Raw genomic sequence first — 72089 nt, forward strand, 5'->3', positions numbered from 1 at the left:
CCATATCGGTCTATAGTTATATATAGCCCTCAGATAAATCGATCCCCAATCACAGAAAAATTGGTCCATATCAAGTTCATAATTCTATATAGCCCCATATAAGCGACCCCTATATTCCAGTTCTGGCTCTCTACGTACCGTGCAAAAGTCCATGTCGATTCGTAATTATTTGTAGACTTACCTATGCATAACTTGTTTGTCTTATATATACCACGTATGGACTAACTCACAATTTAGAAAACGATGTTTAGAAGTTTTAAGTTACCACAACCCAAGTAAGTCGATTGTGGATGACAGTCTTTCGTAGAAGTTTCTACGCAATCCATGGTAGAGGGTACATAAGATTCGGCCTGGCCGAACTTACCGCCGTATATACTTGTTTTTTTTTTTGTGCTTTTACAGAAACATTTTTAACGTCAAATGGAAACTTCGCTTCTACACTGTTAGAAAAATATGTTTTTCATATGTTTCGATATAAACAAAATGTGTTTCGGGCACAATTTTTAAACACAATATATTTAAGTGCAAACATGTAATGTTCTCAAACTAACACTAAATGTTTGGAACACATATGTTAATATGTTAGAATATATTATGTTTGGGGCATGCATGTTTCATAAAAATTATATTTGTGAATGTAAACATATATAAATTTACAAATTTCGAGTAAACATATATATGTTGTGATATTTTATTTAGAGAGCGACAGAGAGAGAGAGAGAGAGAGAGTATAGAGAAAGAAATAGAGATAAAAACCGGGAGGGTTGACTAAAGATATCAAATTAACACAGCGAGAGAATCGAAAGAGAGCAATTTCTGTGAAACCGCTTATATGTTGTTTCGGAAACTGCTTTATGATAAGACTACAAATTTTATACGCTTAAGTCTAAATATTATTTAATTTGTGTATATTATAAAATTATTTATGTATGTTTATACTCGACCCCACGTTCTTCCTTTGTTAGAGTTTTTGAATTCCTTCCAAAGTATCAAACTTTTATACCAAAACCAGTTTTTTATTACAAAATTGTTATTTTTGCAATAAAAAAATAATATTTTATCCAAAAGCTCAGTCCATTTCGTTTATATCAAGCACTGTTTCTGACTGTAAATCTTTAATAACCCACATTTCGAAGTTTCATTATAAAAATTTAATATAGTATAAATATAAATGTGAAAATTAAAAAAAAAAAAAAACAAAATTGGTGTTTGGTCGGAGCAGGGATTGAACCCACGACCCTTTGCATGTACGGCAGACATGCTAACCACTGCTACACGTTGCCAACACATGTATGTTTCTGTTAAATAATGTTATGTTTGCATGGGCTCGTGGGCGCTGCAATCTATGCTATATAAATGTAACTTATAACGATAATTGTCTTCTGGTGACTATAACAGCTACGTAGCTCAGTGGTAGTGTGTTGGCTTACAAACTGTATGGTCCTCGGTTCGATTCTCCGTCCAGGCGAAAGGTAAAATTTAAAAAAATTATAAAATTGAATAATTTCTTCAACATTATTTGTATTACAGAAAAAGGTGTCAAGAACTAAAAAAATTTCGTGGAAGTGAAAATTTTGTTAGGGAATGAGCACAATCTTCTTTGGGGAAAATTCTTCCAAGCATATAATATTTTTGGCTCAAAATGCTTCCAAAAATAGAATATGTTCACATAAAACAAACATATTAATGTTTCGGCAGTATCCAATAATATATGTGCTTCCTGCAAAATATGTTTGGAACATATGTTAGAGAGGCGATTTTTTTTGAGGGTGTATGAAATTTCGTTTCTGGGAAAAGAAAACTCTTCTTTCAGTTTGTTTTCTTCGGAAGTTACAGTGTTTTAGTCGAAACCGAAAGACACGGCTAGATCGACTCGAAATTTTGCCAAGACCCAGAATATATAACTTTATGGGATCTGAGACTCATATTTCCCGGTGTTACCAACGGAATGACAAAGTTAGTATATTCTATGGAAGAGGGTAGTGAAAAATGATTCACTTTTGAATAATTCGAGTATGTAATTTCCATAAGAAGTTAGCATACAAGACCCACTAAATAATGATGTTCCCCGCCAATGGAAATTCGTATTAGCCAGCGATGAACAGGTATAGTTAGGCATGTGTAGATTGGTAACTTACATTTTCTTTTCAATAACTTAATAATACCATCATCCAATAAGCTCGTATGAAAAATATGTGAATTTTTCTTTTATATAGGATAATCATTTTAAAGTGGGATCACCTAACTCTACACAGAAAAAAAAAATCACGAACATTTTTCCAGTTAAAGTCTTAAATGAGTTTTAAAAAGTATTCTATTAAAAATTCAATTGATTCAACAAATTTTTTAATTGAAACAAAAATCAATCACAAAAAAGTTATTAGTATAAATTAGTTTTTTAATTAAATTAAGACATTTAAAAAATTAATTGAATCAATTAATTTCGTGATTGAATCAGAATTTTGTTATGTGTAAGAAAATAACGGCTTGAATAAAAAGTTTGTTCAATTTTGATCAAGTACAAATCTTTGTATCAAATTCGTCTTATGCTACGCAAAACTGACATTCGTTTTTAGGGCTTTAGATCTTTGAGATTCCTTTAATTTCATATAAAGGGTGATACGGTCAAAATTTGGTCAAGAGAAAACGCGTGTAAATCGGTGAAATCGTTTATTTAAAAAATCAAATTAAATTTCTTTTTAAAGTTCAATTAGTATAAAATTAAGGAAAAATATTCAGTTAGGCTTTCGCTGTTCCAAATCCGAATTGCCGGGCCTCACGCTTGACACCTACCATCAGATTTTGTACAGCCACCTTGTCCACCTTCTTCGCCGCAGAAAGCCAGTTTGCCTTGAACTGCTGCTCGTCCTTAGCAATTGTTTTGGTCTTCTTTAGGTTCCGCTTGACAATAGCCTAGTATTTCTCAATTGGGCGGAGCTCTAGCGTGTTGGGAGAGTTCTTGTCCTTGGGAACCACCTGCACGTTGTTGGCGGCGTACCACTCCATGGCCTTTTTACCGTAATGCAAGATGCCAAATCCGGCCAAAACAGTACGGAACAACCGTGTTTCTTCAGGAAAGGCAGCAGACGTTTATTCAAACACTCTTTCACGTAAATTTCTTGGTTGACAGTCCCGGAAGGTATGAAAATGCTGCTTTTCAAGCCACAGGTACAGATGGCTTGCCAAACCAGATATTTCTTTGCGAACTTTGACAGTTTTATGTGCTTGAAAATATCTGCTGCCTTTCCCCTTCCTTTTGCCGTATAAAACTCCTGTCCCGGAAGCTGCTTGTAGTCGGCTTTGACGTAGGTTTCGTCGTCCATTACCACGCAGTCAAACTTCGTCAGCATCGTCGTGTACAGCCTCCGGGATCGCGCTTTGCCCGTCGTATTTTGTTTATCATCGCGATTTGGAGTCACTACCTTCTTATAAGACGATAGTCCGGCTCGTTTTTTGGCTCGATGCACGGTTGTAGACGATACATCCAGCTTATTTGCGGCATCTCGGAGAGAGAGGTTAGGGTTTCGCTTGAAACTACCGGCAACTCTCTTTGTCGTCTCAGCGGCTTCCGGTTTTCGATTTCCCCCCGATCCAGACTTCCTGGCTGTCGACAAACGTTCCCCAAACACTTTAATTACATTTGTAACGGTTGATTGGTGCAACTTTTAGCGATTTTGCCAGCTTAGCGTGCGAGTAGCTCGGATTTTCGCGATGCGCGAGCAAAATTTTGATACGCTGCTCTTCTTGCTTGGACGGCATTTTGACAACTGAATAGTGAATTCCAAAATCAAAATAGGAGCAACATTGTACACGCACACACCTTCAAAATGAGGGATGTTCAGATTTTTTAAATGCAAAATTGAAAGAAATACGTCAAGTTTATATTGACCAAATTTTGACCGTATCACCCTTTACATGGTAATTATTAGATGTGAGCGATTTATATGTTGTATTATTTTGTATTTGTTAATCTTTAAACGCATTTCCATTGTCTGATTATACCTCACCCATGCTCATTGATGAATTTCGCAAATAAGAAACAGCAATGTAAAGTGCAAAAAAAGAAATCAGTAAAAGAGCAGATTTTAACTTAATCGAAGTCTAAGCATCAGAATAAGAAATTGGAGACTAAAGTAGGATAGTATGTATGATAGAGAATACGTATTAGAATTTGTAGCCAATGAGAAAGATGATTAAGAATAGAGATGATAAGAAATAAAGGCTAGAGAAAATCCATAAGAGGAATTATAGCAGAAAGGAATACAATTCAATTAAAAACATTTTAACGGAGAAAAAAAATTAAGATCATAATACTATTACAAGAGATGAAATGGACTAAAATGCAAATATTAGTTTGGAAATAGCAATTAAGAAAAGAATATGCACTGAAGCTTAATCAATTACAAAGATTTTGTGTTTATTTCAATGACTTTGGTATTAATACCGAGCTAAAGAAACGAGGAATTACACTTGGGATGCAATTATTTTTTATATTTTTGAACTAAACGTAGGTATGTTATAAAATCTAATGACTGTGCAATTGCATATGTTTAACGTAAATTAAAGGAGAAGAACATTTTCGAACGAATCCCAAAAATACTACTACTGCACGAATAAAATTGGTACTTCGTACATGGTAGTTCACTGTATTTTCCATGTTTCGATAAAGGATTGGTGAAGATGTTAAATATTTGGACCTGTTCCTTGCACTAGTCGTAATTTCAATTAAAAAAATATTTGGTCCTGTTCCTTGCCCTAGTGGTAATTCCAATTAAAATCTTAGATTTTCTGCAGGACAAGTAAGAAAAACTCCCCAATCGATTTTTAGATATTTGGACATGAAGTTCATTTAACTTCTCTGATTTGCTTGAGATTTTCAAGTAAGACAGATGAAGATCGCCCGAACTGTATTGATTCGTTGACACCCTCAAAAAAATCGCTTCTGTAACATATAACAGGTTGGCTGATAAGTCCCCGGTCTGACACATAGATGGCGTCGGTAGTATTAAATGCATATTATTTTTATATAGTACCAACCTTCAATTGATTCGTGTCAAAATTTGACGTCTGTAAGTCAATAAGTTTGTGAGATAGAGCGTCTTTTGTTGTTGTTAACTTTTGTTATTGTGAAAAAATGGAAAAAAAGGAATTTCTTGTTTTGATAAAATACTGTTTTCTGAAGGGGAAAAATACGGTGGAAGCAAAAACTTGGCTTGATAATGAGTTTCCGGACTCTGCCCCAGGGAAATCAATAATAATTGATTGGTATGCAAGCGTGGTGAAATGAGCACGGAGGACGGTGAACGCAGTGGACGCCCGAAAGAGGTGGTTACCGACGAAAACATCAAAAAAATCCACAAAATGATTTTGAATGACCGTAAAATGATAAAATGATTGATCGAGATAGCAGAGGCCTTAAAGATATCAAGAGAACGTGTTGGTTATATCATTCATCAATATTTGGATATACGGAAGCTCTGTGCAAAATGGGTGCCGTGCGAGCTCACATTTGACCAAAAACAACAAGGTGTTGATGATTCTGAGCGATGTTTGCAGCTGTTAACTCGTAAGACACCCGAGTTTTTCCGTCGATATGTAACAATGGATGAAACATGGTTCCATCACTACACTCCTGAGTCCAATCGACAGTCGGCTGAGTGGACAGCGACCAGTGAACCGTCTCCGAAGCGTGGAAAGACTCAAAAATCCGCTGGCAAAGTAATGGCCTCTGTTTTTTGGGATGCGCATGGAATAATTTTTATCGATTATCTTGAGAAGGGAAAAACCATCAACAGCGACTATTATATGGCGTTATTGGAACGTTTGAAGGTCGAAATCGCGGCAAAACGGCCCCAAATGAAGAAGGAAAAAGAGCGTGTTGTTCCACTAAGACAACGCACCGTGCCACAAGTCATTGAGAATGATGGCAAAAATTCATGAATTGGGCTTCGAAGTGCTTCCCCACCCACCGTTTTCTCCAGACCTGGCCCCCAGCGACTTTTTCTTGTTCTCAGACCTCAAAAGGATGCTCGCAGGGAAAAATTTTGGCTGCAATGAAGAGGTGATCGCCGAAACTGAAGCCTATTTTGAGGCAAAACCGAAGGAGTACTACCAAAATTGTATCAAAAAATTGGAAGGTCGTTATAATCGTTGTATCGCTCTTGAAGGGAACTATGTTGAATAATAAAAACGAATTTTGACAAAAAACAAAAGTGTTTTTCTTTGTTAGACCGGGGACTTATAAGCCAACCTGTTACATAGCTCACTAAAAATGTTTTTGTTTTTAAAGAAGCAGCATACTTACCCTCCATTAACAATTAAAATCTAATTACAATTTCAACGCAATAAAAGAGGCAAAAGCCACGACTATTCTTCTAAACAACATAAAATTAATTAACTAAAATGTCTGAAAATTTTTATTTACTTGTGGTTACTATGGTAACACAATTTTCTGTTTAATAAATTTGGGTTTAAGTCAACACGCTCCCACTTCGTTTACCAGGGACCACCTACCCTATTCATCTCCTAGTGGTACCCTTAATTGGTGGCCATAGCGGCCGTCCATTGTAAACGACATGTGGGTAACCCCATGTCGTCGCCGTAAACACTATACTTTTATTTGAATGATTTTTATATAACATCCCAAAAAGTCGTCCTACTTATCCCAGGTTCGAAGGCGGTACTTATTGAGCCATAAAATAAGAAATTAAAAATGTGGTAGATGTCAGATGTAAAATGCAAAACTAAGTACACGAACCAAATCCAGGGCTAAATAGGATGATTTTGCTTCCACCGGTATACCAAGATTCCTGAACCGATATTTTAGCACCAAATGTTATAAACCAATCATATGATAGAAGTCTCAAAAATAAAATCGGAACGTTCGGTCAACGTTAGATCTAACAAAGCCTTAAGAATTTTACTTAACATGAAATCCAAAACTCGAATGAACGTGTCTGCATTATGAGTCATTGAAATGCTTATGCTCAATTTTGTAGATCTTTTTTTGATGATTCGTTGACAAAGCGGTAGGGAAATGCCACTCTAAAAGGGTATAGCATTTGTTACAGGGCGCTAAACCCGAGCAATATCACAGAAAATGTGTTCTCTTATAAATTCCGCCGCGTTATACCTCCGAATAAGGGATACCACATCCTCCTATAAATGGCATCTACAAGACAATTGACAATTTCGCAACTCATTCGCAGCAGAACCATATCCCAACTATTCATACAAAAGAGAGAAATTGCAAAGGCAGCCTTAGAAAATGACGGTCCACATTGCGGCAGAGAATAAGCTCACGAAAAGTGGTGCGGAGTTATTACGAGGTCGAAGTTTGTCGTAGAAAAAATGGTTTTGTGCCGTACTATGAGGTAGCAATTTAGCTGCCGAATTAGGGATACCACCCGCTCCTGTAAGAAGTATCTACCAGTGACTATGAAAGGAGGTAGGAATCACTGAGCATACCACTTCACCCGTCAAAAGTATGAATGGTAGCAAATAGGCGACCACTTCATCACCCTTTTGCGGCAATGGAATATTTTTATACCACTGGGACTCTCTAGGTCTCTCTTTCTAAACACATATATGTTTATATGCTATTTCTAAATGAATATATGTTAGCCTCTAAGCATATTATATTTAGAAACATTTCATGTCCCAAACATAATATGTTCTAACATATTAACATTTATGTCCCAAACATGTTATGCTAGTTTATGAACATTATATGCTTGCACTTAAAAATATTGTGTTAAAAAAGTTGAGTACCGAACACATAATTTTTACATCCAAACATATGAAAAACAGTCTTTTTCATCAGTGTAGAAATAAATAAATACAGTAAAATAACTAACTTGTTGTTTTCGAAAGTTGGCATGATGAAAAACTGACAGATTAACGGACATGCAGATATTGACTCAGATATTTACATACACTTTATTCTATGGTAGAAGTTGTATAAAAAAAAAAAATATATAATTCTTCAACAGTGATAGCATATCGTATGGTCGACTTAAGCTCACTTTAGTTCCTTAATGCTTATTTCAATATTTTTATTTCATTTCGAAATCGTTTTCAAGTATTAACTCCATTTGGCAAATGACAATATAATCACACCCTTCAACCATTTTAAACAGTCATTTCCAATTCAGAAAATTTTCATAATATCAAATGGTCTGAATAAAAAAAAACCAAACCGGAAAATATACATGAAAACCGGAGACATACACCTACCAAATGAAAAAAAGTTCAACTTCCGTTGACGCTTAAATTACCGCCATCACAAAATACACTTGTAAATTGGAAATCATACAAAAACTCCTACTTTCATTTTTTTGCTGTTTCGACATAAATGACAATTTCATTGTCACAATGTTCTGCAACATGTGTGGATTAAAAACTAACCGGTTACAATATTAAACGGATACAATAAACGATTGAAGACTCACTTCAAATATAATATAAGGGAAGCATGAATTCCTGAACTAATAGAAATTAATTGAATAAGGCGGTACTGGAGGAGCTTTAGTTGAATATGGGCTTATTCATAGTAATAAGAGTGGCCCAAATCTTGCACTCATAAGTTTTCCAAGCAAATTGATAATCGCACCTTGTCATTAGTCAGACGATATGATGCTCAGTATATACAATGAAACTCTGTGCCAAATTTCAGCACAATATCACCAGTTTTAATGGCTTTTGCATAATAAGACCGAGACAAAATTCTAAGGAATTTATAAATTTATTTCTGTCTTTGAGCTACCAAATTTAAAGACATCCGGTTATATTTCAAATTTCTTCAATGTCAGACATAAACAAATCTTTACGAATTCATGCTGAATTGTCAATAATAAACATTTCATGTTTCGTTTTTGCATCGGTTGGCTATGTTGGTGATGTTACCACTTCATATGGTGGCCGATGATGCAGGGCTCAGCCGGCATTCAATGTTATTTTCGATTTCACCACAATCAACAGTAAAAGAAAGAGGACTCACAAGAGCAACAATAACAATGGCTAACAATTTTTTGATTAATGTGTCTGCAACAAATTATAAATAGCAACATATGAATTGCAATACATACAACAAATGTCAGTATAGTGTTCAGTATGCGTCGAATTTATACTATATGGGGCATTCCAAATTTAATATTTTTTATAGCATACATAAGCCACGAATATAACGTTAGGTTAGGTTAGGTGGAAGCCCGATATTTCAGGCTCACTTAGACTACTCAGTCCATTGTGATACCACATTGGTGAACTTCTATCTTATCACTGAGTGCTGCCCGATTCCATGTTAAGCTCAATGACAAGGGACCTCCTTTTTATAGCCGAGTCCGAACGGCGTTCCACATTGCAGTGAAACCACTTAGAGAAGCTTTGAAACCCTCAGAAATGTCACCAGCATTACTGAGGTGGGATAATCCACCGCTGAAAAACTTTTTGGTGTTCGGTCGAAGCAGGAATCGAACCCAGGACCTTGTGTATGCAAGGCGGGCATGGTAACCATTGCACAACGGTGGCTCCCGATTATAACGTTAGAAGTCCCTGTTTAACTCCATTCATTTGTTTCAGCTATACTCAGTTTTGATTAACCCGCCCTCATTTGACTTATATTTCCGCCAGGAGTATGTAGCACAACAATATAACCTATGTGTTCCAGGAGGACCTACACCCTAAGAAATCGCTTCTGTAAGCTATACCCCAAACACATTTTGTTTCAAGCACATATATTTTCAGGATCGTATTGTTCAAACATATTATGTTTCACCTTAGGACATACACTGGTAGTAAAAAATGTTAATGAAATTTTCTTTGTGTGGATATATTTTTAAGTCGCCAATTGGTTACTTCTATTATTTTACTTTCAGCATGTGGATATATTTTTAAGACGCCAATTGGTTACTTCCATTATTTTACTTGCAGCATACTCTCTAGGTCTCTCTTCCTAAACACATATATGTTTAGAGGCTATTTCCAAATTAATATATGTTTGCATCTAAGCATATTATATTTACAAACATTTTATGTCCCAAACGTAATATGTTGTAACATATTAACATATATGTCCCAAGCATGATATGCTAGTTTATGAACATTATATGCTTGCACTTAAAAATATTGTATTAAAAAAATTGAATTCCAAACATATAATTTTTACACCCAAACATATGAAAAACAGTCTTTTTCGTCCGTGTGGACATAACAAGTATATACGGCCGTAAGTTCGGCCAGGCCGAATCTTATGTACTCTCCACCATGGATTGCGTAGAAACTTCTACTAAAGACGGTCATCCACAATTAAATTATTTGGGTTGCGGCCTATGGCAAAGCATCTTAAAACTTCTTAACTTCATCATCTAAATTTTAAGTTAGTCCATGCGGGATATGTAACATAGTAGACAAAAGAAAGGTCTATTAAATATACAATTATAATTTTTACTGTTTGGTAAATTGGTAGAATTCTTGATGTTTTGGAAGATTTTGCAAAATATTCCTCTCCAACTATGAAATGCTTCATAAATGTTCTATAGAAATAACATTTTGACAAAATTTTCTACAGAAAATAAAATTCCGACAAAATTTTCTATAGAAATAAAATTTTGACAAAATTTTCTTTAGAAATAAATTTTTTACAAAATTTTCTATAGAAATTATATTTCGACAAAATTTCCTAACGACATAAAATGTTGACAAAATTTTCTATAGAAATAAAATTTTGACAAAATTTTCTATAGAAATGTAAAATGTTGACAAAATGTTCTATGGCAATAAAATGTTGGTACATTATTTTTGGCTCGAGTAGCAATCGTGATTTTTCTGTGATTAGGGATCGGTTTATTTGGTGGCTATATATAATATAGATCGATACGGACCAATTTTGGCATGGTTTTTATCGGCCATGCACACCGATCAGATGAAATTTGCTCTTCCAAGAGTCTCCGGAGGTCAAATCAGGGGATCGGTTAATATAAGGGCTTTATATAGTTATGGACCGATATGGACCAATTATTATTTGTGGTTCTAAAATACATCTAGATTTTGAATTTTAGGCAAATCGGATAGAAAATAAGGTTTCTAGAAGCAGAAGACCTCAAATTGGGGGTCGGTTTATATGGGGGCTATACCAAAACATGAACCGATACACCTCATTTTCAACACACCTATTTTTGGTCCTTAAATACTTATAGATTTCCAATTTCAGGAAAATCGGATCAAAAATACGGTTTCTAGAAGTCCAAGAAGTAAAATTGGCATATGTATCGGTCTATATGGGGGCTATACCAAAACATGGACGGATAGACAACATTTTTCACACACTTATTTATGGTCCAAAAAATCTAAAGGTCTGCAATTTCAGGCAAATCGGATAGCAAATACGGTTTCTAGACGCCCAGGACCCCAAATCGATAGCGCCATTATTGAAGGCTGTAGCGTGTCTACAACAGACATCCAGACAGGCAGACGAACATCGTTATATCGTTTTAGAATTTCTCCCTGATCAAGAATATATATACTTTATATAGTCGGAAATCAATATTTCAATGTGTTACAAACGGAATGACAAACTCACACAGAAAAAAATATCACCAAAATATTTCCAATTAAAAAGTTAATTGAAGTTGAAATTTTTTTCAATTAATAAATTAATTGGTACAATTAACTTTTTAATCAAGATAGAAACATTAAGTTAATTAAGTCAATGATTGAAAATTTTAAAATTTTTAATTAAAAAGTTAATTGATACAATAAACTTTTAATCAAATTCGGAAGACTAAGTAAGTTAAAAAAGTGATAAACATTTTTTTACATTTTTAATTAAATTTTTTTTTTTTCAAACAATCAATTGCTAATCCAAATAAAAATTGTAAGCCAATTCAAAGGGTAATTGAAAATAGTTACCTTTTTTAATTAATAAATTAATTGGGTTTTGCAATCAACATCAATTAAATTTTTAATTGAATTAATTAAAAAATTAATTGAAATTTGGTAATGAATTCAATTAATTTTTTAATCAAGATTTTTTTCTATGCCCAATTAAAACTGTGATTGATACTATCATTTTCGTGATTGAAGACATTTCAATTAAAAAATTAATTGGATCAATTAATTTCGTGATTGAATCAGAAAAAAAATTTTTTGTGTGCATTATACCCCTATAACCATTCTTTGGTGGTGGGTATACAAATTTGTTGCAATGGTTAGCATGCCCGCCTTACATACACAAGGTCGTGGGTTCGATTCCTGCTACGACCGAACACCAAAAAGTTTTTCAGCGGTAGATTATCCCACCTCAGTAATGCTGGTGACACTTCTGAGGGTTTCAAACTTCTCTAAGTGGTTTCACTGCAATGTGGAACGCCGTTCGGACTCGGCTACAAAAAGGAGGTCCCATGGAGGTCTGTCGGGGATGTTTATACTATCCACCACACAGTGGTTCCAAATCGCTTTGTTAGGTTAGGTTAGGTTAGGTGGCAGCCCGATGTATCAGGCTCACTTAGACTATTCAGTCCATTGTGATACCACATTGGTGAAGTTCTCTCTTATCACTGAGTGCTGCCCGATTCCATGTTAAGCTCAATGACAAGGGACCTCCTTTTTATAGCCGAGTCCGAACGTTGTTCCACATTGCAGTGAAACCATATAGAGAAGCTTTGAAACCCTCAGAAATGTCACCAGCATTACTGAGGTGGGATAATACACCGCTGAAAAACTTTTTGGTGTTCGGTCGAAGCAGGAATCGAACCCACGACCTTGTGTATGCAAGACGGGCATTCTAACCATTGCACCACGGTGGTATGCCCTAAGGTGAAACATAATAGGTTTGAACAATACAAACAAAATTTTGTTTGGACCAATCCTGAAAATGTATATGCTTGAAGCAAAATGTGTTTGGGGTAAATGTTACAGAAGCGATTTTTTGGGGGTGTATACTGACAACTCATGCCAAAATCGCAGCGTTGGAAGTCAAGTTTTTTTTTAAAGTAGAAAGAAAGACTTAAAAAAAAAAAACAAAGGCGATTTTTGGTTCTTGTTGGTGGCTTTTATGTTTTGGGATTGGAATCATGTTGCAATCTGCCAACTGACTGCTGTTCATTTTTGCGGTTAATCCTTGTGTTGTTTACAGCAACTTGAAAGATTTATCTTGCCCCAAAAAAGTGAAATTAGTTATATTGTGAGCTTTTTCGTACTATTACTTCTTACAATTTTCGATGTGAATAAACTCAACAACAGTGCATCAATGAACCTAATTCAATTTTTGCGATTAAGCTCCATCAAGAACCAATGTTGATCGATGGTATGGTGAATTCAACCGAGGACGTAGTTCGCTTCAAGACTAATTTCGTGAAGGTCGTCCGAAACCATTGATGCTGTGCGCCAACTGATATTGCAAGATCATCATGTGACCTATGGTGAGATTGAGATAGTCTTAGGGATTAGTAGAACCAGCATACATTCAATATTGCATGAACATTAGACAGTCAAAAAATTTATCAATCTAAGCGATTGGAAATTTATCAATCTAAGCGAAAAAGGCTGGTGTCGATTGGTCAATGACATCGTGACTGGTGATGAATTGTGGATTCATGTGTATGAACTAGAAAGTAAATACCAATCCACGACTGTATGGGGTTTCAACATGAGCTAAATCCAAGTTGCTCACGCACGAAGATCTGATCGCCTGTTTTTTGATAAATCTGGATATGTCGCAATCCTACCACTAGAACAACGCAGAACAGTCAGTTCTGAGTGGGACTCAACCATTTGTTTACCAGTTGTCTTCAAAGAAATGGGGAAAACTTAATCTTCACCACGACAATGCAATCTCTCACACACCAACAACTGTATTTTTATACCCTCAACCATAGGATGGGGGCTATATTAACTTTGTCAGTCCGTTTGTAACACATCAAAATATTGCGAAAATTGGTCTACATCGGTCCATAATTATATATAGCCCCCATATAAACCGATCCCCAGATTTGACCTTCGGAGCCTCATGAATGAGCAAAATTCATCCGATTCGGTTGAAAGTTGGTACGAGGTGTTAGTATATAGTCTCTAACAACCATGCAGGAATTGGTCCATACCGGTCTTAATTATATATAACCTCCATTTAAACCGATCCCTAGATTTGACCTCTAGAGCTCTTGGAGGAACAAAGTTCACCCGATCCGGTTGAAATTTGGTACATTGCGCTAGTATATGGCCGCTAACAACCATGCCAAAATTGGTCCATATCGGTCTATAGTTATATATAGCCGCTAACAACCATGCCAAAATTGGTCCATATCGGTCTATAGTTATATATAGCCGATCCCCAAAAATAATCTATCAAAATTTTATTTCTATAGAAAATTTTGTCAACATTTTATTACTATAGAAAATTTTGTCAAAATTGTATTACTATACAAGATTCAAAATTTTATTTTTATAGGAAATTTTGTCAAAATTTTAGTACTATACAAAATTTTCTAAAGATTTTATTTCTATAGACAATTTTGTCAACATTTTATTTCTAAGAAAAGTTTGTCTAAATTTTATTGAAAATTTTGTTAAAATTTTATTCTATAGAAAGTTTTGTCTAAATTTTATTTCTATAGAAAATTTTGTCATTTATATACGTATTTAATCGGCCTTTTTTTGTTTAATATATACCCCGTATGGACTAATTTACAATTGAGAAGACGGTGTTAAGAAGTTTTAAGATACCTTGCAATCGGCAAGTGTTACCGCAACCCAAGTAATTCGATTGTGGATGACAGTCTTTAGTACAAGTTTCTATGCAATGCATGGTGAGGGTACATAATATTCGCCCTGACCGAACTTACGGCCGTATATACTTGTTGAGCACTCAAAACATCGATTTGATGGGTCATCCATACAGTCCTAACTTGGCATCGAATGACTTCTTATTAATCCCGTACTCATAATTCATGTTTTGGAGATACCTCAATCAGAGTGACTAGATTTCTACAAGGCAAATGGTTAGATCGGCTCTAAAATTCAGGACAATCAGTAGCTATGTCCTATGCGGTAGGGAATTTTCGACTATTATGGGTACTTTGTCAAATATTTCAATTCCATGCAACAATACTAATAAATGTATTTACATCATAATGGCGGGGATAATTTTATTTCTACGATATTGTGCGGAAAGACCTATATGAAGTATTAAATAAATCTGAATATAAGCATTGGCATGCGTTTGTGTGCGTGAATATGGAAACGGAAATCTTCTATCTCACACTTCCTTTAAAGCACTCATCATTGTTGTCTTTCTCCTATATCGGTATGAGTGTGTTCGACTACCATGTGGTGACATTGTGGTATGAGTCCGATGAATTATGTTTTATGCAACGACGAAAGCGACGAAGACTACAACGGCAACGATGATGACGATGGTGGTGATGGTGTCAATAAAATTTGCAATAAAACTAAAAAATTTATAACTAATGCAACACTTTTCAACTTCCTGCTGTTTTAAATTGCATGCACTTTTTTGCAGATTTTTTTATGTGCGCTGGTTTATTTGGTCTGTGGCTGGGTGTGGATTGGTTTGGTCATTTTTGTTATGCTGCTTAATTTTGTCTACTGCTATGAGTTTGGTCGATTGGTGTTGTGTCCATTGGTTCTGTTTTTGCGGTAAGTCAAGCCACCACGGAGGTGGGAGCAGTTAATAAATGTTTACACAATTAGCGGTTTTTCGTATTAAACGTAATGAGAATTTTAATTTATAATTTTTACAAGTTTACAGCATCACCATGTTGACATGCGGCTATGGTAACGGTAGTAAGCGATTGCTAAAATTGATTTCTCTCGATCGATTGTGGCAAATAAACAGAAAATAAATTAACAATTGTTAGCAATAATTTAACAAAAAAAAAAAGAAGAGTAACGATGACCACTTCACATATATAAGCAATTTAATTTATCCCCATTGTCTGTTTGAATAAAATGGCATGCTGGGTAGGTGAGGAATTGTGCGAAGCATGCGCTATTTCGTTATAATTTAGAGTCGGGACATCCCAATAGTGTTGTCAACAAAAAAGATACACGACATGTTTGATGGGTTATTTGAAAATTCCCTAAATACGTGTAGTTATTCCACTGTTGTTGGTCTTCGTTTGCGACAGTAAAAACTATAAATTCTCGAAAAATACATCACAAAATATTTTATACAAATATTTGGCTCCACTATGTTAGGCTAGAAATTATCGAAAAATTTATCTTTTTTCTATGCCAATATTGGGTCCACTCTACCATAGACTTGATCCGCATGAATTTTGTGTCTCTATGAATTTCAAGGAATCATATCAGCAGATTGATTTTATATTTATATTTAAATACGGACAGACGGACACCAAGCGCTAGATCGACTCAGGAGGTGATTCTGAGTCGTTCAGTATATATTGCTCTAAGACCCCATAAAGTATATATATTCTGGGTCGTATGAAATTCTGAGTCGATCTGAGCATGTCCGTCCGTCCGTCCGTCTTTTGAAATCATGCTAACTTCCGAACGAAACAAGCTATCGACTTGAAACTTGGCACAAGTAGTTTTTATTGATGTAGGTCGGATGGTATTGCAAATGGGCCATATCGGTCCACTTTTACATATAGCCCCCATATAAACGGACCCCCAAATTTGGCTTGCGATGGTTCTAAGAGAAGCAAATTTTATACGATCCGGTTGAAATTTGGTACATGGTGTTAGTATATGGTCTCTAAAAACCATGCAAAAATTGGTCCACATCGGTCCATAGTTATATATAGCCCCCATATAAACCGATCACCAAATTTGACCTCTGGAGCCTCTTGGAAGACCAAAATTCATCTGATTCAGTTGAAATTTGGTACGTGGCCTCAAACACCCATGCAAAAATTGGTCGAAATCGGTCAATAATTATATATAGGCCCCATATGAACGGATCCTCAGATTTGATCTCCGGAGCCCCTTGGAAGATCAAAATTCAACCAATTCGGTTGAAATTTGGTACGTGATGTTAGTATATGGTATCCAACAACCATGCAGGAATTGGTTCATATAAGTCCATAATTATATATAGCCCCCATATAAACCGATCCCCAGATTTGACCTCTGGTGCCTTTTGGAGAAGCAAAATTCATACGATCTGGGTGAAATTTCGTACGTGGTTGCAGTATATGATATTTAAACACCATGCAAAAAATGGTCCATATCAGTCCATAATCATATATAGCCCCCATATAAACCGATCCCGAGATTTGGTTTTGGAGCCTCTTGGAGGAGCAAATTTCATCCGAGTCAGTTGAAATTTGGTACATTGTGCTAGTATATGGCCGTTAACAACCATGCCTAACTAGGTCAATATCGGTCTGTAGTTATACATTGCCCTCAGATAAATCGATCCCCAATCACACATAAATTGGTCCATATCAAGTTCATAATTGTAGTCCCCATATAAGCGACCCCATATTTCAATTCTGGTTCTCCACGTACCGCGCAAAAGTACACATCGATTCGTAATTATTTGTAGACTTACCTATACATAACTTTTTTGTCTAATATATACCACGTATGGACTAACTCAAAATTTAGAAAACGATGTTAAGAAGTTTTAAGATACCTTGCCATCGGTAAGTATTACCACAACCCAATTAATTCGTTGTGGATGACAATCTTTCGCAGAAATCAGGCAAAACTTAGTCCATATCGGTTCATAGCCGCCATATAAACCGACCTTCAAAATGTTACTTATACGATCCGGTCGAAATTTGCTTCTCTAATTACCATAAAAATTGGTTCATATCGGTTCATAATTGTCTATAGTCTCCTCTATATAAATCGATCAATAACTGCTTATAACAGGTTGGCTGATAAGGCCACGGTCTGACACATAGATGGCGTCGCTAGTATTAAATGCATATTAGTTTTATATAGTACCAACCTTCAAACGATTCATGTCAAAATTTGACGTCTGTAAGTCAATTAGTTTGTGAGATAGAGCGTCTTTTGTGAAGCAACTTTTGTTATTGTGAAAAAAATGGAAAAAATGGAATTTCGTGTTTTAATAAAATACTGTTTTCTGAAGGGAAAAAATACGGTGGAAACAAAAACTTGGCTTGATAATGCCCCATGGAAATCAACAATAATTGATTGGTATGCAAAAATCAAGCGTAGTGAAATGAGTACGGTGAACCCAGTGGACGCTCGAAACAGGTGGCTACCGAAGAAAACATCAAAAAAATCCACAAAATGATTTTGAATTACCGTAAAATGAAGTTGATCGATATAGCAGAGGCCTTAAAGATATCAAAGGAACGTGTTGTTCATATCATTCATCAATATTTGGATATGCGGAAGCTCTGTGCAAAATGGGTGCCGCGCGAGCTCACATTTGACCAAAAACAACAACGAGTTGATGATTCTGAGCGGTGTTTGCAGCTGTTAACTAGTAATACACCCGAGTTTTTCCGTCGTCATGTGACAATGGATGAAACATGGCTCCATTACTACACTCCTGAGTCCAATCGATAGTCGGCTGAGTGTACAGCGACCGCTGAACCGTCTCCGAAGCATGGAAAGACTCAAAAGTCCGCTGGCAAAGTAATGACCTCTGTTTTTTGGGATGCGCATGGAATAATTTTTATCGATTATCTTGAGAAGGGAAAAACCATCAACGGTGACTATTATATGGCGTTATTGGAGAGTTTGAAGGTCGAAATCGCGGCAAAAAAGCCCCATATGAAGAAGAAAAAAATCATTGAGAACGATGGCAAAAATTCATGAATTGGGCTTCGAATTACTTCCCCACCCACCGTATTCTCCAGATCTGGCCCCCAGCGACTTTTCCTTGTTCTCACACCCCAAAAGGATGCTCGCAGGGAAAAAAATTGGCTGCAATGAAGAGGTGATCGCCGAAACTGAGGTCTATTTTGAGGTAAAACCGAAGGAGTACTACCAAAATGGTATCAAAAAATTGGAAGGTCGTTATAATCGTTGTATCGCTCTTGAAGGGAACTATGTTGAATAATGAAAACGAATTTTGACAAACAAATGTGTTTTTCTTTGTTAGATCGGGGACTTATCAGCCAACCTGTTAAAGGTATTTAGTCTGCCGCTTTTCAACACAGCAAAAAACAATTCACGAACATTTTTCAAGTTAAAGTCTTAATTGAGTTTTAAAAGATATTCAATTAAAAATTTAATTGATTCAATAAATTTTTTAATTGAACAAAAATTAACCAAAATTTCAATTGAATCGATTAATTTTTTAATTGACTTTCAATTAATTTTTTTAATTGATACTCTCATTTCTGTGATTGAAGACATTTCAATTAAAAATTAATTGTATCAATTCATTTCGTGATTGAAGACAAAAATATATTTTTTTTTGTGTAACATAGACACCATTTGGACTAACTAACAATTTTCCTGTAAATGTTCAAAAGTTTTATGAAACCTTGCGTAATCCAAGTAATTTGACTGTGAATGGCTGTCTTTGTTAGAGTTTTGTACGCAATTTCTGGTGAAAGTTAAATAAAATTCGCTATATTTTAGTTTTAATATTATTTTGAGTCTTTTTTAATTCAATAATTTCACATATATTTAAAATATCGCAAGTTTTCAGAAGAAGCATATTTAAAATTATGGTGTTTGGTGGTGTATGGTGGTCTAGTGGCACTCATTGATAAGAGAGATGTCCATAATGTGTTATCATAAGGAACATTAATAGGCCAAAGCTGCCACAGTTACCTAGGCTAAGTTATCTACCTACCGTTAGCATTTTATTCGGATTAGAAAAATATTTTTCGATAGTCCATCCACGAAATATTTACTTTTTGTGCATGTTTCAAATTTTTGAAGTAGCCACAATTTTGTTGGAAAATTATTGAAACATTTTTTGGGAATTCTTTTAATCTTGAAAAAAGCTTTTATATATTTAAAATAGACTGATAATACCTATGTATGTTATAGATAACAACATCTTTTAGCATCACAAAACACAACTATTTCGAACAAAAATGGGAGTGAAAGAAAAACAAAATACGGTGGAAAAGGTGGAAACCATGAAAGGGCATTGTAAACATGAAACCACATAAAGGGGGCGTTCTAAACTTTTCGCACCAACACAAATCATAGATGTTCATTCAATTGTATTTCAAAAACAGATATGATCAAATATATAGCATTCTTTTGTTTCTTTTTGATATAATAAAAAGAACTACATTTTTTTCTAAGACTCGAAACATAGAATAATGCTTCAAAATCGGCTGGAGACTAGATCTCGAAAATACTACGAATGTAGAGCTTCCTAAACTAGATTCAATTTCTAATGATTTCTTCTTTTAAAGAGCCATATAAACAATTTAATAAAAAAACATGTTTAGTGAAATAAGAACAAAATCTTTTGGTTTTATATATTTCTGTTATATGCCATTTAGGAAATTAAATTTTTCTAATGTTTTTATTTGTATTTTTATTTTACTTTATATTAGTTTTTCATGCTAACAACACCCAATATATAAATTTAAATTTTTATATGTTTTTTTTTTTTTTTGGCTAACACAAAGTGATTATTTATTACTTCCCCAAAGTGATTATTTATTAATTCCCAAATAAAAAATATTAGAAAATAGCTTTATTTCTTTATTAAGGATTTTTTAAATAAAAGTTTAAATATTCGTCATTCGTTCTTTATTTACAGCGACTATTCTTTTGTGATGGTAAAACAGGAAATATTGGTTCAAGACTAGAATTGACAAATACAATGACTGGTGAGTTTCCCATCTTTTTTTACTTTTTATGTTTTTAAAGATTCCCATTTATTTACCAAAAAAAAAATATGTTTTCTCCATTAAGATTTAGCATAAAGGAACCAAATTGAGTTATCTTTCCTAGCCAGATCTATAGTAAAGACTGTCTCTAATATGTTAAAAACAGAGTAAAAATTAATAAAATGGTTAAAGTTATTTAAATTATTAAATATTTGATTTCAAATATTAGAGACAATCGTTAGAATGTACTACAAACACGGTTGCAACTTGAACCAAAAGTAATCTACCAAAACTTGGAGAAAATTTTACCAAAATTAATTTACAAAAAAAAAATTTAAATATTTTATGGAAAATTTCGTCAAAATTGTATTTCTACAAAAAAAATTGTAGACATTTTAGTTCTACAGAAAATTTGTCAAAATTTTATTTCTATGGAAAATTTTGTCAAAATTTTATTTCTTTAGAAAATTTTGTCAAAATTTTATTTGTATGGAAAATTTTGTCAGAATTTTATTTCCAACGTCTTTTGGTGAGGTATATTTTACAAAATCTACGAAAACATCAAGAATTCTGTCAATCTATCAAACAGTAAAAAATCTAAAAATTTTGGTAGAATTTGACTAACTGTGGCAACCGTGATTACAAATCAGAAAAAGATATAAAAAATATTTATTTAACAAAATATCACCAATATTTTTAAAACACAGAGTTCGGATCACACCTTAAGAAGTGATGCAAATTCAGTGTAACGGATGTTGTAATGGTGGACATCCGTCCTATGACAAGCCCATGTTAAATCCGTTACTTCTGTGCCAATTTTGCACCACGCTTTTTTCTGGGATGGTATTAAGAGGGCCAAACCGGATCGGATGAAATTTGTTCTTCCTTGATGCTTCCGAAATTAGATCTTGTAGAGGCGGTTAATTGGAAGCTATAACAATAACGGGTCGGTTTATTGGAAGCTATAATAATAACGATATGAACAAATTTTTGGGTTATTGTTAGAGGGCATAATATACTTACGTCATATACATTACACCAAATTTCAACCGGATCTCATGAATAAGGACCAATTTTTGCATGGTTATTAAAGGGCACTTACTAACATTACCTACCAAATTTCAAGTGGATCGGATGAAATTTGATCTTCCAAGAGGATCCGCAATGGGGTCGGTTTATATGGGAACTATACCTATGGTCCCATATTGCCTATTTGCAGTTCCATCCGACCTACATCGATAACAACTACTGGTACTATGATTAAGGATTGAACGTGATTTCCACAGATGGACGGACATCGCAAGATTTATGGAATCGGAGACCAATATTACGATGTATTAAAAACGGAATGGAAGTTAGTATACCCATCATCCTACACTCAAAAAATAGTTTACTTGCATCCAAGGACTTTGACATTCTCTTAAAGATTTTGGTGTTGATTCCGAGCCAGAAATGCATCTTCTATGGTGGTTTGCTTTAGGTTAGGTTAGGTTAAGTGACAGCCCACTATTTCAGGCTCGCTTAAACTTTCAGTCCATTGTGAACATTGATGTACTTCTCTCTTATCACTGAGTGCTGCCCGATTCCATGTTAAGCTCAATGACAAGGGATCTCCTTTTCATATCCGAGTCGGAACGGCGTTCCACATTGCAGTGAAACCACTTGGAGAAGCTATGAAACCCTCAGAAATATTACCAGCATTACTGAGGTGGGATAATCCACCGTTAAAAAAATTTTTTGGTGTTCGGTCAAAGCTGGAATCGAACCCACGATCTTTTGTATGCAAGGCGGGCCTACTAACCATTGCACCACGACGGCTCCGTAGCTTTGGTGTTTGCTATTTTACCAACCCCCGCTATTTGATTGCATCTCGAATAGGTTATGGTCTATACTTCTTTTTGTTAGCTCCTGTAACAGTTCAATGTCGAATAGCTAAAAGAAAACTTTTTACTTTATATTCGGGTTTATTGAGTCTTTATGTAGATTCGTCCCTAACAAAACGGGTAACAAACATTTTCGGAGAAAAAAAAAAAAACATAAAAAAATTGCAAAAGTTTTTAATTTATATTTGAAGTTTTTTTTTAGGTTCAAGTTTGGTTTTGTTGTTTGCTGGTCGTTGGTCGGTTGTTGAAAGGAAAAATGTGCTAAAAAAGGGTGGTAACACTTTTGTGTCCACAAAATATATTCTGGCAAGAAGAAAAAAGCTAATGCATTCATTTTTTTTTTCTTTTTTCGAAGGGTCAACAACAAACATCGATATGTATGTTGGCCATTTTGTTGGCTCACTACATCCTATTCGATTTTTTTCTACTTCTTGAACCATAAAACATAAATTGAGTGTAAAAGGCAGAAGAATTTATGGTAAATTCTTGCAACGACTACGATCTATGACTCTATGTTATGTCTAAGGGGTTTTGTGGGTTTGCCTAGTGTTGGTATTTATTGAAAAATAAAATAAAAAAACAACTGTGTGAATGAATAGAAAGTTAAGACATTATATGGTCGATGGAGAACATAAATATACACATAAATTCAATACCGTACATCTTTTGTTTTTTTTTTTTTTTCTTTTAATATTAAGTGCTTTCAATGTGAAAATATAGATAGATAAAAAATCTAATTCTTATATGGTAATTACGCTTAAAATGTATTTGTTGGATTCTCTATGGAATACAATATGTAGAATTCAAATTTCAATAATTGGAATGGAGTCGACTTTTTTACAAATTCGCCGATGCTTACCCACTTTGATAATTTGTTTTGGGATATAAAGAAATGTCAGACACTAAAATTAGGACTTGTAGGTTTTCACGATTTAAAAAAAAAAAGTTTATATAGCGATTATATTAAATTAGCATTGTAGAATTGCATCGGAATTAAGAGAGATGCAATTTTCTAAAATTTTGAAAAAATTCTATAGAAATAACATTTTGGCAAAATTTTCTATAGAAATCACATATTGACAAAATTATCTGTAGAAAAAAATTTGACCAAATTTTCTATAGAAATAAAATTTTGACAAAATTTCCTATAGAAATAAAATTTTGACAAAATTTTCTATAGAAATAAAATTTTGACAAAATTTTCTTAAAAACAAAATTTTGAAGAAAATGTTCTATAGAAATAAAAATTTTGACTAAATTTTTTATAAAAATAAAATTTTCCAAAATTTTCTTTAGACATAACATTTTGACAACATTTTCTATAGAAATAAATTTTGACAAAATTTTCTGTAGAAATAAAATTTTGACAAAAATTTTTATAGAAATAAAATTTTACAAAATTTTCTATAGAAAAAAAATTTTGCAAAATTTTCTATAGAAATACAATTTTGACAAAATTTTCTATAGAAATGAATAGAAATGAAATTAGTTTTCTATAGAAATGAATTTTTGACAAAATTTATATATATAGAAATGAAATTAATTTTCTATAGAAATAAAATTTTGCCAAATTTTTGTATAGATATAAAATTTTGACAACATTTTCTTTAGAAATAAAATTTTACAACATTTTCTATAGAAATAAAATTATGACAAAATTTTCTACAGAAAAAAATTTTGACAACATTTTCTATAGAAACAAGTATATACGGCCGTCAGTTCGGCCAGAATCTTATGTACCCTCCACCATGGATTGCGTAGAAACTTCTACGAAAGACTGTCATTCACAATCGCATTACTTGGGTTGTGGTATCTTAAACCTTCTTAGCATCGTTTTCTAAATTGTGAGTTAGTCCATACGTGGTATATATTATACAAAAAGTTATGTATAGTTAAGTCTACAAATAATTACGAATCAATATGGACTTTTTGCACGGTACGTAGAGAGCCAGAATTGAAATATGGGGTCGTTTATATGGGGGCTATATACAATTATGAACTTGATATGGACCAATTTTTGTGTGATTGGGGATCGATTTATCTGAGGGCTATATATAACTATAGACCGATATGGACCTAGTTAGGCATGGTTGTTAACGGCCATATACTAGCAAAATGTACCAAATTTCAACTCACTCGGATGAAATTTGCTCCTCCAAGAGGCTCCAAAACCAAATCTCGCGATCGGTTTATATGGGGGCTATATATGATTATGGACTGCTATGGACCACTTTTGACATGGTTGTTAGTTATCATATACTACCACCACGTACCAAATTTCAACCAGATCGGATGAATTTTGCTTCTCCAAAAGGCACCGGAGGTCAAATCTGGGGATCGGTTTATATGGGGCCTATATATAATTATTGACCGATATCGACCAATTTTTGCATGGTTGTTAGATACCATATACTAACACCATGTACCAAATTTCAGCCGGTTCGGATGAAATTTGCTTCTCTTAGAGGCTCCAAAAGCCAAATCGGGGGATCGGTTTATGTGGAGGCTATATATAATTATGGACCGTTGTGGACCAATTTTTGCATGGTTGTTAGAGACCATATACTAACACCATGTACCAAATTTCAGCCGGTTCGGATGAAATTTGCTTCTCTTAGAGGCTCCAAAAGCCAAATCGGGGGATCGGTTTATGTGGAGGCTATATATAATTATGGACCGTTGTGGACCAATTTTTGCATGGTTGTTAGAGACCATATACTTACACCATGTACCAAATTTCAGCCGGATCGGATGAAACTTGCTTCTCTTAGAAGCTCCAAAACCGAATCGGGGGATCGGTTTATATGGGGGCTATATATAATTATGGACCGATGTGGACCAATTTTTGCGTGGTTGTTGGAGATCATATACTAAAACCATGTACGAAATTTCAGCCTGATCGGATGAAATTTGCTTCTTTTAGAGCAATCGCAAGCCAAATTTGGTGGTCCGTTTATATGGGGGCTATATGTAAAAGTGGACCGATATGGCCCATTTGCAATACTATCTGACCTACATCAATAACAACTACTTGTGCCAAGTTTCAAGTCGATAGCTTGTTTCGTTCGGAAGTTAGGTTGATTTCAACAGACGGACGGACGGACATGCTCGGATCGACTAGAATTTCACCACGACCCAGAATATATATACTTTATGGGGTCTTAGGGAAGTATTTCGGTGTGTTACAAACTGAATGACAATGTTAATATAGCCCCATCCTACACGCAGAGAAGGAATATGATCACCTCAAACATGTTTCAAGAGCAAAATGTTATTTTTGTATGGTGACCATGTAACATGTTTGTCACTAAAATATTATTTTCTCGTCAAATATAACCTGCTTGCCGAAATCAGATACATAATTTCCGAGAAAATAACATGGTTGCGAAAACCATGTTACATGGTCCCCACCTAAAAATAACATGTTGCTTTTAAAACATGTTTGAGGTGATCATATTCCTTCTCTGGGTGTATGCTGGAGGGTATAAAAAGGGTGCAAAAGAAATATTTGTTTTTTGCATTATGTAACGAAATGTTTTCCATAGTACATGGAAAATGTTTCCTCAATAATATGAAAGGTTTTGCTATTCAATCTAATTAATTTTTTTTTATAATATCGCAAAAATTTCGTTATATTTACGAATTAGTTTGTTTGGCTCAATGTTTGGAACACATTTATTTAATATAGCTAAGAGCTTAGGTCTACTGTAGAGTACTTAAGATTTCCCTCGGCCGACATTTCGACACCATACGCATACTTCAGTAGAATTCCCTCTTCCTGGAAGCAAAATTTTTCTATGATGAGTTTTGCTTATTTTTATTTGTAAATAGTAACTTATGACACTATTTAATATGATTTATATCCAACCAACTAGCTTTCTTACAATGCTGCAATAAAATCCTTAAGGGCTGGTGTTGGCTTTTAATTCATAGGAATCGCAATACATGAGATACAGTGCAATCTGGTATACCAACCAACATAACTGGATCCAAACAAAATGTTCTTCTTTGCCGCCATCCTCAGCATCCCAAGCTACTTTATCCTTCAAATCATTTTCATTCTACAGCACCTGTTAATTTTTGAGGTCTCATAAAACAACCATCTGAATTGCATGAGTTGAAGAGAGAAAAAAAGAAATGAAAACAAAATTACGAAACTTCCATAAAAAGGTGAAAAATAATTATTTAAAACATCAAAAGAAGAAATAAAACTTTTGCAAAAGAAATAATATTCTTAACAGAAGAACAGCCGGTGAGAAAACGAAAATAACCAACAACCATCTCATCAACTCTCATATCTAGCTAGAGAAAAGTTAAGCAAAGGTTATGGAAAAACAACGAAAAAAAAAATTAGCTGCCAAGAAAATCTTGAGTTAATCTTTAAATTGAATTAATTGTGGCTGTAGTATCATAGAATGAAGAGAAACCAAATGAGAAATATGAACTGTGTGTGGGTGAAAGGAGCCTGGCTGGTTGATGCATCACTCCCTCCTGCCCAGTGATGTTAATTAGGAAAGTTTGGAATGAATATTGCGGTTAAAGTTGAGCATAGAAAAATAAAAAATAAAAAACTTCACAAAAAGATTGCAATTAAAATGTCATAATGAATGAATTTTCAATCATGTCGGTAGTCCTGGCTACAATGTAGCATGGGTAACCCCAAAAAACTTAAAGATAATGTTAATAAATAGAAATATGAAGATGTTAATGGAAAACTCTTTAAGAAAGTTTTTCTGACTAAATTTAAAGGCGATGGCAAAGACCTCTTAAAGGGGAGACAAAATTTATTTATTAATTTCATTGAATTTGGTTAGTTTCTAAACGCAATTAATTTGGAAATAAATTAAATTATATAAAAATCTGCTTTAAAAAAAATATATTTTATATTAAAAAGTGTTTAAGGTCTAAAACTAAAGTTCAATTTAGAATAAATATTTTACTTGTGAACAAAAAAAAAAATCCAAAAATTTTAACAAAGAGCAGGGCGGTGGTGGCGGAATCGGAGTCTTGGGGACGGAGTCTGAAGATTTTGCTGGAGACGGAGTTGTAAACAGTTTGCTTGTGTATTGGAGAATAAGTTTCGCACCCCAAAATACTAAAGTGTCGATCACCTCAATACATGGATTCGACGGGAATGAACCAAAATGCCGCAGAGCCACTTCCGTGTAACGTGTGATGGCTATGTCGCCCGTTTGAAGGCCATAATTCCTACTCTGAAATTCTACAAACAATTTATGTCTTTCAAATGTAAATACGAATTTTGCTTAGCATAGAAGACTCATTTCTCTGATATAAAGTTCTTTTTTTCTTGCCTAAAAATCCATAAACTTTTCAATTAAGTCGGTTTGTCTTTATAGATAAGTGATTAGACTTAAAAATAAGTATCCTTCCATGAAAGAAAATTTTGTTTGGCTAAGGTCACCTTGGCTTTAATAATTCACAAAAAAATTTTTTTTGAGAATTAATGAGATCGCCTTTAAATTTGTTGGCTTTTTGTATCTTGACTACAAAGCAAAGAAGTCTTCAAAAATAGGAGATATTTTTTAATTCTTTATTTTAAATATATTTTTTACTTGAAACATCGCACAATTTCTACTTAAACTCTAATCTGAATTTGGAAATTAATTTGGCGTTAACATGTTTTAATGGATTTTAAGACCACATGATTGTGGCTTCAAAGTGTCTTTATTTCATTTCTCAGCGTCTTTGGCCCGGAATCAATGCCAAAATTATTAGTGTCAAGACAAAATCTATGGAACCGGACATGCCTTTCTCAGTACACCAACCTAGTCAGTCTGTGAAAAAAACATTATCGGGTTTACTTGCCAAAGAGGTCGTCTGAAAATGTACTCCTTCACTTGGCCACCAGATTGTACCCCCAGTGTTGCCAGTATTGGGGATTTCCCCCAAAGTGGGGATATTTTTTCGTGAACGGGGACGCAATTTTTTATTTGGGGACTTGGGGATTTGATGGGCATTTTCCATACATTTGGGGATTTTTTTTCGAGAAATCGCTTTATTCTGTTTTAATAAAATGTTTTTTTTTTTATAGAAAAGTTTGTCAAAATTCTATTTCTATGGACAATTTTGCCAAAATTATATTTCTGTAGAAAATTTTGTCAACATTTTATTTCTATAGAAAGTTTTGCCAAATTTTATTTCTATAGAAAATTTTATAAAAATTTTATTTCTATAGAAAATTTTGTCAAAATTTTATTTCTATAGAAAATTTTGTCAAAATTATATTTCTATAGAAAATTTTGTCAAAATTATATTTCTATAGAAATTTTTTCAAAATTAAATTTCTATAAAAAATTTTATCAAAATTTTATTTCTATAGAAAATTTTGTCAAAATTTTATTTCTATAGAAAATTTTGTCAAAATTTTATTTCTATAGAAAATTTTGTCAAAATTATATTTCTATAGAAATTTTTTTCAAAATTATATTTCTATAAAAAATTTTATCAAAATTTTATTTCTATAGAAAATTTTGTCAAAATTTTATTTCTATAGAAAATTTTGTCAAAATTTTATTTCTATAGAAAATTTTGTCAAAATTATATTTCTATAGAAATTTTTTCAAAATTATATTTCTATAAAAAATTTTATCAAGATTTTATTTCTATAGAAAATTTTGTCAAAATTTTATTTCTATAGAAAATTTTGTCAAAATTTTATTTCTATAGAAAATTTTGTCAAAATTGTATTTCTATGGAAAATGTTGTCAAAATTGTATTTCTATGTAGAACATTTTGTCAAAAACATTTTTTTATATAGACAATTTTCTCAAATTTTGTTTCCATATTCATTCAAAAATACAAGGAACTCCAAACTCGCATTTTCATGTCTCCAGCATTTGGAAGACGATCACCAGTCTCTTGGTGTTGTGATTCCAAATCCTGATCTTATTGCAGCTTGCTGGATTATTATTACTGATTTTCTACAGCAGAGCCTTTTGCTTTATGTTTGTTTTCAAAAAAAATTTTCAAAAATGTATTGGGGATTTTTGTGAGGAATTTAAATTTAAATTGGTGATTTTTGGGGGCCTACCGTAACGGCCGATGATAGCTCCACGTTCGTGAATATGATTCCTTGCTTCATTTCAACCACACAATTGCCACCAAATAAGTATGGATCTAATCTATGGATCTAATTTATGGATCTCAATTAGTTGGACTTTTGCGTCTTGGGAATTTTGGAGAATATGATTCGCACTCCAAAATGCTAACGTGTAGATCATCCCAATACGAGTCTTCGGCGGAAATTAGCCAAAATACCGCAATGGCTCATTCGTGCAGCATGTGATGGCTATGTCGTCCATTTGAAGGCCGTTATTTAAATTGATTCTTAAATTTGACGTTATCTTGCACATCTTTTGCTTTGGAACAATAACATTTTAAAACAAGTAAGTAAAGTCTACCATCTCAAATACTTCACATTTGCTGGAAGCTATATAAAGGAGAAAATTTTTTTACTTCTACAAAATCTCTAGAATTAAAATTTAAGTCGGCTAATGCCGACTGGGTCTAAAAAGTGTAACAGTGTACCATAACATATTTCCCCAACTCTTGAGTACATATATATGGGAGCTATATATAATCTGAACCGATTTTGACTCAATTTCACATGTAGAGTTAGAATAATAATTCTGCTATCTATGCGAAATTTTACGTAAATGGGAGTATAACTTTGGCCCCCTGGACGGAAGATATATATGGGAGCCATATCTAAATCTGAACCGATTTCAACCAAATTTGGCACAATTACCGATACTACTAAACGTACTCCTTGTGCGAAATTTGAAGCAAACCCTGGATTTTGAGGCCACATAAGTTCAAATTGGACGAAAGATATATATGGGAGCTATATCTAAATTTGACTTGATTTTGACCCTATTTGGCACATACAATAGTATCGTTAAAGGTACCGCTTGTGCAAAAGTAAGTCAGGTAAAAACTCTGGCTTTTGAGACCATATAAGTCCAAATCGGGCAAAAGATATATATGTGAGCTATATCGAAATCTGAACCGACTTTAACAAAATTTGACAAACTTAACGATACTATTAAACGTACCACTTGTGCAAAATTTGAGGCAAATCACGGCAAAACTCTGGCTTTTGTGGCCATATACGTTCAAATCGGACGAAAGATATATATGGGAGCTATATCTAAATTTGAACCGATTTCAATCAAATTTACCAAGCATTGGTAGAATGTCAATTCTACCCTCTGTGCAAAATTTCACGAAGATCGGTAGAAAACTTTGGCCTCTGTGGTCATATGAGTCTAAATCGGACGAAAGATATATATGGGACCTATATCCAAATCTGAACCGATTTGGCTGATATTTTGCAAGATTTTCGAGATTCATAAAATATTTGGATGTACGGTATTTCAAGAAAAACCGTTTGATAAACACGGTAACTATGACCAAATCGGGGATAAATATATATGGTAGCTATATCTAAATCTGAACCGATTTTTTCCAAAACCAATAGCGATTGTCTCTGTCCCAAGAAACGGCCCTGTGCCAAATTTGAGAACGATCGGACTTAAATTGCGAGCTGTACTTTGTGCACAAAATTACAGACAGACAGACGGACATCGCAAAATCGACTCAGAATTTAATTCTAAGCCGATCGCTATACTAAAAGATGGGTCTATGACCACTATTTCTTGGCGTTACATACAAATGCACAAACTTATTATATACTGTACCACAGTAATGGTGAAGGGTATAAAAAGCAAAACAAACTATAACGCTTTACTTTAATTTATAGCTACATTACATACTAGCCACCATGTTTGTGAAACCTAATTCACAGCCATGATTTCCCCTTGCGTTTTTATTATGTGTGGTCTAAGCATCCAGGTCTTACCTGACAAACCTTGACTCACTCTCGAAATCATATTAAATTCTCAGCCAGGCACTTTAAAATCTTCGTCCTTCCGATGGCTTGTTGGTTATTTCCTTGGCCGTTAGATGATTGCAGCATCAGTTACCTGATTGTGGCCATGAGTATGGTCAAAACTTAAGTTAGCCTCATGATACAGGATTCACATTAAAGTACTCCTTGTTGTGGTTTTCCCATCTTACTTCCTTGTTTCTATTGCTCATCATCATTATTCATCTCTAACCAGGTTAAAAACAACCGAACAAAGGTAAGACTTAAAAAATCATGAATTTCCATTTAGGTTCATTGGGCAACAGAGAAACAACTACCATACTGTCTGTTGGAATAGTAATGTGGATTCGGGATACAAAGATATAACCGGATTGTCTTTGAATCCCGAATCCACATCGCTATTCCAACAGCAACTAACAACCAGTTTCCATGTAATTATTAGAAGATAGAGAAAAAGTTAATTCAAGTTTGACCAGATCTGAGAGAGTGGTTCCAAAGGTACTTGAACTCGCTACCTGAGAGAGTGGTTCCAAAGGTATTTGAGCTCGCTACCTTATCCGAGAGTAGGATAAATTTACTATCGTACAGACAGCAAGATATGGAAAGAGCAATATCGGTCGAGGTAGTTTGCTAAAATTCGTGTTTATTTCTTTACTGTGTTTTTCAATAGCTACCGAAAACGGAAACCAATGAAAGTGACAGACCATTGTTTGAAAGTTCACATCGCTTTCCTAGAGATGGGTACACGCAAAAAAATAATTCTTTCCTCCCAAACGAAATTCTAGACAAACAAAGTTCGTTTCTCATTTGCTTTTCGTTGAAAGGAAGTGTATATGGAAGAAAAGTATATACTTTTTCTGATAAACGTTTATTCCTTTCCAGGATGTAAAAACAATATCAAAAAGACTTCCTTTATCTAATTGCATTTTCCCTCACATCTTTGTCACTTCCACGAAGTTTTTTCGTTATTAGCACCTTTTTCTGCAATAAAGGGTGATTTGTTAAGAGCTTGATAACTTAAAAAAAAAAAAAAAAACGCATAAAATTTGCAAAATCTCATCGGTTCTTTATTTGAAACGTTAGATTGGTCCATGACATTTACTTTTTGAAGATAATTTCATTTAAATGTTGACCGCGGCTGCGTCTTAGGTGGTCCATTCGGAAAGTCCAATTTTGGGCAACTTTTTCGAGCATTTCGGCCGGAATAGCCCGAATTTCTTCGGAAATGTTGTCTTCCAAAGCTGGAATAGTTGCTGGCTTATTTCTGTAGACTTTAAACTTGACGTAGCCCCACAAAAAATAGTCTAAAGGCGTCAAATCGCATGATCTTGGTGGCCAACTTACCGGTCCATTTCTTGAGATGAATTGTTCTCCGAAGTTTTCCCTCAAAATGGCCATAGAATCGCGAGCTGTGTGGCATGTAGCGCCATCTTGTTGAAACCACATGTCAACCAAGTTCAGTTCTTCCATTTTTGGCAACAAAAAGTTTGTTAGCATCGAACGATAGCGATCGCCATTCACCGTAACGTTGCGTCCAACAGCATCTTTGAAAAAATACGGTCCAATGATTCCACCAGCGTACAAACCACACCAAACAGTGCATTTTTCGGGATGCATGGGCAGTTCTTGAACGGCTTCTGGTTGATCTTCACTCCAAATGCGGCAATTTTGCTTATTTACGTAGCCATTCAACCAGAAATGAGCCTCATCGCTGAACAAAATTTGTCGATAAACACATTTCGAACCGAACACTGATTTTGGTAATAAAATTCAATGATTTGCAAGCGTTGCTCGTTAGTAAGTCTATTCATGATGAAATGTCAAAGCATACTGAGCATCTTTCTCTTTGACACCATGTCTGAAATCCCACGTGATCTGTCAAATACTAATGCATGAAAATCCTAACCTCAAAAGAATCACCCTTTACAAACAATGTAGAAGAAATTATACGATTTTATAAATTTAAAAATTTTTTTTTTACCTTTCGCCTGGACGGAGAATCGAACCGCGGACCATGCAATTTTTAAGCGAACACACTATCCACTGAGCTATGTAGCCGTTATTGTCATCAATAGACAATTACCCATATAAGTTATATTTATATAGCATAGCTTGCGGCGCCCACGAGCCGATTAAACAAAGTTTATTTCACAGAAAAATACATTTAGTTGGGCACCTTGGAGCAGTGGTTGCTACGTCCGACTTGCATGCCAAGGGTTGTGGGTTCGATCCCTGCTTCGACCAAAGTTTTTTTTTTTTTAACATATATTCCAGATATGGTCGGAAGATTCCGAAAAAATGTTCAACATTACATTCTACTAAATTAAATTTTTACTATGAACTGTAAAATGTGTGTTATTAAAGACCTAAAGTCGGAAAAGAACAGTGTTTGATATAAACGACATGGACTGGAAAAATAACTTTTTTTATTGAAAAAATAAAAATTTTGTAACAAACGAATGTTTTTGGTGATAAAATTGTATACTTTTCGAAGCAATTCAATAAACTCTAACAAAAGAAAAACGTTTTCGGTACACGTTTTCCAAACGTTTTTTTTCTTTGCGTATATATGAAGATATAGGGTCGATTCGGTACTGAAATGAAGCCTTCTTTGTCCTTGAAGACACACTGTTTCTCTTTCTGTTTCTCTGTCTATTTACAGAATGTAAAATTTAACCAAGCGACTCTTAGATTTCTTCTTCTGTCTTTCAGTTTATGTTCTCTTATTATTATCCGAGTAACTTTACTTTAGTAATAAGATTTTCATTACTTGTATTCGGATTTTTCAAAAGTTTTGTTAAACACTAACTCCCTACTTTCCTTAGTCCAAAGGTGCGTGTTGGCAATGATGATGTTGATGATGGTGACGGTAACGGTGATGGGTGGTGATTGTAATGGCGGAGGCCAAAGTGATGTTTCATTTTTACATTTCTCATTTATCTCGACCAAACTCCTTTGGGTCAACGAGATAAATGTTTTGTACTTTGTCTGAACGAGTTGGGACGACACAAGATTCTGTATTGCTTAAGTCACTACATTACCACACCATATTTTCCCCTTTGCCCATAATATGATGAAATTGTTGCTGTCTCCATTAAGTTTATCTAAGATAAGGAGTAGAGTTGTGTGCTTGCAACTCTTGATAGTGGTTGACCGGTATTAGCGGAAACGGAAACAATGAGAGAACAACTTAACACTAATGGTAGTAAGTGTTAGCTTATACGAGTACTAGGAGCACTAGAGTAAAGGGAATTGAAAATGAATTAAGGCTCATTAACATGGAAATAAACGTTTGAAAAATAAAGATTCTTAAGAAGAAGTTTATAGACTCAGTCAAAAATGCGTCGCCAAAAAAGTGGTGAAAATGTTCTTTTTGGTTCCGGAAGTAGTGAAAAAATTGCACCGAAACGATGGATTAAACATGGGCTTGTCCTAGGACGCATGTTCACCATTTCAACAGTCAATGTACTGAATTTGCTTCACTTCTTAAAGTGTATTCCGAATTCAGTGTTTTGAATTTAAAAAAAATTTTATAGTTTTCCATAAATAATTTTTAGAACTTTTCATGATTTTTAATGCATTCTAACGCTTGTCTGAAACCAAATTTGTTTGCTGGGAAGGGAAATTATATTTTCTCTTTAGATCTTTCCCGATCCTTAGCCAACAAAAAGGTATGAGAAATCTAAAAAGACACTGTACCAGAAATGATAACATGAAATTATCCTGTTTTAAAGATTTGTCTTTACTAACACCGCCTTCTAAATTGCAAGTTAGTCCATACGTGGTATATATTGAACTAAAAAAGACCGATTAAATACGTATATAATTAAGTTTCACAAAATTTTTTATAGAAATAAAATTTTGACAAAATTTTCTATAGAAGTAAAATTTGGACAAAATTTTCTATAGAAATAAAATTTTGACAAAATTTTCTATAGAAATAAAATGTTGACAAAATTTTCTATAGAACAAAAATGTTGACAAAATTTTCTATAGAACAAAAATTTTTACAAAATTTTCTATAGAAATAAAATTTTGGTAGATTATTTTTGGCTCGAGTGGCAACCATGATTATGAACCGATATGGACCAATTTTTGTGTGATTGGGGATCGGCTATATATAACTATAGACCGGTATGGACCAATTTTGGCATGGTTATTAACGGCCATATACTAACACCACGTTCCAAATTTCAACCGGATCGGATGAATTTTGCTTCTCCAAGAGGCTCCGGAGATGAAATCTGGCGTACGGTTTATGTGGGGACTATATATAATCGTAGACCGATATGGACCAATTTTTGCATGGTTGTTAGAGACCATATAATAACACCACGTACCAAATTTCAACTGGATCAGATGAATTTTGTTCCTGCAAGTGCCTCCGGAGGTCAAATCTGGGGATCGCTTTGTATGGGGGCTATATATAATTATGGACCGATATGGACCAATTTGTACATGGTTGTTAGAGACCATATACTTATACCATGTACCAAATTTCAGCCGGGTCGGATGAAATTTGCTTCTCTTACAGGCACCGCAAGCCAAATCGGGGGATCGGTTTATATGGGGGCTATATATAATTATGGACCGATGTGGACCATTTTTTGCATGTTTGTTATAGACCATATACTAGCTCTTTGTACCAAATTTTAGCCGGATCGGATAAAATTTGCTTCTCTTAGAGGCTCCGCAAGCCAAATCTGGGAATCGGTTTATATGGGGGCTATATATATTTATGGACCGATTTGGACCAATTTTTGCATGGTTGTGAGGGACCATATACCAACACAATGTACCAAATTTCATCCGGATCGGATGAATTCTCCAAGATCATCCAAGAGGCTCCGCAAGCCAAATCTGAGCGTTGGTTTATATGGGGGCTATTTGTAAAAGTGGTCCGATATGGCCCATTTTCAATAATCCACGGCTGAAAAACTTTTTGGTGTTTGATCGAAGCAGGAATCGAACCCACGACCTTGTGTATACAAGGCGGACATGCTAACCATTGCACCACGGCGGTGATGTAGGTCGGATGGTATTGCAAATGGGTACACTTTTACATATAGCCCCCAGATTTGGCTTGTGGAGCCTCTAAGAGAAGCATATTTCATCCGATCTGGCTGAAATTTGGTACACAGTGTTGGTATGTGGTCTCTAACAATCGTGCAAAAATCGGTCAACATCGGCTAATAATTACATATAGCCCCCATATAAACCGATCCCCAGATTTGGCTTGCGGAGCCTCTAAAAGAAGCAAATTTCATCCGATCCTGTTGAAATTTGGTACGTGGTGTTAGAATATTGTCTCTAACAACCATGCACAAATTGGTCCATATCGGTTCATTATTATATATAGGCCATATAAACCGATCCTCATATTTGGCTTGCGGAGCCTTTCAATGGAGCAAAATTCATCCGATCCGGTTGAAATTTGGTGCATTTCACTACTGCCGATAACGACCATACCAAAATTCGTATCGATCTATATTGTATATAGTAGAGGTCTGCATCGAATAACTTTTCACTACATGTATGCAATTCGCTGTCGAATATAGTACATACACTGTCTTTCACTCAGAGCGCAAGTAGTGAAGTGAAGAGAACTCTTGCTTGTCAAATACCACCAAGTACTTATCCGAAACAATATGTGTTCCGAAAAAAAGAAACAATAAAAATGTTAGTACTTGAGAAAAAGTACAACATGGATTCTCTTCACTTTACGTGGTACCACAAGTATTTCTCAGTTATGTCCGAAGCAAAACTTTCCATTATTATTAATCATAGATATGTATGTATATCACATATTTCATATAAAGGGTGATTCTTTTGAGGTTAGGATTTTCATGCATTAGTATTTGACAGATCACGTGGTATTTCAGACATGGTGTCAAAGAGAAAGATGCTCAGTATGCTTTGACATTTCATCATGAATAGACTTACGATCTGCCACAACGTCGAATTTTCAGTGAATGGGCCCTAGAAAAGTTGGCAGAAAATCCGCTTTTTTATCGACAAATTTTGTTCAGCGATGAGGCTCATTTCTGGTTGAATGGCTACGTAAATAAGCAAAATTGCCGCATTTGGAGTGAAGAGCAACCAGAAGCCGTTCAAGAACTGCCCATGCATCCCGAAAAATGCACTGTTTGGTGTGGTTTGTACGCTGGTGGAATCATTGGACCGTATTTTTCCAAAGATGCTGTTGGACGCAACGTTACGGTGAATGGCGATCGCTATCGTTCGATGCTAACAAACTTTTTGTTGCCAAAAATGGAAGAACTGAACTTGGTTGACATGTGGTTTCAACAAGATGGCGCTACATGCCACACAGCTCGCGATTCTATGGCCATTTTGAGGGAAAACTTCGGAGAACAATTCATCTAAAGAAATGGACCGGTAAGTTGGCCACCAAGATCATGCGATTTGACGCCTTTAGACTATTTTTTGTGGGGCTACGTCAAGTCTAAAGTCTACAGAAATAAGCCAGCAACTATTCCAGCTTTGGAAGACAACATTTCCGAAGAAATTCGGGCTATTCCGGCCAAAATGCTCGAAAAAGTTGCCCAAAATTGGACTTTCCGAATGGACCACCTAAGACGCAGCCGCGGTCAACATTTAAATGAAATTATCTTCAAAAAGTAAATGTCATGGACCAATCTAACGTTTCAAATAAAGAACCGATGAGATTTTGCAAATTTTATGCGTTTTTTTTTAAAAAAAAGTTATCAAGCTCTTAACAAATCACCCTTTATTTATGAATGTCACACACTTACCTTAACGTTTGCCGTTCTTTATAACAAACCAAAACATATATTATGGAGAGTAACTGTTTTTTTTGTATTTCTGAAACTGCACGTGGTACATGGAGTACTCTATGAAGTTTTGTTCTCGCAACATACTCGACGTGGTCACTCTGAGTACACTTCAATAAGAGAGAAAGAGGAATATGTGTTTGTTGGTAGTGAAGACATCAGAGTAGCAACAAGAAGTTACTCGTGGCTTTTGGTGTTCATCAAAATGTGTACCAATAGTTTTGCGACTCTCTCAAATAGATGTACTCATGTAGCAAGTACACGTGTACTCTGCATTTACAAATGGAATTGTGCAGACCTCTAGTATATAGTCCCCAAATAAACCGATCCCCAATCACAGAAAAACCGCGATTGCCACTCGAGCCAAAAATAATCTAAAATTTTATTGCCATAGAAAATTTTATATTTCTATAGAAAATTTTGTCAAAATTTTATTTCTATAGAAAATTTTGTCAACATTTTATGACTTTAGGAAATTTTGTCAAAATATGAGTTCTATACAAAATTGTGTCAAAAAATTTTTTCTATAGAAAATTTTGAATTTTAACATTTCTGTAGAAAATTTTGTTAAAATGTTATTTCTATAGAAAATTTATGAAGCATTCCATAGCTGGAGAGGAATATTTTGCAAAATCTTCCAAAACATCAAGAATTCTACCAATATACCAAACAGTAAAAATCTGCCATTTTTTGTAGACTTGTGTTCATAATTATATATAGCCCCCAAATTCAGTAACCCCATATTTCAATTCTGGCTCTATAATTACGGCACAAAAGTTCATATCGTTTCGTAATTATTTCTTCCATATATATATATATATATATATATATATATATATATATATATATATATATATATATATATATATATATATATATATATATATATATATATATATATATATATATATATATATATATATATATATATATATATATATATATATATATATATATATATATATATATATATATATATATATATATATATATATATATATATATATATATATATATATATATATATATATATATATACCGGTCAAGAACTGAATATATACGTATTTAATCGACCTTTCTTTTGTTTACTATACATCCCGCATGGACTAATTTGCAATTTAGAAGATGATGTTAGGAAGTTTTAAGATGCCTTGCAATCGGCCGCAAACCAAGTAATTTAATTGTGAATGACCGTAGAAGTTTCTGCCCAATCCATGGTGGAGGGTACATAAGATTCGGCCTGGCCGAACTTACGCCCGTATATACTTGTTCGTACACAGCAACACATATTTAATTTTCAATCAGTTAGGGTTAATATCAGAGTCGTATAAATCCAAAATAAAAATATACCCTAATTTTGCATTTGATGTTGATTTTCATGCTTCAGTTAAATTTTGTGAGGGCTTATATTCATTCCGAAGCATCGCCCTACATTTGAAGTCCAGTTTCATTGAGTTTTGGGGCTCATTTTAATATTGCCGCATAAAAATTTTACGAAAATATTTCCGTGTTGAAACCAACATTATAAGAAGTCCTGCCTTTCCTCATTTCTAAAAACTAATTAAAAATTAAATTTAATATTAACAATAAATATTTGGCATAAAAACTGATTCACAACACTACTCATAACATACCACATTCATACTTGATTAAATTCTTTCTTTGTCAGGAATAGAAAAACTAAAATCTGTAATATGCGTTTGATGATATTAGTTTAACTCCTAAAATTTATTCTATATTCGTATTTGACTTCAATTAGATATTTATTATTATTTCTTGCCATTTCTACTTTTAATATTTGCACAAGTTGATTGCATTGAGATTGCTAAGAATAATCCAAAAAATCTAAAATCCTTTTTTGCTACACAATCAAACTCGTTTGCATATTTCTAATGGTATATTGTGGAACATCAGTGATGCATTAACTGCAATTGCTTCCATATCCCATCCCATTCATCCATCCATCATCATTCTTGCGTTGATCTATGAACCGTAGAAAACTAATACGCTTGCTTACCTCTATCGAGGAGTTTCTATGGTATTTTTCTAGTTTGTTAAATATACACATGGCAATTTTGTGAAGTAGCAAATATTGCAAATTATGTTTAGAAACTATATTTGTTAGAAGAAAAATAAAAAAAACAATAATAAAATATTTCCATGCTAACAAGAATAAAATCCATAGACGGATATATAAGCAAATATTGGGAAAAAACGAGAAGGCGAAAGAAAACATCTTGATATGTAAACGTTGCAAAATTTATTTGCTATTACCTATATATTGCCAAGTGAATCCATTACGAGTGATTGCATTTGGAAAAATATTTATTTTATTATGAAACTATTTCTTTCAAATGATTGTAAAATGATTAACGACCAACAACGAACTGAGAGTTGAGTAGAAGTTTACTCATGCTTTTGAAAATGCAAAACAGATCACATACGGCCAAAAGTTCAGCCAAGCCGAATCTTATGTTCCTCCACCACTTCAAATTTCAACCAGATTACTTGAAATTTATTTCTTCATGATGCTCAATAACCCCAATTTGGGGACCGGTTTATATGAGAGCTACATATAAAATAATTACGGACCGATATGGACCAATTTGTGTATGACAGCTACTAAGAATATATATAGAGTTGCCGATATGTAATGCAACTAAATTGCTATAATTTTTATACCCTCCACCATTTGATGGGGGTATATTGACTTTGTCATTCCGTTGGTAACACGTCGAAATATTGCTCTAAGACCCCATAAAGTATATATATGTTATTCTGGGTCGTGGTGAAATTCTGAGTCGATCTAAGCATGTCCGTCCGTCCGTCTGTTGAAATCACGCTAACGAAACAAGCTATCGATTTGAAACTTAACACATGTAGGTCGGATGGTATTGCAAATGGGCCATATCGGTCCATTTTACGTATAGCCCCCATATAAACCGACCCTCAGATTTGGCTTGCGGAGCCTCTAAGAGAAACAAATTTCATACGATCCGGCTGAAATTTGGTACATGATGTTAGTATATGGTCTCTAACAACCATGCAAAACTTGGTCCACATCGGTCCATAATAATATATAGCCACATATAAACCGATCCCCAGATTTGGATTGCGGAGCCTCTAAGAGAAGCAAATTTCATACGATCCGGCTGAAATTTTGTACATGGTGTTAGTATATGGTCTCTAACAACCATGTAAAAATTGGTCCACAGCGGTCCATAATTATATATAGCCCCCATGTAAACCGATCCCCCGATTTGGCTTGCGGAGCCTCTAAGAGAAGCAAATCCAATCCGGCTGAAATTTGGTACATGGTGTTAGTATATGGTCTCTAACAACCATGTAAAAATTGGTCCAAATCGGTCCATAATTATATATATAAACCGATCCCCCGATTTGGCTTGCGGAGCCTCTAAGAGAAGCAAATTTCATACGATCCGGCTGAAATTTTGTACATGGTGTTAGTATATGGTCTCTAATGACCATGCAAAAATTGGTTCACATCCGTCCATTATTATATATAGCCCCCCATATAAACCGATCACCAGATTTGACCTCCTGTGCCTTTTGGAGAAGCAAAATTCATCCGATCTGGTTGAAATTTGGTACGTGGTGGTAGTATATGATATTTAACAACCATGCCAAAAGTGGTCCATGTCAGTCAGTATATGATTATATATAGCCCCCATATAAACCGATCCCGAGATTTGGTTTTGGAGCCTCTTAGAGGAGCAAATTTCATCGGAGTCAGTTGAAATTTGGTACATTGTGCTAGTATATGGCCGTTAACAACCATGCCTAACTAGGTCCATATCGGTCTATAGTTATATAGCCCTCAGATGAATCGATCCCCAATCACACAAAAATTGGTCCATATCAAGTTCATAATTCTATATAGTCCCCATATTAGCGACCCCTATATTTCAATTTCCATGTCGATTCGTAATTATTTGTAGACTTACATATACATAACTTGTTTGTCTAATATATACCACGTATGGACTAACTCACAATTTGAAAAACGATGTTAAGAAGTTTTAAGATACCACAACCCAAATAATTCGATTGTGGATGACAGTCTTTCGTAGAAGTTTCTACTCAATCCATGGTGGAGGGTACATAAGATTCGACCTGGCCGAACTTACGGCCGTATATACTTGTTATGTTTGTGATTACGATTAGTAAGTGTGACCCTATTCTAAAAATTATCTTCCCATATTATATTTGGTCCAACCTTTATTTAATTCCCGATATCTAAAACTCATGACTATTGAACTAAATACATCCAATTTAACTCGATATTATCGTTTATCGTCCATTTACCATTCACTCCGTATTTAATTCTCTGACTTACTATGTTCCAATGCGTGGTCCGATATGGGCCATTTGCAATACCATCCGACCTACATCAATAACTACTACTTATGCTATGTTTCAAGTCGATAGCTTGTTGGAATACTGTTAAAATGAGATTTAGGTACACCACCTGGAGTCGACTCCGGAGTCGGAGTCGAGGCTAATAAGAAATGCTGGAGTCGGAGCCGGAGTCGAGGAAAATTGACTCGACTCCGCAGCCCTGGTAATAATTTATTGTAAATTAAAATTAGAAATTTTACTCCATCTGGGATTTGAACCTGTGCCAGTTGAGTTTTTCGCTTCCATGGAAGTTCTGTTGAGTTAAATCGAATGGAAATTTATACAAAAATGTGCAAATTTTTCGGAAATTCGTTATTTTTATGCTTGTGATTACGATTAGTAAGTGTGACCCTTTTCTAAAAATTATCTTCCTATATTATATTTGGACCAATCTTTATTTAGCTCCCTATATTTAAAACTCATGACTATTGAACTAAATACATCCAATTTAACTCCATATTACCGTTTATCGTCCATTTACCATTCACTCCGTATTTAATTCTCTGACTAACTATGTCCCAGTGCGTGTTATTACTGTAACTTGTGATGATACTTTCTAAATCCCTTTACTGTTGGCTTTTATCCTTGGCGTTGTCTGTTTGGCTCTTTTGCTACATTCAACGATAATTTTACAATGATTTTCAGCTAATTAATGGTTATTTTATTTAATTACCCGTATTAGCTGAAGTAGATGTAACATTTCATTAGTTCAACTTACAAATTTCAATCACTCTCGTTGACGTCAAATACCATGAGTGGTGATGGTGGTGTTGGAGATGGAGCTAATTGAAAACTTATTAACTGAATGCTGATGCAACGTTGTCGAAGTTGGCGAAGGGATTATGGTCCTAATGAAAATCGAAAGGAAATTGGTATGAAGGAAACTTTATATATTCTGGGAATACGATGCCGAAGAGAAAATTGTCAATGGAGGAGAATATAATTTAAATCAAACACCACAAAATTGATTTCTTCGAATTAATTAAAATAAGATGTGAAAAAACATAAGGGTATTATATTAGGAATTTTCCATAGGGGTTGTTGTAGGGAGGAAATTAGGTTTATTCTCAACGCTAGTAGTGTAGTAAAGGATAAATTATAGTATACATAGGGTGGCTGATATGTGTTGCAATCGACTGTGGAACAACACCCAGAAGGAGACGAGATAGACACATGGTGTCTTTGGCAATATTGCTCAGGATCGGTCGCTGAGTCGATATAGCCATGTCCGTCTGTCTGTGAACACATTTATGCAATCAAAGTCCAGGTCGCTGTTTTAGTCCAATCAACTTCAAATTTGGCAGAAGTTTCTGTTTTGGGTCATAATGGAACCCTATAGCTTTTCCGCCCGATGTGCACTTATATGACCATAGAGGCCATAATTTTACCTGGAAATTTTGCACAGAGAGTAGAATTACCATTTTAACTGTGTCTGCCAAGTTTGATTGAAATCAGTTCAGAATTAGATATAGCTTCCATATATAGAATTCACCCGATTTAGACTCATATGGACCCAGAAGAGGCCACATTTTTACTCAGATTTACATTCTAAATATGCATTTTGGTTAAAATCGCTTCAGATTTAGATATAGCTCTCATATATACCTATCTTTTGCCCGATATGCACTTACGCTGAAAAAAAGCATACTCGGTTCCAAAGATTTTGTCTTTACTTTAAAAAATTTGGTATTGATTCCGAGCCAAAGAAGCGGAGAATACAAGTAAGGATACTCTTAAGACACAATTCTCTTTTAAATTTAGGTTTTGTGTACTTGCTTCTAGGAAGCAAATTTTAATTTTTCGCTTTCTCATCTTTTTTTCTTCATATGCTATCAAAGACCTTTAAAAACGAGTTAACGGCAACTTTATTTTCCAAATTAAGACTCGACTTCCAGTAGAAATTATGCTATGTTTCAAGTAAAAAACTTCTTTAAAATAAAGTTTTAAAAAACATGTCATGGTATTGATTCCGAGCCAAAGAAGCGGAGAATACAAGTAAGGATACTCTTAAGACACAATTCTCTTTTAAATTTAGGTTTTGTGTACTTGCTTCTAGGAAGCAAATTTTAATTTTTCGCTTTCTCAGCTTTTTTTCTTCATATGCTATCAAAGACCTTTAAAAACGAGTTAACGGCAACTTTATTTTCCAAATTAAGACTCGACTTCCAGTAGAAATTATGCTATGTTTCAAGTAAAAAACTTCTTTAAAATAAAGTTTTAAAAAACATGTCATGTTTCAAGTAAAAAACTTCTTTAAAATAAAGTTTTAAAAAACATGTCCTAAATTTGAACGATTTTTTGCTTTGTAGTCAAGATGCAAAAAGACAACAAATTTAAAGACAATTTCATTAAATTTAAAGAATTTTTCTGAATTATTAAAGTCAAGTTGACCTTAGCCTATAAATTTTTTCTTTCATGTTAAGATACTCATTTTTAAGTCAAATCACTTAATTATAAGGACAATACGACTTCATTGAAAAGCTTATCGACTTTTGGACTTTATTTTAGAGAAATGCGTCTTCTATGCTAAGCAAAATTTGTATTCGTATTTTAAAGACATGAAATCTTTGACCTCACGACAATATTTTTTTCAGTGTATGTGGCCTAAGAGGCCAAAATTTCACTCCGATTTACTTGAAACTTTGCAGAGGGAGTAAAATTAACTTTCTGGATATCCATGCCAATTTTTTGTTGAAATCGGTTCAGATTTATATATAGGTCCCGTATATTTTGTTTTCTGATTTGGGAAAAATGGTCAATCCCTATGGACCCAGAGGCCACAATTTTATTCGGATTTACATTCTAATTATGCAGGTTAATTTTGGTTTAAATCGGTCCAGATTTAGATATAGCTCTCATATATACCTATCTTTTGCCAGATATGCACTTATGTGGCCTAAGAGGCCAAAATTTCACTCCGATTTACTTGAGTAGAATTAACTTTCTGGATATCCATGCCAATTTTTGTTTAAATCAGTTCAGATTTAGATATAGCGCACGTATATATGTTTCTCCGATTTGGACAAAAATGACCAAACCACCATTGCCCATTAAAATCGCCACTACTAAGTCGAAAACTTGTAAAAGTTACTTAAATTTTCCTACACTTCTAATACATATCTATTGACCAATAAATCATAAATGAAGTTTTGTGAAGTTGCCAAAAAAATGCTATTGATTTAAATATGTCGCCATATTTTTTGCTAACATAGTGTTCCACAAAAGGGCATAGCCGATTTTGTGGAAGTCTAACAAAATTTTGTTGAAATCGGGTCAGATTTAAATATATGCATATGGGAATTTAACCCTTTATGATTGATAATTGTTGATAAAAACGAGCTCTAATTATTAATTGGAAATGTTTAAATGTAGTTCGAATATAATAAAAAAAATTCATAATATTAACCCGGCCGGAAACCATGGACATTACATGAGGACCCAGTACCATCACACTCAGCACGCGTCAACCAAGAATGGCTTAATGGAGTTTCCTCGCTTCATTTCTACCGCACAATCGCCATCAAAATATCGGGTTGGAAATTCGCTTTTGCGCCTGGGACATTTAGGAGAGTAAGATTGTCACTAGAAAAATCATAGATTACGTAGAATGTTATATATATATATATATATATATATATATATATATATATATATATATATATATATATATATATATATATATATATATATATATATATATATATATATATATATATATATATATATATATATATATATATATATATATATATATATATATATATATATATATATATATATATATATATATATATATATATATATATATATATATATATATCCACAATAGAATTACTTAGGTTGTGTTACCAGTTTCCGATGGCAAGGTATCAATTTTTGCATGATTTTTGGATAGCATATACTCGTACTGACTTCAGCCGGATAGGATGAAATTTCCACCTCCAAGACGCTCCGGCAATCAAATTTGGGAATCAGTTTATAAAGAGGCTTATGGACCGATATGGTCCAATTTTTTCATGGATGACATCACGTACGAAATTTCACCAGGATCGAATGAAATTTTCTCCTCCAAGAGTTTACGGAAATAACATCTGGGGAGTGGTTTATGTGGGGGCTTTTGGATCGATATGGACCATTTTGTACAAGGTTGTTAGAGGTTATACATTTACATCACGTACCAAAATTCAACCGGATCGGATGAGATTTCCTCTTTAAATCGACTCTGCAAGCCAAATCTAAGGGTCGGTTTATATGGCGAATATACCTAAAATAGATGCGATATGGCCAATTTGCAATACAATCCAACCAAAATCAACAAAAACTACTTTTGCCTAGTCTCAAGTCGGAAATTTGTTTCGTTCGGACGTTAGCGTGATTTCAACAGCCGGACGACGGACGGACATTGCTATATGGACTCAAAATCTCACCACGAACCCAGAGTATATATACTTTATGGGTTTTGAGAACGGTTTCCACTTGAGACAAAAATAATCTATAACAAGTATATACGGCCGTAAGTTCGGCCAGGCCGAATCTTATGTACCCTCCACCATGGATTGCGTAGAAACTTCTACGAAAGACTGTTATCCACAAATTTCAACTCACATGGTTGTTAAATATCATATGCTACCACCACGTACCAAATTTCAACCAGATCGGATGAATTTTGCTTCTCCAAAAGGCACCGTAGGTCAAATCTGGGGATCGGCTTATATGGGAGCTATATATTATTATGAACTGATAGGAACCAATTCCTGCATGGTTGTTGGATACCCTATACTAACATCACGTAACAAATTTCAACCGAATGGGAAGAATTTTGCTCTTCCAAGGTGCTCCGGAGGTCAAATCTGGGGATCGGTTTATATGGGGCCTATATATAATTATGGACCGATATCGACCAATTTTTGCACGGGTGTTTGAGGCCATATATTAACATCACGTACCAAATTTCAACTGAATCAGATGAATTTTGGTCTTCTAAGAGGCTCCGGAGGTCAAATCTGGTGATCGGTTTATATGGGGGCTATATATAATTATGGACCGATATTGACCAATTTTTGCATGGTTGTTAGAGACCATATACTAACACCATGTACCAAATTTGAGCCAGATCGGATGAAATTTGCTTCTCTTAGAGCCTCCGCAAGCCAAATCTGGAGATCGGTTTATATGGGGGCTATATATAATTATGGACCGATATGGACCAATTTTTGCATGGTTTTTAGAGATCATATACTAACACCATGTACCAAATTTCAGCCGGATCGGATGAAAATTGTTTCTCTTAGAGGCTATGCAAGCCAAATCGGGGGATCGGTTTATATGGGGGCTATATATAATTATGGACCGATGTGGCCTCGCAAGCCAAATTTGGGGTCCGTTTATATGGGGGCTATACGTAAAAGTGGACCGATATGGCCCATTTGCAATACCATCCGACCTACATCAATAACAACTACTTGTGCCAAGTTTCAAGTCGATAGCTTGTTTCGTTCGGAAGTTAGCGTGATTTCAACAGACGGACGGACCTATCCCATCCTATGGTGGAGGGTATAAAAAGTTGGGGAAAATTTAACCAAAAACTACGACAAAAATATTAATTTGCAAAATTTTTTTCTTCAGAAAGTTTTGTCAAAAAAATTTTTTCTATAGAAAATTTTGTTAAAATTTTTTTGCTATAGAAAATTTTGTCAAAATTTTATTTATCGAAAATTTTGTCAAAATTTTATTTATATAGAAATGTTTGTCAGTTTTTTAAAATTTTATTGTATTTTTTGTCAACATTTTAGTTTTGCCAAAATTTTATTTCTATAGAAAATGTTGTCAAAATTTATTTCCATAGAAAAAGTTGTCAAAATTTTATTTCTATAGAAAATTTTGTAATTTTTTTTCAACAGAAAGTTTGGTCTATTTTTCTATAGAAAAATTTGTAAATTTTTTTTTTGTAGAAAATATTAAATTTTATTAGTTTTGCCAAAATTTTGTTGCTATAGAAAATTTTGTCAAAATTTTTCTCTATAGAAAAAGTTATCAAAATTTTATTTTTGTAGAAAATTTTGTCACAATTTTATTTGTACAAAAAAATTTTGAAAATTTTATTTCTATAGAAAATTTATGATGTATCTTTTAGTTGGAGAGGAATATTATCCGAAATATCATAAATCTACAAAACAGTAAAAAAACTATCTTTTTTGTAGAATTCTACCAACTGTGGACACCGTGGTCCTGAGTAGAGGTGTGCGAGTTCATTCACATTCACGCATAACATAAGAGTATGAACTAAATATTGAGTTTTTTCGTGAGCGTGATTTTGCAGAAATTTTATTCACGCACATTCACGAGCCGCACGACATATTTATGTTAGTCCCATTCACGCACATTCACGAGAGCTTCTTTGGATTTTGTCCACGACTCATGTGATTCACTCGTGAATCACGCGTGTCACGCTCACTCCTCTAGTTCTCAGACAAATAAAGGTGATACGGTCAAAATTTGGTCAATATAAACTTGACGTATTTCTTTCAATTTTGCGTTTAAAAAACCTGAACACTCCTCATTTTGAAGGTGTGTGTGTGTATAATGTTGCTCCTATTTCGATTTTGGAATTCACTCTTCAGTTGTCAAAATGCCGTCCAAGCAAGAAGAGCAGCGTATCAAAATTTTGCTCGCGCATCTCGAAAATCCGAGCTACTCGCACGCAAAGCTGGCAAAATCGCTAAAATTTGCCAAATCAACCATTACAAATGTAATGGTGTTTGGGGAACGTTTGTCGACAGCCAGGAAGTGTGGATCGGGTGAAATCGAAAACCGGAAGCCGCTGAGACGACAAAGAGAGTTGCCGGTAGTTTCAAGCGAAACCCTAACCTCTCTCGGAGATGCCGCAAATAAGCTGGGTGTATTGTCTACAACCGTGCATCGAGCCAAAAAACGAGCCGGACTATCGACTTACAAGAAGGTAGTTACTCCATATCGCGATGATAAACAAAATACGACGGGCAAAGCGCGATCCCGGAGGCTGTACACGACGATGCTGACGAAGTTTGACTGCGTGGTAATGGACGACGAAACCTACGTCAAAGCCGACTACAATCAGCTTCCGGGACAGGAGTTTTATACGGCAAAAGGAAGGGGAAAGGTAGCAGATATTTTCAAGCACATAAAACAAAGAAATATTTGGTTTGGAAAGCCATCTGTACCTGTGGCTTGAAAAGCACCATTTTCATAGCTTCCGGGACTGTCAACCAAGAAATTTACGTGAATGAGTGTTAGAATAAACGTCTGCTGCCTTTCCTGAAGAAACACGGTTGTTCCGTACTGTTTTGGCCGGATTTGGCATCTTGCTATTAGGGTAAAAAGGCCATGGAGTGGTACGCCGCCAACAACGTGCAGGTGGTTCCCAAGGACAAGAACCCTCCCAACACGCCAGAGCTCCGCCCAATTGAGAAATACTGGGCTATTGTCAAGCGGAACCTAAAGAAGACCAAAAAAACTGCTAAGGACGAGCAGCAGTTCAAGGCAAACTGGCTTTCTGCGGCGAAGAAGGTGGACAAGGTGGCTGTACAAAATCTGATGGCAGGTGTCAAGCGTGAGGCCCGGCAATTCGGATTTGGAAAAGCGAAAGCCTAACTGAATATTTTTCCTGAATTTTATACTAATTGAACTTGAAAAAGAAATTTAATTTGATTTTTTAAATAAACGATTTCACCGATTTACACGCGTTTTCCCTTGACCAAATTTTGACCGTATCACCCTTTATTACGATATATTACAAAGAGAATAAAAAAGCTAGTATACCATCCCTAGCCAGCACAATTAATTTGCTGAGTTTTCTCGATTTTAATGCAATATAATCAAAAAAATATCTTATATGTAAGGGTACCTAAAATTCTTTCGGCCAGATCGTTTAATTTTAGAAATAAATTTAAATTTTCATATTCATCAAAAGTACGATTAATGGAAGAAAGCACAAACATTTTGACAAAGAAGTCTACGATTTTATCTTCATGTGACATTCTATAGAATAATATTTTTTAAAAGACTATATATACATATGTACATACACATTGCTTAGAGTGTCCATTGGGCGATATGCATATGAGCATAATAGACATCCCTGCGGATAATGTCCTTTCAAAATGCATTTTAAGAAAACAAAAGCATCAGAGGCAACAATTTGATTCCTGTGACATGGGGACTATGATAATATGGGTATGTGTATGTGTGTGCATATCCTGGAATTTGAACAATAACAAAAGATGCACAAAAGATGACGAAGGCGACAGGAAAGAAATGAATATAATAGAGAAGAAAATAAACAGCAGAACGAATGAATTTAAATTTGATCCAAAAGTTTAACTTTTCAAAAACGTCCAATAGTCCCCTCTCCACACCTAACAACGGAAAATGTTGATAAGTTTCTGTGTGCATATGTGAGCCGGATGTAGGAAGATATTCAGAAATTGAATTGCATAATATGAATACAAATGAATGAATTTTGCCATGTAAGTGAAGACTGTGAATGGGAGATAGAGAAGCAACCGAGGAATTTCCTTTTAAACTTATGCAAATACTTATCGAACGACAAATGCTATTGTCCACTCAACATTGCAAATGATTGTTGGTAAATTTACAAGTACTTTGAAGCATTAATTCCATAATGTGCTAAGTCTGTTGTTGTTTTCTAAAAAATATATTTCTTTTGTATCTTTTAAATAGCTATTGGATGGGGGGTATATTAACTTTGACATTTCGTTTGCAACACATCGAAATATTGCTCTAAGACCCCATAAAGTATATATAGTCTGGGTCGTGGTGAAATTCTGAGTCGATCTAAGCATGTCCGTCCGTCCGTCTGTTGAAATCACGCTAACTTCCGAACGAAACAAGCTATGCAGAGCCTCTAAGAGAAGCACATTTAATCCGATCCGGCTGAAATTTGGTACATGGTGTTGGTATATGGCCTCTATCAATCTTGTAAAAATTGGTGCACATCGATCTATAATTATATATAGCCCCCAAATAAACCGATCCATGGATTTGGCTTGCGGAGCCTCTAAGAGAAGCATATTTCATCCGATCTGGCAGAAATTTGCTACATGATGTTAGTATATGGTCTCTAACAAACATGCAAAAATTGGCCCGTAATAATATATAGGCCCCGTATAAACCGATCCCCAGGTTTGGCTTGCGGATCCTCTAAGAGAAGCAAGTTTCATCCGATCCGGCTGAAATTTGGTACATGGTGTTGGTATATGGTCTCTAACAACCTTGCCGGAATTAGTCCATATCGGTCCAAAATTATATATATTGTAATCCCTCGATTTACGTCGTGATTGGTTCCGGAATTTGACGACGTTAATCGAAATGACGTAAACCGAATTAAAAATTGCTCTTACTTAATCCTAAGTCGGAAGCCACCGTGGTGCAATGGTTAGCATGCCCGCCTTGCATACAAAAACTTTTCAGAGGTGGATTATCCTACCTCAGTAATGCTGGTGACATTTCTGAGGGTTTTAAAGCTTCTCTAAGTGGTTTCACTGCAATGTGGAATGCCGTTCGGACTCAGCTATAAAAAGGAAGTCCCTTGTCATTGAGCTTAACATGGAATCGGGCAGCACTCAGTGATAAGAGAGAAGTTCACCAATGTGGTATCACAATGGACTGAATAGTCTAAGTGAGCCTGATACATCGGGCTTCCACCTAACCTAACCTACTCCTAAGTCCATTTATGTACACTGAAAAAAATATCGTCGTGAGGCCAAAGATTTCTCTAATATAGAGTTTTTTCCCTTGTCCAAAAGTCGATAAACTTTTCAATGAAGTCGTTTTGTCCTTATAATTAAGAGATTTGACTTAAAAATGGGTATCATAATATAAAAGAAACTCTACTTTAATAATTCAGAAAATAAAATTAATGGAATTGTCTTTAAATTTGTTGTCTTTTTGCATCTTGAATACAAGGCAAAAATCGTCCAAATGTAGGACATGTTTTTCAACACTTTATTTTAATGACGTTTTCGACTTGAAACATAGCATAATTTCTACTGGAAGTCGAGTCTTAATTTGGAAAATTAAGTTGTCGTTAACTCGTTTTTAAAGGACTTTGATAGCATATGAAGGAAAAAAGGTGAAAAAGCGAAAAATTAAAAATTGCTTTCTCGAAGCAAGTACACAAAACCAAAATTTAAAAGAGAATTGCGGAGAATACAATTCTCCGCTTCTTTGGCTCGGAATCAATACCAAAATTTTTAAAGTAAAGACAACATCTTTGGAACCGGGCATGCGTTTTTTTCAGTGTATGTATGTGCGTGTGCATTATAAAAAACTTAAAAAATATAGGTAATAAAGTAATTTCGGTAAAATTTTCAGAAAAAAAAAAATATTTCAGTGTCATCATCGTTGATACTTACTGAACTTATGGAAGACGTTTCTGATAAAGTGGGCAAAAAAATCGACGACGTAAATCGAATGAAGACGTAAATCGAAGTTCGATGGAACAAAAAATTTGACGACGTAAATCAAAACAACGTAAACCGAGACGACGTAAATCGGGGGATTACTGTAGCACCCATATAAACCGATCCCCAGATTTGACTTTCGTAGCCTCTTGGAGGAGCAAAATTCATCGGATCCGGTTTAAATTTGGTATGTGGTGTTAGTATATGGTCTCTGACAACCATACAGGAATTGGTCCATATTGCTCCATAATTATATGTAGCCCCAATATAAACCGATCCCCAGATTTGACCTCCGGAGCTCCTTGGAAGAGCAAAATTGACCACAATCCGGTTCAAAATTGAAACGTGGTGTTTGTACATGGTCTCTAACAACCATGCGAAAATTGGTCCATATCGGTCTTAATTATATATAACCCCCATTTAAACCGGTCCCCAGATTTGACCTCCGGAGTTATTGGAGGAGCAAAATTCACCCGATCCGGTTGAAATTTGGTACGTGGTGAAATTTGGTACATTGCGCTAGTATATGATCGCCATGCCATAATTGGTTCATATCGGCCTATAGTTATATATATCTTATTAGTATAGAAAATTTTGCCATGATCTACAGAAAATTTTGTTAAAATTTTGTTAGTATACAAAATTTTGTCAAAATTTTATTTCTATAGAACATTTTGTCAAAATTTTATTTCTATAGACAATTTTGTCAAAATGTTATTTCTATAGAAAATTTTATCAAAATTTTATTTCTATAGAAAATTTTGTCAAAATTTTATTTCTATAGAAAATTTTGTCAAACTGAATTATTTACGTATTTAATGGGCCTTTTTTGTTTAATATATACCCCGTATGGACTAATTTACAATTTAGAAGACGGTGTTAAGAAATTCTAAGATACCTTGCCATCGGCAAGTGTTACTGCAACCCAAGTAATTCGATTGTAACATATACTCCCAAACATATTTTGCTTCAAGCATATACATTTTTGGGTATTGCCCAAACATTTATATGTTTGATCTCTTCCAATATATAATATGTTTGAAAGCATATTGGTCTAAACAATATATGTTTGGGTAGTCTAAGTTCCAAACATTTTGTATTTTTGCATCCAAATTCAATAAAGTTTCTTCCAAAAAACAATATGTTATTATGTGAATATATAATATGTTTGGAAGCATTTTGCACCCAAAAATATTATATGCTTAAAAAAAATTCTCCCAAACAATATTGTGCTCAAAATTTTATTTATTTATTTATTTATATATTTACAATCATAATGAATTATGAAAATAAACAGGTAATATAGGTGCTAACAACATAGGTTTTCGACCTGAATGCTCAAAATTTTGTTTCTGGCCAATTGTATATTCCTCCACATCTTTATCACTTCCACGAGATTTTTTAGTTCTTAGCACCTTTTTCTGTAATACAAACATTGTAGAAGAAATTATTCAATTGTATGCTTTTTTTTTTTATTTTAATTTCACCTTTTGCCGGACGGGGATTCGAACAGCGGACCACACAGTTTGTAAGGATCAAAGAAGTAGCTGATCAATTGACCAAGGAAAAATAAAATGTTAATTTTGTAATAACAAGCAACAACCACCAACTTAATTCAATATCGCTCCCTGTTAAATAGCGCTCCAAGCTACTAAACACATATATGTTTATAGGCTATTTCTAAATTAATATATGTTTGCATCCAAGCATATTATATTTAAAAACATTTTATGTCCCAAACATAATATGTTCTAACATATTAACATATATGTCCCAAACATGTTATGCTAGTTTATGAACATTATATGCTTGCACTCAAAAATATTGTGTTTAAAAATTTGTGTTCCAAACATATAATGTTTATAGCTAAACATATGAAAAACAGTCTTTTTCATCCGTGCATGGTGGAGGGTACATAAGATTCGGCCTGGCCGAAATTACGGCCGTATATACTTGTCTTAAGTATAATTTTTGATTTTTATCTGTTTAACCCCCATTTTCATGAAGCTCCGTTAGTGCTACGTTAGCTAACGAACTTTTAAACCGTGATATCTACATATCTGTCATCTTGCGTATATATTCCATATGTCAGTTAGAAACTTAACTGCTGAAAATTTTTCAGTTAAAGTTAACCGGAGAAAAGATATTTCCATTTTTCTTTCTGTTAACTGGCAGTTAAAGCCTAACTGAGCTACATGAAAATGGCCGTAAGTATTATAAGAGGTTTAGGTAACTGTTGCACTATTAGGTTAGGTTAGGTTATGTGGCAGCCCGATGTATCAGGCTCACTTAGACTATTCAGTCCATTGTGATACCACATTGGTGAACTTCTCTCTTATCACTGAGTGCTGCCCGATTCCATATTAAGCTCAATGACAAGGGACCTCCTTTTTATAGCCGAGTCCGAACGGCGTTCCACATTGTCGTGAAACCACTTAGAGAAGCTTTGAAACCCTCAGAAATGTCACCAGCATTACTGAGGTGGGATAATCCACCGCTGAAAAACTTTTTGGTGTTCGGTCGTAGCAGGAATCGAACCCACGACCTTGTGTATGTAAGGCGGGCATGCTAACCATTGCACCACGGTGGCTCCCAACTGTTGCACTATTAAAATTTATCCATAATTGCATATTGTTTAATGCATGCATATTTATCGCTTTATAAGATTTATTAAACTATTGAAATAAGCGATTAAATAAATATATAAGCAAAAAAAACAAAATGCTGAAAAATATGGACTTAATATGAGAGATTATACAACTTTAGTTTAAAACATTTGTGTAAAAGAAAGTGTATAATATATATTTTTTTTAATTTGTATACCCTCCACTTTGCCATGCCGTTTGTAAAGCATCGAAATATTATTTTCATATCCATACATTTTTTGTCGTTGTAAAATTCTAAGTTAATCTAATAATGTCCGTTCGTCTGTCTGTTAAAATCACGCTAACGTCCAATTTTGCACCACTTCCGGATCCAAAAAGAACATTTTCAGTACTTTTTTGGATGCGCGTTTTTTGCTGGGTAGTTCATATGGAGTCTATGTTCGACTAAAAAGACAGATTATATACCTACACGCAAAGAAAAAAAAAACGTTTGGGAAACGTGTACCGAAAACGTTTTTTTTTTTTGTTAGAGTTTTTTGAATTGCTTCGAAAATTTTAAACTTTTATCACCAAAAAAATTCGTTTGTTTCAAAATTTTTATTTTTTCAATAAGAAATGCTGTTTTTGAAACAACAACACAGCCCATTTCGTTTATATCAAACACTGTTCTTTTCTGACTTTAGGTCTTTAATAAGACACATTTTACAGTTCAAAATTTAATATACTACAATGTAATGTTGAACATTTTTTCGGAATATTCCGAACATATCTGGAATATATGTAAAAAAAAAAAAACTTTGGTCGGAGCAGGGATCGAACCCACGACCCTTGGCATTTAAGTCGCACGTAGCAACCACTGCTCCACGGTGCCAAACTAAACGTTTGTTTCTGTTAAATAATCTTTGTTTATTCGGTTCGTGGGCGCCGCAAGCTATGCTATATAAATATAACTTAAATGGATATGTATCTATTAATGACCATAACAGGTACATAGCTCAGTGGTTAGTGTGTTGGCTTACAAAGTGCATGGTCCGCGGTTCGATTCTCCGTCCAGGCAAAAGGTAAAAAATTTAAAAATTTATAAAATCGTATAATTTCTTCTACATTGTTGGTATTACAGGAAAAGGTGTTAAGAACTAAAAAACTCGTGGATGTGAGAAAGATGTGAGGGAAAATGCAATTAGCAAGAAAACAATGTTTATTTTTTGAGTTTGTCTTTATGAAATTGTTTTACATCCTGGAAAAGAATAAACGTTTATCACAAAAAGTATATACTTTTCTTCCAAATACACTTCCTTACAGCGAAAAGCAAATGAGAAACGAACTTTGTTTGTCTAAAATTTCGTTTGGGAGGAAAGAATTATTTTTTTGCGTGTATAACTAGGAGTCTAAAAATAATTATGAACCAACTCGCACGGTAATTAGAGACCAAAATTTCAACGGGATCGAATGAAATTTATTCTTCCATGAGGTTCCAAAAATCAAATTTGGGTATCGGTTTATATGGGGGCTATATATAATTATGGGCCGATATGGACCAATTTTTGCATTGTTGTCATAGGTCATATAGTAACGTCACGTACGAAGAATAATGATTGTAACCCGAGTCCGAAATCCAGATCCGAAAATTGGTAAGATATGATTATGTCTAAGTGCTATAGAATTCGATCTGAACAGATCTCAATATTGGCCTAGATCTAATGCCCTAGATATAATAATATATAGTCCTTTTATGTAGATAGATCTCATGTTAGATCTTGTCATATATGGGATTATATCTAGTTAAATCTTATAATATCTGGTTTGATCCAAAGTAGCCAATTTTGAGATCTGATCATACTTAATTGGATCCACCAATCTTTTACACGGGAATCTGAATTCGGGTGCATGACATATCAACCACTATGTAGAGAAGACCCTGTCCTACTTTAGATTTTCCTTACTTATTTTAGTCGTTCAATGAAATCTTATAACAACTACACTTAACTGAATGAAACATCGTTGTATCGAAAATCCAAATCACACAAAAAACAATTAAACTGCATAGAAATCCTCGTTTGATGTATGTGTACTCTTTTGGAATTACCAAAGATTTTAGGTATGAAAAGACATAATGAATACGAACAATGTCGTTTTACCAAAACCATATGTCGACACACTCACTTCGTAAATGCCTCATTCCCCAAAATTTAGAATACATTCCACAAAACATGGCCATATGATGCAAATATGCATATCCTCTATATCATTTCTCAACTGTATTGTCTTACAGGAAATTGCATACGTGCAACTGAGAACGATTTGCAATTGCAACAGTTTGCATAAGGCTACACAATAAGTGTTGGTTCTAATGACATAAAAACGAGCAAATAATATTAAATAATGGATATAATTGTAATTAATGACAGCTAACATTACCACAAATCATTGAAAAATGGCAACAAGCTATAGTTTAGTATGAGAGAAGGAGACATGGACAAAGCGAATATGTGCGTGTGTGAGTACAGGATAGATAATATCCTTGAGTATGCATTTGGATACCTCGACGGAAATGAATTTATGGATAATGTGAAGAAAATTGACTTGAAATCTGAGTAAACACTCAGTAAAAATTAATTGAACTCAAACCCAATAATCGGAAACATTACCATAAATATTTGAGAGTTAAAGATGTTTAAAGTAGATGTGTGCACGTGACACGAAATTGTCATGACTCACGAAAATGTTCGATAATCATGCTGATGGCAACGGCGAGAGTGTGCGTGAATAACAAACCAAATGTCGTACGTGAATCACGAAAACAATATCTTCATGAGTGTGAGTGAGTAACGAATTTCCGAAAATACAATCACGAAATTATTCATGCTTCCGAACATAAAACGCTTACGAGTTGAATTCATTTACATTTTTAGTGAGTTTAGAAGAGGTTACACAGCAAAAAATGGAGCACTATTTCAGCAGGATTGTAAGGGAGAGAGGCACTACCAACTGCTTACAAAACAACCGAATCTGCGCTGATTTTTGTGGGCGATGTCCCGATTTAGAGCAGCTTTTACATAGCGCTGCTATAATTGCCCATTTTAATAGAAATATTGCCCAGAAGTGATATATAATTATGTATCTATACTGCATGAATTGGTTGCAATAATGTAAACGAATGATCATAAACTAGTTTGATTACTCGTCTACGTTATTGCCACCGATTCATGCAGTGTGGATGCACTACCTACTTTATTGTATACCAAAAAGCTCAACTAAACTTTTGCTGTTGCGGAACTTTTTTCATAGTTCAGTGAAAATTTTAAACTTCTCCGATTTACTTTAAATTTATAGAGAACGTGTGGGGAGGTTGTGAACTTATTTTCGATATCTGGTCAAGGGGGGTCGAAGGAGAGGAGAAGATTCGCCTTGTTCGTTTTTTTTTTTTTTTGAAAATTTAATATTTGAGAGTTTCTTGAAGCTCGCAGCGGAAAGTTATCCATAAATAGGAACTCGATGCTTAATTTTATGAAATTTGCACAGACGTATTGGCAGACTTTTTGACATTTACTTTTTACGATTAATCGGGCGAGAAACATAGATTCTTTGTATTTAGTTTAACCATGATGCTTAATTTTTCGGTATGTTGAGGATAAGGATATTTCCCCTTGACACGCCTAAAATCACAGTACGTAATTTAAAAATTTTGTGGAAAGGGACCACCCTATCACCATCATTTTTCAAGACGGACTATTTGACACCTACATATTCACCGAATTTCTGTATATAAACGATAAAGAAAGTTGTCCAAATTGTTTGAAATATTAAGGACAAATGTGTGGAAACCTTTGAGTAAAAACAAGTACACGCAAAAAAAATAATTCTTTCCTCCCAAACGAAATTTTAGACAAACAAAGTTCGTTTCTCATTTGCTTTTCGCTGTAAGGAAGTGTATTTGGAAGAAAAGTATATACTTTTTGTGATAAACGTTTATTCATTTCTAGGATGTAAAAACAATTTCATAAAGACAAACTCAAAAAAAAACATTGTTTTCTTGCTAATTACATTTTCCTTCACATCTTTCTCACGAGGTTTTTTTAGTTCTTAACACCTTTTCCTGTAATACCAACAATGTAGAAGAAATTCTACGATTTTATAAATTTTTAAAATTTTTTTTTACCTTCTGCCTGGACGGAGAATCGAACCGCGGACCATGCGCTCTGTAAGCCAACACACTAACCACTGAGCTATGTACCTGTTATGGTCATCAATAGATAAATATCCATATAAGTTATATTTATATAGCATAGCTTGCGGCGCCCACGAACCGAATAAACAAAGTTTATTTAACAGAAACAAACATTTAGTTTGGCACCGTGGAGCAGTGGTTGCTACGTCCGACTTGCATGCCAAGGGTCGTGGGTTCGATCCCTGCTTCGACCAAAGTTTTTGCCATGATCTACAGAAAATTTTGTTAAAATTTTGTTAGTATACAAAATTTTGTCAAAATTTTATTTCTATAGAACATTTTGTCAAAATTTTATTTCTATAGAACCTTTTATCAAAATTTTATTTCTATAGAAAATTTTGTCAAAATTTTATTTTTATAGAAAATTTTGTCAAAATTTTATTTCTATAGAAAATTTTGTCAAAATTTTATTTCTATAGAAAATTTTGTCAAAATTTTATTTCTATAGAAAATTTTGTCAAACTGAATTATTTACGTATTTAATGGGCCTTTTTGTTTAATATATACCCCGTATGGACTAACTTACAATTGAGAAGACGGTATTAAGAAGTTCTAAGATACCTTGCCATCGGCAAGTGTTACTGCAACCCACACCCAGAGAAGGAATATGATCACCTCAAACATGTTTTAAGAGCAAAATGTTATTTTTGGGTGGTGACCATGTAACATGGTTTTCGCAACCATGTTATTTTCTCGGAAATCATGTATCTGATTTCGTTAAGCAGGTTATATTTGACGAGAAAATAACATTTTAGTAACAAACATGGTACATGGTAACCATACAAAAATAAAATTTCGCTCTTGAAACATGTTTGAGGTGATCATATTCCTTCTCTGCGTTCAAGTAATTCGATTGTGGATGACAGTCTTTCGTAGAAGTTTCTACGCAATCCATGGTGGAGGGTACATAAGATTCGGCCTGGCCGAAATTACGGCCGTATATACTTGTCTTAGGTATAATTTTTGATTTTTATCTGTTTAAGTATTATAAGAGGTTTAGGTAACTGTTGCACTATTAAAATTTATCCATAATTGCATATTGTTTAATGCATGCATATTTATCGCTTTATAAGATTTATTAAACTATTGAAATAAGCGATTAAATAAATATATAAACAAAAAACAAAATGCTGAAAAATATGGGCTTAATATGAGAGATTATACAACTTTAGTTTTAAAACATTTGTGTAAAATAAAGTGTATAATATTTTTTTTTAATTTGTATACCCTCCACTTTGCCATGCCGTTTGTAAAGCATCGAAATATTATTTTCATATCCATACATTTTTGGTCGTGGTAAAATTCTAAGCTAATCTAATAATGTCCGTTCGTCTGTCTGTTAAAATCATGCTAACTTCCAATTTTGCACCACTTCCGGATCCAAAAAGAACATTTGCAGTACTTTTTTGGATGCGCGTTTTTTGCTAGGTAGTTCATATGGAGTCTAAGTTCGACTAAAAAGACAGATTATATACCTACACGCAATTTTATGAAATTTGCACAGACGTATTGGCAGACTTTTTGACATTTACTTTTTACGATTAATCGGGCGAGAAACATAGATTCTTTGTATTTAGTTTAACCATGATGCTTAATTTTTCGGTATGTTGAGGATAAGGATATTTCCCCTTGACACGCCTAAAATCACAGTACGTAATTTAAAAATTTTGTGGAAAGGGACCACCCTATCACCATCATTTTTCAAGACGGACTATTTGATACCTACATATTCACCGAATTTCTGTATATAAACGATAAAGAAAGTTGTCCAAATTGTTTGAGATATTAAGGACAAATGTGTGGAAACCTTTGAGTAAAAACAAGTACACGCAAAAAATAATTCTTTCCTCCCAAACGAAATTTTAGACAAACAAAGTTCGTTTCTCATTTGCTTTTCGCTGTAAGGAAGTGTATTTGGAAGAAAAGTATATACTTTTTGTTCTAGGATGTAAAAACAATTTCATAAAGACAAACTCAAAAAAAACATTGTTTTCTTGCTAATTACACTTTCCTTCACATCTTTCTCACGAGGTTTTTTTAGTTCTTAACACCTTTTCCTGTAATACCAACAATGTAGAAGAAATTCTACGATTTTATAAATTTTTAAAATTTTTTTACCTTCTGCCTGGACGGAGAATCGAACCGCGGACCATGCGCTCTGTAAGCCAACACACTAACCACTGAGCTATGTACCTGTTATGGTCATCAATAGATAAATATCCATATAAGTTATATTTATATAGCATAGCTTGCGGCGCCCACGAACCGAATAAACAAAGTTTATTTAACAGAAACAAACATTTAGTTTGGCACCGTGGAGCAGTGGTTGCTACGTCCGACTTGCATGCCAAGGGTCGTGGGTTCGATCCCTGCTTCGACCAAAGTTTTTTGTTTTGTTTTTTTTTTTTTACATATATTCCAGATATGTTCGGAAGATTCCGAAAAAATGTTCAACATTACATTGTAGTATACTAAATTTTGAACTGTAAAATGTGTCTTAGTAAAGACCTAAAGTCAGAAAAGAACAGTGTTTGATATAAACGAAATGGACTGTGTTGTTGTTTCAACAATAACTTTTTTTATTGAAAAAATAAAAATTTTGTAACAAACGAATTTTTTTGGTGATAAAAGTTTAAAATTTTCGAAGCAATTCAAAAAACTCTAACAAAATAAAAACGTTTTCGGTACACGTTTTCCAACCGTTTTTTTTTTTCTTTGCGTGTATATACATCAGTAAGTTCGGCCGGGCCGAATCTTAAATACCCACCACCATGAATCAAATATTAGGGTTTCCTTTGAAATTTCAGGGGGGTTTGATGACAGATATTCTCCCAAGCAGAGCAGATCAACTAGAGCACTTCCCCAATATAAATTTCAAGATTTCACTTATGAAGACTATATCAGATTCTGGATTTATAAGAACCATTTTTGTTTGAGTTTTAGAGGAATCATTAACATCTCTTGTAAGTGTGCAAGAAAATTATAAAATAACGTCTTGATTTGAAATCTTAAATCTGTAGATTTTCACCGGAGAAGTAAAATCTGGAAATTTTACATTGAGTTTCAAGCAATTTTCGTAATCAGTGCGCCTTCTATACCCTCAAGAAGTGAAATCGGTCTATATGGAGGCATTACCAAACCGATAAAAAAACTAATGCGATACACGTTTTTGTGAGCCTAAAATACCAGAATATTTACAATTTCCGGCAAATCGGATAAAAACTACGGTTTCTAGAAACCCAAGGAGTTAAATTGGGAGATTGTTCTTATGGGGGCTATACTAAAATATGGACCGATACTCACCGTTTTCGGCACACCTCTTTATGGCCCGAAAATACCTCTAGATTTTCAATTTTTTGGCAAATAGGATAAAAACTTCGGTTTCTATAAGCCGAAGCCCCAAATCGGGAGGTCGGTTTATATGGGGACCATACCAAAACATGGACCGATACTCACCATTTTAGGCACACATTTTTATGGTTCTAAAGTACCTCTCGATTTCTAATTTCAGGACAATTGAATAAAAACTGCGGATTCTAGAAGCCCAAGAAATAAAACCGGGAGATCGGTCTATATGGGGGCGATACCAAAACATGGGGCGTTACTCACAATTTTCGGCACACCTCTTTATGGTCCGAAAATACCTCTAGATTTCCAATTTCAGGCAAATTGGATGAAAACTACGGTTTCTATAAACCCAAGAAGTAAAATCGGGCGGTCGGTCTATATGGGGGCTATACCAAAACATTGACCGATACTCACCATTTTTGGCACACCTCTTTATGGTCATACAATACCTCTAGATTTCAAATTTCAGGCAAATTGGATAAAAACTACGATTTCTATAAGCCCAAGACCCCAAATCGGGAGGTCAGTTTATATGGGGACTATATCAAAACCTGGACCGATATAGCCCATCAGCCTACAGACAAAAGAGTTTGTGCAAAATTTCAGCACGATTGCTCCATTATTGAAGACTGTAGCGTGATTACAACAGACAGACAGCTAGACAGACAGACGGACATGGTTATATCGTCTTAGAATTTCTCCCTGATCAAGAAAATATATACTTTATATAGCCGGAAATCGACATTTCGATGTGTTACAAACGGAATGACAAACTTATTATACCCCGTCACCATTCTATGGTGGTGGGTATAAAAAAAGACTTAAAATCCTTTCGAAATTATTTCAAAAGGATTGTCTTATTATCTATACGCTCGATGTATTCTCTGAAGGATATGTTTGACTAAGTTAGGCAAAATGTTCCTTAAAAACATGATTTGGAAGGCGCAGCAGGAGGACGGTTGCGTTAATATATTTTTAAATAATAATAATAAATTATTAGGACTAGGTTAACCCTATAACAAAATCTCGAAGGAGTGCAAAATATTGTGTCACATTGCCATCAATTGAAAAGACAATTCAGAGCAGGGTCTTCTGTAAGAATCAAATTGCTCTCGGTGAACTAATCAGGAATTGCTGGGTGGACCACACTTCCCTGCCAAATTTTGGAGGAAACCTTCTAAACGAACCCAAACTATCAAGTATTGCATCCGAATTGCATTGCACTTCCCTGTCAAATTTTGGAGGAAACCTTCTAAACGAACCCAAACTATCAAGTATTGCATCGGAATTAATCATCTAATGCTGATAACATACATGCAGTTGAGAGAGCTACATCCTCCTACACTGAAAAAAAGCATGCCCGGTTCCAAAGATTTTGTCTTTACGGAAGCGGATAATACAAGTAAGGATACTTTTAAGACACAATTCTCTTTTAAATTTGGATTTTGTATACTTGCTTCTAGGAAGCAAATTTTAATTTTTCGCTTTCTCAGCTTTTTTTCTTCATATGCTATCAAAGTCCTTAAAAAATGAGTTAACGACAACTTTATTTTCCTAATTAAGACTCGACTTTTAATAGAAATTGTGCTATGTTTCAAATAAAGAACTTCTTTAAAATAAAGTTTTGAAAAACATGTCCTATATTTGAACGATTTTTTGCTTTGTAGTCATGATGGAAAAAGACAACAAATTTAAAGACAATCTCATTAAATTTAAAGAATTTTTCTGAATTATTAAAGCCAAGTTGACTTTAGCCCAAACATATTTTCTTTCATGTTATGATACCCATTTTTAAGTGAAATCACATACGGACAATACGACTTAAGTAAAAATTTTATAGACTTTTGCCTAATAATGCCAGCCTCTCTACCTACGATCAGTATTCAGGTATCTTTTCATATACCTTTAAACTTTACTCTGGATGCAGATCCCTTCCTCTAATTGGATGTAGTTGGCTAAAGTAAATTGCAAATTGTTATCTCTATAATGTTCTACCTACCTCGTAATCTCCTAACCCACCTGTATAAAGATATTTGTAGAACTAAGCAGGAAATCTAAAGAAAATGTTAAGACATAAAATAAATTTGTCATGAAATTGCACTTGAATAAAGAACAAAAATCATTCCATTACTTTTTGATTCAATTTCATCCAGCCGCAAAACCATACAGAAATCCAAGGATATAAAAGAAAGGAAACAAAAACTAAAAAACAGTAAACGCATGTTTACGTATCAACTAACATGAGTGCGTATTCAAAGATCCTTTTCATTTTCTCTTCCGTCATCTCTATGCAAATGTGTATAAGAGCAGATTCTTTAAAGTGCATTTAAATCATTTGCATACGAAGTAGTAAGCCAGAGATGAGAAAACTAAATTCTTCGGTACTGAACTGAAAACAACACACAAACACAGAAATCTTACAAGCTTCCAAGATAAATTTAAAAACTAAATGGAGTTAAGGGCAAAAAAATGTATGCAAATAGAAATCATCTCACTGAAAAAATGCAATACAATGCAGTCTATGCATTTTGAGTTCAAGTAAATGTCTACAGGAGTAGTAGTGTAATGAAGAAATATTGCTACTGCATATTCCTCCAAGAAACAATAGATGTTATATTGGAAGTGGCAAGTACACTTTATCAAACACAATTGCTTCAAATCGTTTGTTTGTCTAGGCTTATATAGTCATGTGGGATTTTTAGACAAATCTGCATAAATGAATTTTAGGCCGGAGAAATCAAAAATAAGCAAATAGAAAATATATACAAAACTTTTGGAATTTCGAAATTTTATATATCTTCATTTTATATATCTACAAAAATTATCCTATAGTCGCAACAATAACCCTGCTCGATGAAGGTTTGGGTTTGAAACGACAGCGTTGGTTTAGAAAGTGAAGAATGTTTTACTATAAACGGCCCTGTCCGACTTTAGATTTTCCTTACTTGTTAGTAATGTAGTCGTTCCTATTTTGCCAAATGCAAGGAGTAACGCGTTATAAGTGACATCTAGCGACCTACACTGAAAAAAGCATGTCCAGTTTCAAAGATTTTGTCTTTACACTAATGGTTTTACTATTGATTTCAAGCAAAAGAAGAGAAAAATTGAAGTAAGGATAGACACAAGACACAATTCTCTTTTAAATTTTGAGTTTTGCGTACTCGATTCTTGGTAACAAATTTTAATATATTTTTTGTTAAGTGTAATTTTCTTCATGTACTACCGAAGATCATTAAAAAGGTGTTAAAGACAACTTAAATTTCAAAATTCATACTCGACTTCAAGTACAAATTTTGCTGGGTTTCACGTAAAAAACGTCTTTGAAAAAAAGTATTGAAAAACATTTCCTATTTTTTTTAAAATATTTTTTACCTTGCAGTTGTACAACTGTGAGATTATTTAGAAAGTGGACTGTAAGTTAATGGTTGTTTTATAAGTTGTAATAGAAAATTTCCCAAACATGAAATAAAAACAAGTATATACGGCCGTAAGTTCAGCCAGGCCGAAGCTTACGTACCCTCCACCATGGATTGCGTAGAAACTTCTTCAAAACACTGCCATCCACAATCGAATTACTTAAGTTGCGGTAACGTTTGCCGATGGCAAGGTATCTTAAAACCTCCTAACACCATATTCTAAATTGTACGTAAGTCCATATGTGGTATATATTAAATCAAAAAAGATCGATCCAATACGTATATAATTCAGTTTGACGAAATAGACATAAAATCTTGACAACATTTTCTACAGAAATAAAATTTTAACAAAATTTTCTATAGAAATAAAATTTTAACAAAATTTTCTATAGAAATAAAATTTTCACAAAATTTTCTATAGAAATAAAAATTTTGACAAAATTTTCCACAGAAAGAAAATTTTGACAAAAATTTCTACAGAAATAAAATTTTGACAAAATTTTCTATAGAAATAAACTTTTGACAAAATTTTCTATAGAAATAAAATCTTGGTAGATTATTTTTGGCTCGAGTGGCAACCGTGATTATGAACCGAATAAAATTTGAACAAAATTTTCTATAGAAATAAAATTTTGACAAAATTTTCTATAGAAATAAAATTTTGACAAAATTTTCTATAGAAATGAAATTTTGCCAAAATTTTCTATAGAAATGAAATTTTGCCAAAATTTTCTATAGAAATAAAATTTTGACAAAATTATTCTTGGCTCGAGTGGCAACCATGATTATGAACCGATATGGACCAATTTTTGTGTGATTGGATATCGGCTATATATAACTATAGACCGATATGGACCAATTTTGGAATGGTTGTTAGCGGCCATATACTAACACCACGTTCCAAATTTGAACCGGATCGGATGAATTTTTCTCCTCCAGGAGGCTCCGGAGGTCAAACCTGGAGAACGGTTTAAATGGGGGCTATATATAATTATGGACCGATATGGACCAATTCTGGCACGGTTTTTAGAGACCATATACCAACACAATGTACCAAATTTCAGCCGGATGGGATGAAATTTTCTTCTCTTTGAGACTTCGCAAGCCAAATATGGGGATCGGTTTATATGGCGTCTATATATATTTATAAACCGATGTGGACCAATTTTTGCATGGTTTTAGAGACCATATACTAACACCATGTACAAAATTTCAGCCAGATCGGATGAAATATGCTTCTGTTAGAGCCTCCACAAGCCAAATCTGGGGATCGGTTTATATGGGGGGCTATATATAATTATTAACCGATGTTGACCAATTTTTCCATGGTTGTTAGAGACCATATACCAACACCATGTACCAAATTCCAGCCGGATCGGATGAAATATGATTCTGTTAGAGGCTCCACAAGCCAAATTTGAGGGTCCCTTTATATGGGGGCTATACGTAAAAGTGGACCGATATGACCCATTTTCAATACCATCCGACCTACATCAATAACAACTACTTGTTTTAAGTCGATAGCTTGTTTCGTTCGGAAGTTGGCGTGATTTCAACAGACGGACGGATGGACGGATGGACGGACGGACGGACATGCTTAGATCGACTCAGATTTTTACCACGATCCAGAATATATATACTTTATGGGGTCTTAGAGCAATATTTCGATGTGTTACAAACGGAATGAAAAAGTTAATATACCCCCATCCTATGGTGGAGGGTATAAAAATGTAAATGGATTTCAATTTTAGATGGTGTTGCTTTATTGATGAAAGAATTCGTTGGCTCTTACCTCTTAGGTCTCTGATGCTCAAGTGAGTTGGTTTGCGCCTCAGAGACAAAATCCATTAAAATAGTGTTTTTTTAGCTAATTGGGGACTTGTTGTTACATTTAATAAAGTACGGTTGACGACACGCAGAGTTACCAACCTTATTATAATAATTATTAACTATTACTCAATTAATTCATTTAAATTCAGGTGTCTTATTTCTAATGATGGTTGTCTTGTTAAACAGAGTTTAACAGTAGGGTTAGGTTAGGTGGCAGCCCGATGTATCAGGCTCACTTAGACTATTCAGTCCATTGTGATACCAGATTGGTGAACTTCTCTCTTATCGCTGAGTGCTGCCCGATTCCATTTTAAGCTCAATGACAAGGGACCTCCTTTTTATAGCCGAGTCCGAACGGCGTTCCACATTGCAGTGAAACCACATAGAGAATCTTTGAAACCCTCAGAAATGTCACCAGCATTACTGAGGTGGGATAATCCACCGATGAAAAACTTTTTGGTATTCGGTCGAAGCAGGAATCGAACCCACGACCTTGTGTATGCAAGGCGGGCATGCTAACCATTGCACCACGGTGGCTTCCGAGTTTAACAGTAATCAACATACAAAAAGTCAAAAACCATAAAGAAGATTTCTTTAATTCTAAAGAATTTTTATGAATCATTAAATCGAAATTGACCTTTGAGAAACAACATTTTCTTTCATGTAAATATACCTGATTAATTCGATTGATATAATTATAAGGTCAAAACCATTGAAAAGTTCATCGACTTTTGGTCAAGAAACAAATAAATTATAGCAGAGAGATATGTCTTTAATGCTGGGCGAAATTCGCATTCCCATTTTTAGGCCTCACGATAATATTTTGCTCAGTGTTCAAGGTAATTAAAAAAGAACACGCCTTGTTGGATAACCCTTCTTTATTTGTTGGGTATTACACATTTATGCAAAAAACAGTCTTCACTTCTCCTCTTAACAACCATCATTGACAACTTTGCCAACTAGATTTGTCATTAATGCCATCAAGGGTTTTCCTCTTTTACTCTTTAATTTTTTTTGTGGTTATTTCTTTCCTTAGTTTTAGTAAAACTCTTAAAATTTCTTTTGCCACACTTTTAAAGCGTTCTACCACAACAAAATTAAGCCAGACAGTTAGACTCGTTACTCATTACTATCATAAAAGAATAGGGATGCCATTTAACAAAAAATAGTATTGTTAAATGACATTTTTAAGGCATTATTAAGGTCAGCATTACCGTTGAGTATTTCTAATGAGAGGCTCAAAAAGTGTCACTCGCTATAGAAATGGAACACCAATTTGTGTACCCTCCACCATAGGATGGGGGATATATTAACTTTGTCATTCAGTTTGTAACACATCGAAATATTGCTCTAACACCCCATAAAGTATATATATTCTGGGTCGTGGTGAAATTCTGAGTCGATCTAAGTATGTCCGTCCGTCCGTCCGTCTGTTGAAATTACGCTAACTTCGGAACGAAACAACCTATCGACTTGAAACTTGGCACAAGTAGTTATTATTGATGTAGGTCGGATGGTATTACGTATAGCCCCCATATAAACCGACGCTCAGATTTGGCTTGCGGATCTGATCCGGTTGAAATTTGGTACATGGTGTTACAACCATGCAACGATGAGAGACAACCATGCAAAAATTGGTCCAAATCGGTCCATAATTATATATAGCCCCCATATAAACCGATCCCCAGATTTGGCTTGCGGAGCCTCTAAGAGAAGCAAATTTCACTTGATCCGTCTGAAATTTGATACATGGTGTAAGTATATGCTCTCCAACAACTATGCAAAAATTGGTCCACATCGGTCTATAATTATATATAGCCCTCTGTAAAGAAATAAAAATAACTTCTTACACGATTGAGTGGTTGTAAGTCACTAATTTATTCAAAAAAATATTCATCCTTATATACTAAGTCTTAAACTAGCTACAATATAAATATTCTTAAAAAGTAAAGATAAGCAAATACTTATACAACACTATCTTGTATTTGTTACCCCCTAGATAAGATTTTATGGCCACACATGTGCAGCACATTAGTGCGTTATCAGCCACTGCTGCATATGTAATGCGTTTTTATTTTTATTTTAATTGTCTGCCATAAACCCTATCTACCCCAAATACACATATCACAGATAGTGCATGTTTAGAACTCTAAACACCCTCATATAAACCGATCCCCAGATTTTACCTCCGGAACCTTATGGATGAGCAAAGTTCATCCGAATCAGTGGAAATTTGGTACGTGGTGTAAGTATATGGTCTCTGACAACCATGCAGGAATTGGTCCATACCACTCCATAATTATATGTAGCCCCCTTATAAACCGATCCTCAGATTTGACCTCCGGAGCCCCTTGGAAGAGCAAAATTCACCCTATCCGGTTAAAATTTGGTACGTGGTGTTAGTATGTGGTCTCTAACAACCATGCAAAAATTGGTCTACATCGGACCATAATTATATATAGCCCCCATATAAATCGATCCCCAGATTTGGCTTGCGAGGCCTCTAAGAGAAGCAAATTTCATCCGATCCGGCTGAAATTTGGTACATGGTGTTAGTATATGGTCTCTAACAATCATGCAAAAATTGGTCTACATCGGTTCATAATTATATGTAGCCCCCACATAAACCGATCCCCCGATTTGGCTTGCGAGGCCTCTAAGAGCAGCAAATTTCATCCGATCCTGCTGAAATTTGGTACATGGTGTTAGTTAAGGTCTCTAACAACCATGCAAAAATTGGTCCACAGCGGTCCATAATTATATATAACCCCCATATAAACCGATCACCAGATTTGACCTCCGGAGCCTCTTGGAAGACCAAAATTCATCTGATTCAGTTGAAATTTGGTACGTGGTGTTTATATATGGCCTCAAACTCCCATGCAAAAATTGGTCGAAATCGGTCCATAATTATATATATGCCCCATATAAACCGATCCCCATATTTGACCTCCAGAGCCCCTTGGAAGAGCAAAATTCTTCCCATTCGGTTGAAATTTGGTACGTGATGTTAGTATATGGTATCAAACAACCATGCATTAATTGGTTCCTATCAGCCCATAATTATATATAGCTCCCATATAAACCGATCCCCAGATTTGAACTCCGGTGCCTTTTGGAGAAGCAAAATTCATCCGATCTGCTTGAAACTTGGTACGTGGTGATGGTATATGATATTTAACAACCATGCCAAAAGTGGTCTATATCAGTCCATAATCATATATAGCCCCCATATAAACCGATCCCGAGATTACGTTTTGGAGCCTCTTGGAGGAGCAAATTTCATCCGAGTGAGTTGAAATTTGGTGCATTGTGCTAGTATGTGGTCGTTAACAACCATACCTAACTAGGTCCATGTCGGTCTATAGTTATATATATCCCTCAGATAAATCGATTTCCAATCACACAAAAATT

The sequence above is a fragment of the Haematobia irritans genome, chromosome 5 (assembly GCF_050003625.1).
Source record: "Haematobia irritans isolate KBUSLIRL chromosome 5, ASM5000362v1, whole genome shotgun sequence".
In the NCBI taxonomy this organism is placed as follows: Eukaryota; Metazoa; Arthropoda; class Insecta; order Diptera; family Muscidae; genus Haematobia; species Haematobia irritans.